This window comes from Haliotis rufescens, unplaced genomic scaffold (genome assembly GCF_023055435.1).
Source record: "Haliotis rufescens isolate VD_foot unplaced genomic scaffold, xgHalRufe1.0.p SCAF_23, whole genome shotgun sequence".
Lineage (NCBI taxonomy): Eukaryota > Metazoa > Mollusca > Gastropoda > Lepetellida > Haliotidae > Haliotis > Haliotis rufescens.
The window spans coordinates 7,895,105-7,962,566 of NW_025963924.1; the positions used below are offsets into that span (position 1 = coordinate 7,895,105).

At 42.7% G+C, this 67,462-nt stretch overlaps 3 protein-coding genes across 3 annotated transcripts; 1 reads left to right on the forward strand and 2 right to left on the reverse strand.

Annotated features, from left to right (window-relative positions):
- The first annotated feature begins 469 nt into the window (after nucleotides 1-469).
- On the forward strand, nucleotides 470-17,620 carry LOC124151824. The gene is made up of 8 exons (XM_046524466.2): nucleotides 470-733; nucleotides 8,362-8,688; nucleotides 9,759-10,016; nucleotides 10,935-10,973; nucleotides 13,339-13,446; nucleotides 14,380-14,410; nucleotides 15,638-15,738; nucleotides 17,210-17,620. Exons 1-8 carry the CDS (start codon nucleotides 658-660, stop codon nucleotides 17,314-17,316), a joined length of 1,047 nt encoding a protein of 348 aa, XP_046380422.2. The 5' UTR covers nucleotides 470-657; the 3' UTR covers nucleotides 17,317-17,620.
- A 22,951-nt stretch (nucleotides 17,621-40,571) lies between these two features.
- Nucleotides 40,572-54,410, reverse strand: LOC124151823 (ZP domain-containing protein-like). Its single transcript, XM_046524464.2, has 10 exons — nucleotides 54,186-54,410; nucleotides 53,597-53,667; nucleotides 52,541-52,791; nucleotides 49,669-49,782; nucleotides 48,874-48,999; nucleotides 48,254-48,432; nucleotides 47,210-47,409; nucleotides 43,303-43,494; nucleotides 41,424-41,668; nucleotides 40,572-40,777 (listed from the first exon to the last, which is right to left on the reverse strand). Exons 1-10 carry the CDS (start codon nucleotides 54,261-54,263, stop codon nucleotides 40,599-40,601), a joined length of 1,635 nt encoding a protein of 544 aa, XP_046380420.2. The 5' UTR covers nucleotides 54,264-54,410; the 3' UTR covers nucleotides 40,572-40,598.
- A 2,995-nt stretch (nucleotides 54,411-57,405) lies between these two features.
- On the reverse strand, nucleotides 57,406-62,720 carry LOC124151822 (collagen alpha-4(VI) chain-like). The gene is made up of 3 exons (XM_046524463.2): nucleotides 62,433-62,720; nucleotides 60,782-61,339; nucleotides 57,406-58,558 (listed from the first exon to the last, which is right to left on the reverse strand). The coding sequence occupies exons 1-3, from the start codon at nucleotides 62,503-62,505 to the stop codon at nucleotides 58,089-58,091; spliced, it is 1,101 nt and encodes a 366-aa protein (XP_046380419.2). The 5' UTR covers nucleotides 62,506-62,720; the 3' UTR covers nucleotides 57,406-58,088.
- Between the last annotated feature and the right edge of the window lie 4,742 nt (nucleotides 62,721-67,462).

The window sequence follows — 67,462 nt, forward strand, 5'->3', positions numbered from 1 at the left end:
CTCGATGGCTATGAAAACGTTTGCGACACGCGAACGTGGTCAATTTCATCGTCATGACCTGCACGTGCACAACTTGCGTACACCTATCTACCTGTAAAAAAACAAATATGTTTGCCCAAATTCTGTGTACCGCCTACTTGTCTCAAGTTTTTGTGTGAGTTTTTTGTGAGTTGGTTCAACTTATCATGGAAAACCAGTAGGCATGTAACTGTACAATGACGTGTTTGTGTTTGGTTTAACTTTGGTAAACATTTTGGTTGTCAGTTGCGTGCTTTATCTGATTCAAACTTTCCCTGAGGCTGTAATTTACTTCCTCTTTACGGACAAATAATGAGCCGATATGCTTGAATACAGAAGAATGTATACCTTTAAAATACATTAATATCGAAAATGTTTTCCTAGTACGTTGCAGGGTTTGGTTTCCTTCAACAAAACTATGCTTTGTCACGTTTACTTCCCGAATCAGACAATTTACCTTTATACAAAGCTTTCGCTTTTAGTCCTGGAACTTATCATAACTTTTCGTCAATACAAGTTCGGTATTGCGTTCGTCACAACACGCCTCTTTCCGTAGCAGGCAGGAGGCTTTCGGCTTGTTCCGAACCTACCCGAACTGTTACGAATGTACCTTGAAGGTTGCTGTCACAAGGTAGGAAGATGGCGTCTGCCAGGGTCATATTAGCTGTCGTCGTTGTCGTGGCCATTACCTCTCTTCGAACTGGCACTGCAGTTGGTAAGCTTTTACGTATATGCCTACAGTAAGACTACTATTTGTTTATATGTGGATATTTAATACAATTTGATTATGGATTATTATCTAACAGCCAAACATCTTTGTATGGATAGGGGGCACGGGTGGCCCAGTCGTCTTAGGCGCCGCGATTCGCTGTGCAGAGTTGCGTCCCTTGGGCACGCCAGAAACCTATGATTGTGGGTTCGAATCCCGATTCGCCCCGATTATGTTTCTAGGTTTGTACCATACCCGTGCTCGTGGGTTTCACCGAAGTGGTAAACGTCTGAGACCTGCATCACTTCGGGCTTTCCTCCCACATTAAGCTGACACGCCGTGATATAACTGGAATACTGAAAAAGCGGCGTTAAACCCAACTCACTCCCTTTGTATATATATTCACCACATAGCGATGAGAGCGACTACATGTAGTTGTGATATAACATCTGTGTATTGCACCAGTTTTACAATCCAACACAACAACTATAGCGAGTACACCCATATCACCTAATTTTCCCGTTAAATCACCGCCCAGGGTGTCGTTCCACGTTCCAAGTGATCTTAGCCGTAAAACTGATCGTAACTCCCATACATTAACAAAGACTTACGACAGTCGTAGCGCTAAGATGGCTTTATGGAACGGGGTTCAGACCACCATATATCTGTGACCACTGGGCCACAACACCCCTCACCTAGGCCAGACGAAATAAATAGACACGGGTGCCTTCACATTGAGATATATATCTCATCTGACTGACAATCTATTCTTAAAACAGCACAGCTATACCCCAAGTTTTTTGGTTTGATTTGTTGTTTTACGCCGCACTCAGCAATATTCCAGCTATATGACGGCGGTCTGTAAATGATCGAGTCTGGACCAGACAATCCAGTGATTGATATCATGAGCATCGATCCACGCAATTGGGATCGATGACATGCATCAACCAAGTCAGCGAGCCTGACCACCCGATCCCGTTAGTCGCCTCATACAACAAGCATAGTCGCGGTTTACGGCAAGAATGGGTTGCTGAACGTAAAGTACAATGCATATCGATTTAGGAGGATGCATTGTACAGGTGTTATATAAGAGATTAATATGAACAAATGGTGTTCCAACAATATTCATGAAAAGGTATATCTGAGCAGGAAACCAAAGTATGTTTCAGTATAGGATTTCTGTTACAAGTATATATTCAGTTGTGTCACAGGTCCCGTACTGTACACAGATCACGCGCACAGATCATTGCACGGTCGTCGAACACACAGGCCCCTGGGAGTGACAAATATGAACTTGCAAATGGAGATAGCGGACTTATGTCCAGAAATTACAATTCTTTAGAGTTCGTCCCAGAAACAAACCATGTCAACAACACGTGGAGTTCAATTGACCTCACAATTGCCACCCACCACCTTGCCTCATATTGCCAATGACAAGTCCATGACACCTGGCCGTGGGGAAGAGACCATCTTCCTATACTCACCTGCATAGGGAGTCCACCACAATTAGAGGAACAGCCCAATCCTCGGCCCACATGGGGCAATGCAAAGGCTGAATGGCCCAATTTCAGAAAGGAATACATATCATTCAAATCCTTCGAAATTGCCTCGAAGATGCCAAAATCTCACCTCAGCAATTATTGCCGCAGCTGAAATATCAGTTCCAAAACTTGCAAAACGCCGATGCCCTGGTAGAACAGGGAAATAGCAAAAGCTAGCAGCGTGAGACAGAAAGATCTTAATAGGTCGAAAAGGGAAAAATCAGCCTTCGGCCAAGTCCGAGCAGCCTGGAAAAAGTAAGACAGCTCATAGACGATTCTAAAAAAGACTCATCCAAATCTCTAAAGGAAAAAGAAACAAATGCTGAAACACACTGAAGCATACGCAATCAGTGGTAAGCGTAAACCCACAAAAATTCCTAAGTTAGCCAACGCCCAAACAGTCAAAGAAAAGGCCACCATTCTAGCTGAGCACTTCTTATCTGTAAGCAGCAACCAAAATTGCAGCAAAGAGTTCAAAGAATGCCTAAAATATCAAAACAGACACAAAGCAAGCATCTAGTATACAAATACCATTTACTGATGATGCAATACAACATAGAAAAGGCACATAAAAAACCTACCTGATCAAACAAAGAGCTTACTCACTGAGTTGTACAACACGATATGGTCAAAAGGAGACGTCTCCCACTTCAAACATGTGCAAAGCTATTGAAGCCATGGTTTCAAAAAGGATAATGCATCACCGTGAAACTGGCAACCACAACAGAAGGGACAACAGTGTCTAGATCACACACCAAGACTGGAAAATGAGATAAAAAGGCTCAGTTAAACAGACAATACATAGCCGCATTCTTTCTGAACTTCAGCAAGCCTTCGACATGGTATGTCTCATTAGCATTCATGTACATGGTAATCCAGACACAGCTTGCTCTAGACAAGGTGGAGTAACAGCCTATTCCCTTCAGTAAACTAGAGATAGAAATCTCAAGCACAAAGGGGCGCAAATTAGATCGGCAGACAAAATTCAAACCAAAAAACACCAACAGCCATACTCAAATGAAAGGAAAGTCTCAATCATCAGACTCGGTCACAAAAAACACAATGACAAGGTATGCCCATCTTGCAATCAACCAATATCCATTACTTACTTGTAGAATGTCAAGACCATGCTCAAGCCATGCTCGGTTAAAACAAGAATTGCAGATCTGCTGTCTGTCAGATCTTCTAAAGCCAAGAGATGCAATAGCGAAGGCCAAAGTCACTATACTCCTGAAAGATAGTCAGCTACTCAAACCTATACGAACAGAGCAGCCAAATAATTTTTAGAAATTTCTAATAATTATTCAATGCGTAAACAGAAATCTTATCAATACAAAACCAGAAATGTTATCAATACTAAAACTCCCAATAGATAATACGTACCCTCCTCAAACACATGGGAACCCAAGATGGGCAGGTCAATTGAAATTACTAAGGCAGAAGCCGAACTCTTAAACACTTAAAGCAACAACTGCTGCATGACACTTCTAGCATGGCGACCCATATTGTAGCTGTGAATACAAGTGCAAAGTCAATAAAGAATAAAGAAGACATAATATAATAATATAAGCGATGCACAGAATCTCACTGCAGACTACCCAGCTGGATAGCCATTTACTACATATACAATTTAAAAATAAAACAGGAAAGTCTTCGAAATCGTTTGTTATTGGTATGACGTTAATATATCGCCAATGGAACATGCTAACGAATCTGATATCCATATCATCTGTCTGCCAATAGCTAAACATAAAACGTACGTAACAGCCGGAAAAACGGCATTATCTAAACATTTATATTTACCAAAGCTGCTTCTTCAAAACTGTCAACGAAGCCTTAGGGTATTCTCTAAAATATACTGAACCGCAAAATAAACGTCACCCCAAGTAACATTGCATGAAAAGTTGTCATTAAATATCTGAGTAATTTTTGTCAAAGTTTCTAAAACTTAACATTACCTTGTCCGGAATAATGAAATTTGATGATTAAAAAACAATGTAGATGACAATAAAACCGATCGCCCAAACGCATCACGGCAACGGCCATGGTAACCCGATGCACGTGAGTTCCATGCAAATTGAAATGCACATGCGTTCCCCCATTTCTTGCCCTAAAAAAATCCACCCAGATTGGATAACATTCATTCGTTATTGAATTGCTACCACATGCCAAGATTGACAAGAAATCAGCGACACCAAGCCCCTGGACAATTGCAAGCTGGACAAACTGCCCGGCAAGTAGCCAATGCATTTCAAGTCTACGTAAGGACCATATACAGGCTCCAGCAATAGTACCAGACCACCAATACCACAGATGACCGACCACGTAGTGGAAGACCAAGGGCCACCACCCGACGTCAGGGTCGTTAGATTGTGCGACATCATCTTAAAGATCGCTTTGTTACTGCTGCGGAAACTGCTCGACAGACCATGGGGACACACCAGCGACACATTAGTGCGTCGACGACTGACAAGCAGACACCTCCACTGTCACAGGCCACACAGAGGACTCATTCTGACACCACGTCATCGCCGGGAGAGACTCGTAGGGTGGTCCGAGCATCATGGTGTGGGGTGGAATTGGTGTTGCACAGAGGGTCGGCCATGTGGTCTTCCAGAACATCGGTCCAGGGAGAGGCAATGGTGTCACAGCAGCTCGGTACATTGATCAAGTCTTGAGACCACACGCCATACCTCATTTGGCACGTCGCCGCAACCACGAGTTTCAGCATGATAACGCCTGTGCCCATACTGCGAGAGCAACAAGAGACTTTCTCCAGCAGAATGGCATCGGAACAATGCAGTGGCCTGCCCTCAGTCCCGATTTAAATCCCATCGAGCACCTGTGGGACGAGATTCAAAGACGACTGAATGACGTCCGACCAAGGCCGACAACTGCAGCTGAGCTGCGTCAGGCGTTCCTCAGAGTGTGGGCTCAAGTCGGCCATGGCCTTCATCAACCGCGGACACACAAGATACTGACTTGTGATGCCATTTCCTCAGAGACTAGTGTTGTGTTTCACTAAGAATATTTGACACTTTAATTTCAACCTTGATGATCAGTTTTGCCAAGTTGCACCCTTTTAATATGTCTCAAAGTATGTTTACAGTGTTTGGACAAATAAGGTTTCTCATATATCTATCCATGTGAAGTTTCTGTTGCTGTTCAGTGTATATTAGAGGATATGTTGTGGACCCGGTGCGCACATGGATGCTGTCGACGTGGCTCCGAAGGTCATGAGATGATGGTTCATGTAGATCATATCACTTGACTGAAGGGTTTGCAACAGGGCATGAGTGGAAGAGGCCAGGGTCTTGTTGTCCTTGAACAGCAGATATGGTCGACCATCTGATGTGTCCGCCCAGACCCCATCGAGTTGATGTTCAGCTCTGGTCTGTGGAAGTAAAGGGTCTTCCTTCTGTGTGCGCTGTGAGAAATGATGGGATAATGTGTACTACCCGATCTCTTCTATTGGGCTCTTCCATACCCTTTGTTGTTTTATCCGAAAGACTGTATGACAAGAACGATGACTTCAACTTTCCAACAGTTAACTTTCCCTTTATGTCAAGCAGTTCCAACATGCTCTTTCTACGAAAATTTCAAGGAGTGTCAAACGGAACTTGCTCAATAGTCCAGGCAAAATAAGGTTTCACTTGGAACAACTTGCAACAGAATTTATTTTACCACAATGCATTTCTACAAGGTCCCGAAAACAACATACTAAAAGTCCCAAGCAATCCCAGTTTGGGAAATATGTCTAATTTGCATAATCCAATATGGCCACCAATTATCAATATATCTTCCATATGTCAGATGAGGGTCAATGCTTTGATGAAAAAAAACATTGCATTGTTGCATTGCGAAATAACCATATTATGTTTCTAAAAAGATATTCACAACAACTGAATGTTTTCGATAATTGACAAATCTGCAAAAATTCAAGATGGCCGCCAATTTCAAGATGGCCGCCAAGTTTCCTAAATGCGTGATTGCACTGTTGAATCGTTTATCTCTAAAATAGTGTGCTAGGACTTATATGCATATAACTTGGCACACTAACTCACTGAAGTATAGTTAACACTTTTAGATAAGAAATTCCGTCACCAGAGCCCCCTGGTGGCCCAACATTCCAAGATGGCCGCCTAGAGTTTGATGGCTAGACATAGAATATCAAGACACTGTTGGTCTCTGATGACATATTTGAGTGATTTGAACTTCTACATTGGGGTAAACAGACCCAAGGATGTATGTAGAATACTCAATCATTTGAATAAATCCAATATAACCACCAAATATCAATATTTATCTCTTAAATGACATGTTTTGGCGAGTTTAGATATCAATGTTGATTGTTATTGTCTGAATCTACTTATTAACATGACAATAAACGCGATAACAAGTTTCGTTTTCATTCATGAAAATACTTGTTGGAAACAAGTATGACCTATTTGAGGTCCTCTCAGAATTTACCTCAAACCAGTTTCACTAGAATCGATGAGTTATCTCCCTTGTAGTTCATTTGTGGAAATCCAATGCAGCAACCAAATATCAATATTTGTATATAAATCTGAAAACGTTTGATTCACTGCTCTTTCCGTTACATGACTGTAAAGGCACAAGTTAATGTTCGCCTGTTTTGTATGTACAGAAGTGCACCCAGATCTATGGTCATTCGATCGTAGGAGAAATTCTTGAACAAAGCAAAAATCAAACAGCCTGGACTACAAAAGGCTTTTGGATCAGGATCTCAACATTCAAGTACCATTTACAGTACCATATGTCCCCGTGCTTGTTCAGGTGAACACTTGACTTACTTTTGCATTGGTTGTGACGGGTTACACCACTGCTCATACGAATACGCTCATCTTCTCGCGAAATCCGAGTATAATAGCTGATTGATAGTGATTCATAAACACATGCTTATACTAGAGTCTGGATTGTAAAACGGATACTGTTTTTAGCAGAGGTTATGATTAAGGAACTGTTTCTTTTATGGCAATTTGTTCTGTTTAACTAAGTGTACTTGTATTGCCATGTAGAAGCTTGGGAGGAAACCCAAACTGAACTTTCAGAAAACAATGTACACGTGAGCTAGCGTTTTGTTGTACGTGATTCTACCGCATGTACCGCATGTATCGCATGTACCGCATGTACCACTTGTACCGCATGTACCACATGTACCGTAAGTACCACATGTACCACTTGTACCGCATGTACCACATGTACCGCATGTACCGCATGTACCGCATGTACCACATGTACCGCAAGTACCACATGTACCACTTGTACCGCATGTACCACATGTACCGCATGTACTGCATGTACCACATGTACCGCATGTACCGTATGTACCGCATGTACCGCATGTAACACATGTACCTGTATGCAGGGGTTTCCGGCTCAAGCTAGGTGAGAAAGGAATGTCAAATACTGGGAAGGTCATGCTCACCCTTTGACATCTGATATCATCAATGGTTTTTAGTGATCGATTCATATACATTTCACAGCTCTTTTGCCTTTTGCGCTCAATGGAATCTCTTTCGGCAGATAATCGAGACGGATATTCCCTGCCGTTGACGTCTTATGTGTAGGATGAGAATAGGGATCGGATCGGATGGTCAGGATCAGTTGATTGCTTGCAGCCTTACCCCAAGGTGTGAGACTTTACATTTGATCACAACCACCGGGTTGGCTGCACCAGATGCGATCATTTACCGGCAACCGTGGTTATGTTCGAATATTGCTGACTGTATCATTAAACAATAAACCAAATGTTTTCCGTCGTAAAGGTGGAAGACAATGCAGCTTAAGTAATAATGCTTATGATCAAACGTCGTATTCCCGTTAAGCTGCCGTGTTACTTTTTACTCCTTGTTTTCTTGTATTGATAATTCATTTATTAATCACGTAACAAATTACATTTAATGATGTTAAATATTTTTGTATGTTTTTGTTACATCTCGGAACAATTATTGAAATCACACATGTCTAAAAAAGGATTTATGATATCTTAAGACGTATTTGGAATAACTTTTATATGCATTCTACCATGCATGAATGAAACGATACTCCTTCAGTTAAATTTATATTCAGATACATCACTGAACTTGATCCAGACGGCACCTCACGCCTTTTGGGGCCTGTCGCTTCAACTCAAGTGTGGCGTATCGACGAACAGCACTAATGGAGCTCTCCTCTTCCAAAGAAACACTTTTGTCAAGTGTTCGGTGAAGAGAGATGATTGTACACAGTATACATCAGACAATGTTTCCAAGACACAGTACACATGTGGGTGTGGTCAGCAGAGTGACGGCAACTACGTCTACATCCTCAACGCCACCTCCTTACACGACGACGTTGAAGGAGACTGGAGATGTGAAGATAAAGCGTTTAGCAACATCATCCATGTCAACCTGATTGGTAAATATTAACATATACTTGGTCTGACATTAAATGAGAAAATCTCTATAACGCATGTGTGATTTGTGTTAAGGGGAACTTGGGCTGGAGAGTATTTGGCATAGGGATGCACTTCAAGGCTGCAACCTGCAGTCACTGTCACTTGCCACGCCTCAAACCGTACAAGTGTATAAGTCATGTTGTTGGCCCTAATGGCCTGTAAATGATGTATTCCGAGAAAAGGTTGTAGAAGTTGGTTGGTTGGTTGGTTTGTTGTTTTACCCCGCACTCATCAATATTCCAGGTATATGTCGGTTGTCTGTAAATAATCGAGTCTGGGCCAGACAATCCAGTGATTGATATCATGAGCATCGATCCACGCAATCGGGATCGATGACATGCATCAACCAAGTCAGCGGGCCTGACCACCCGATCCCGTTAGTCGCCTCTTACGACAAGCATAGTCGCCTTTTACGGCAAGCATGGGTTGCTGAAGATCTGTTCTACCCCGGATGTTCACGGGTCGTTTGTAGGAGTGACATAAGCGTATAAGGGCTTATAAGGGGTGCATTTTCATACTGTATTCTTGGTTTGTAATCGTCATGTTATCCATTTGTCGCATTTTGCTTAATTTTGAAGATGGATATACCAAGGCGTCTGAAAGTTTTAGTATTTAAGTAAGAGGTGAGGTGAAATTGGGTTAAACGTCGCGTCCAAGATTATTGCACTTATATAGCGACGTGCATGCACGTGTGTGTGTGGCTGCTTGTACTAGTCCGGACTGATGCCGATTTATAGTGCTAGCACACTCAGATACCATGCCGCATTTTAACATGAATACCCCACTCAGACACAGTATACTGACTCCGAGCCGACCAGTCCTTGTTTTAGCCCTTTAATGCCGAGCGCCAGACAGGGTAACAACAAGTACCATCTTTTAACGTCCTTTGGTAAGACGCGGCCGGGAATCGAACCCCGGACCTTCCGCTCCCCGGGCAACCGCCCTACTACTAGACCACGGAGGCGGTATTTAAGTAAGAAATAAGGTTTGAATTAGGAATGCTATTATCTGTTTTGCCCTTTCCCCCCAGAACCTGAGGGTCCAACACAGATACAGTTGGTCAAAACAGAACTCCAGACTAAGGAAAGAAGCGTCAACCTGACCTGCTCGGCCAGCTGTCTCCCCGACTGTCGCTACATCTGGACCAAAGGTGGACAGGACCTGACCAGGGGGAGTCGGGGTCAAGTGCTGGCACTGAAAGGGTTGGTGGGCGACGACAGTGGCAACTACACCTGCACAGCCGTCAACCCCTCATCAAACCACACCAGCAGCATATCGTATGTTCAGAGTAAGTACACTGTCCCTTTTATAATATTTCGTGATATAAGGAGTGGATGATTAAAACAAAATAAATACAGAAGTCTTCCAACACGGCCGTTAGCTAGTAATAGATTATTCAAACTATAAGTAAGGTGTAATGTGCTCTCTCTCTCTCTCTCTCTCTCTCTCTCTCTCTCTCTCTCTCTCTCCCACACACACACACACACACACACACACACACACACACACCTTCAGTAAAAATGTTTTAAAAGAAAAGTACACTTGAACACCAAAACCGTACGATGTTTTAATTTCTCATATAGACAGAATGCGAAAATAATTATAGTCCGTTGTAAGATTCCAAGTATATGAGTACGGCGCCGTTGTGTTCAGGGATGTCTGGATATCTGGACTAGGTGATTGAGTGTTGGTGGTCACGAATCAAAGGGAGATAACTCTCATATTTTTAATTCTTGTCAGGTGCGCTGTTTTCGTAAATTTCATGTTTTGACGACTGTTAATATATTCACAATGTACAAGGTATGTAATTATTATGATATAATGCAGTGTTGAGGATGTTACAAGACAAGAACAATTATGTATTAATAAATTGTGTCTTTGTAAAGTGACGTACATTTCATTAAAGCATTGTCCCTGAAATGGGATGGATAAATATTTACAAACATTTGTGCGACATGGATCAAATTTATTGTTTTGCAAGACAAACGCAAGTACAGTAAACTACGTTTATAACGAACACGCTTATAACGAACTGACGGATATAGCGAACTTACTTTTTTGTCCCGACTATTTGCTGTAGTTATGTTGTATATATGCTTATAACGAACTACGGTTATAACGAACTAAAATTAGGGGTCCCTTTGAGTTCGTTATATCCGTAGTTTACTGTACGTTCCTTGTTTGTTCTTATTTTGTACATTTTCAGATGTACCTGCCCGCTACGACCAAGTGACGACTGATGCAGGTATGTCGAGGACTGTACTTTGGGGGTAGTATCATCATAGTCGTATTATGGTACAGTATAATATTCTTCAGAAAATACGTTATTACAAAGATCCTTATACCACTGCAATTGAACACATACAGATTAATAAACGAGTCAGTAGATGGTTTGAATGTTATCAAATTTGCTGCAGTTACAATTAATGGGCGGACCATTTGATATTGGGTGGGGGTGGGGGTGTGGGGGGTGGTTGGGGTTGGGGTGAGGGTGTGTGTGTGGTTGTCTTACGGCACGTTCAAATTCAACCCATGCATGAAAAGAATGTTAACATTTCCCCACTGTTCACTAAAATATAATAACTGTACAGAACAATGAAAATAGCAGTATAATTAAACATTTCTATGTAATAAAAGACCATTTCTCACAACACCATGTGCTGAAAAAACCGTGTGTGAAGATTTCTTCAAGCTGACAGACAAAATGGCAAACCTGACATGTTTGTACTCACAAGTACTGGAGGAATGTACTTTTCAGTTACTTAGATTGTGGATGATGGACATAATTAGCATAGCTTTTGATGTAAACTGACGAACAAAAGAAACGTTACCAAACTGAAAGTTGGGTCAAAACACTGAATAGTGTTAGAAAATGGTTGAGAATCAATCGCCCAAACACAACCAAAACAGTTTGCTGAGTAATGCACGTGCTTCAGTACCCGGATCAGTGGAACTTGAGTTTGAAGTGAAACTTTTGCTGCACTTGTAGCATGCCAGCCTACAAAGATATGGTATAAAAGGAACGATGTACTGTTCATTCACACCTAAACCGTTGGACAGTGACAAATAACATGCAAAGAGTAAAGGTACAACTGAAAGAGCACGCCGTTGCTATGATACGTCAAGGAACAACGCATGACTCACGTTGAAAGGAGTTTTGGTTGTAGTCGAATGAGAGGCTGATGGTCCTATAGAGGCACTCTGGGCGGACGGGGGACAGGCCTAGGAGTGGCAGAGATCCGGTCACCACCACCCAGGAAAACACTTCATACGCATCCTCCATCTGAGGATTCGTATTATCACGGTGACGCTACTGTGCGCAGTTTAACATGAATACCCCACACAGACACAGTATACTGACTCCGAGCCGACCGGTCCTTGGTTTAGCTCCTTAATGCCGAACGCCAGACAGGGTAACAACAAGTACCATCTCCTAACGTCTTTTGGTATGACGCGGCCGGGGATTTAACCCCGGACGCTCTACCTCTAGACCAATATTTGATATGACAGTGATGTTACAGGTTTGATTATCGTCATGGAGGGTTCATGTAAAAAAATTACCATTAGATGCATATTAAAAAAGCTGCTTACACACTTTAACTGTAATACCCAGGTCTTGCAATTCAAATGTAAAACCTCCACGCTTGTCTCTCTTGAAAGAAGGGGAGGTGAAAGGGGGTTTAACGTCGCGTCCTCGATTATTGCACATTTATAGCGACGTGCATGCACCGCATGCGTGTGTGTGTGGCTGCTTGTACTAGTCCGGACTGATGCCGATTTATAGTGCTAGCACACTGAGATACCATGCCGCAGTTTAACATGAATACCCCGCTCAGACACAGTATACTGACTCCGAGCCGACCAGTCATTGTTTTAGCCCCTTAATGCCGAGCGCCAGACAGGGTAACAACAAGTACCATCTTTTAACGTCTTTTGGTATGAGGCGGCTGGGGATCGAACCCCGGACCTTCCGCTCTCCGGGCGGACGCTCTACCACTAGACCATGGAGGCGATCCTCTTGACAGAAGTACCTCTCAGAAGGTTACCGTGAGATAAGAAGATACCTACAATTTACAATAGAATAGACACAAGTGGGGTAGATTTATAAAAGAAGTGTCATAACATATCCTGATTCAATATTATCACTTGTCACAATCTGTTCGGTTATAACATCATGACAACGTTATACTTATCCATACTGCCTTTAAGTTATTTAATTATTAATTATTATTATTTTTATTCAATCAAACATTTGTGGTGAGGGGAAATTGGGTTTAACGTCGCGTCCAAGATTATTGCACTTATATAGCGACGTGCATGCACGTGTGTGTGGCTGCTTGTACTAGTCCGGACTGATGCCGATTTATAGTGCTAGCAGTTTAACATGAATACCCCACACACAGACACAGTATACTGACTCCGAGTCCTTGTTTTAGCCCCTTAATGCCGAGCGCCAGCCAGGGTAACAACAAGTACAATCTCCTAAAGTCTTTTGGTATGACGCGGCCGGGATCGACCCCGGATCTCCCGCTCTCCGAGCGGACGCTCTACCTCTAGACCACGGAGGCGGTCTCAAACATCTGTGGCTACATATGACGTATCTGTTTCAGGGATGTCAATGTTTGGGTATGGCGTGGGTGCTGGTGTCGCTGGGATGCTGGTTGTCATCATCATCGTTTTCTCCGTCTTCTACAGAAAATACAAGAAGATGAAAAGAGGTAAACATCCTAAATCAACTCAGACAAAAAATGTTATTGTTCATATGAAAAGCGAACTTGGACACAACTTAGTCGGATGAAGCGCAGTCAGTTGCCTTGACAATATGCCTTATTGTCCAAATGAATAACAAACTTTGGGATTCATTGCGTCGTTTTTCCGGCATTGTGCTTTCATCTGATGTCTTGAGCATGTACTTAATTATAATGCGTCAACACCAGAGAATAACCAGTCTCGATTATCCGAAGATTCCATTGGGAGTAAAAAGCAAAATAGCGTTGAATATGAATGGATCACTGAAAATCAGTGATGACACCAGGTGTTCGCGATAAGGATGAGCATGTCCTGAATTGCCGGTAGCACTTACCACTCACACAATCTACAGAAAACAGATTGCCTTATACATTTGATTACCAAATTATGTTTTTCACGAAAATGTACAGTTAACATGAAAGTCTATTTTTCAAACTGATTACAACAAACTCCTGACTGCAAGGCCTTAGGCAAGAACGTCAATTGTCTTTGCAACACAACACGTGATCATTGCAAGTGTTCATTAACAACTCCTTCATTTAACAAAGGGAGTCAATACATGATGTTCGTATCTAAGCTAAAAAGGGTTGGATGAGATGGTGAGGACACAGTAAACAATATACACTTGATACTATTTTTGGCCAAGCGGTCCATTGCATTGTATAGCCGTGAAGAGTTGCGCCCCTTCCCAGATTCAGGATTGGGTGTTTGAGTCTCAGTCTCTTCGTCATAGCATACATGGTTTCAGCTCGGGACTGTTCAAATCGACGAGCTGTCACACGGGCCTGAGCCACTTTTTGAAAAAATTAACATAAAATATTTTTAACAGTGATAATATTTTCTTAATTGATTGACGCCCCAACGAGAATCCAAATTATTGTTACCTTTCTTTTTCTTTTCAGCTCAGGATTTCCCTTACGCCTCAGCACAGCAGTATGTGAAACCATTTTTGAAATCACACATCAAACAGCTGAGCGAAACACAAATTCCCTATATGGAAAACTTATTTTACGTGATTTCATTCATGTACAAGTCTGAATAATATGTTGGGCACGGGTGGCCCAGTCATCTATGGCGCCGCGATTTGCTGTGCAGAGTTGCGTCCCTTGGGCACGCCAGAAACCTATGATTGTGGGTTCGAATCCCGTTTCGCCCCGATTATGTTTCTAGGTTTGTCAGAACCATACCCGTGCTCGTGGGTTTCACCGAAGTGGTAAACGTCTAAGACCTGCATCACTTCGGGCTTTCCTCCCACATTAAGCTGACACGCCGTGATATAACTTGAATACTGTTAAAAGTGGTGTTAAACCCAACTCACTCACTCACTGAATCATATCTAATGTATTCATTCAAACACATCCGATGATTGGCTATTGCTGGTGGCTTCTGAGCAGGTGCCATGACGTCATCCCGTGCTACATTAACCTGTAAATGTTCTTAACGTTACTAACAAAATATTTTATTATTCACTTTTATCTGCAACACAAAATATTACGCCCCGGACGTCAAACACGCGGTATATTAGTGATGCAACAGAATATTTCATTTTTATGACGTCATGTTATGTTCATGGAGTTGGCTGTCGCACGTTTCTTGTTACTCTGATATATATACTTCTCAAAAGATGTTAAGGGTCAAGCGATACTTTCATATTACTATAGTTAATCTGTTATGTCATGGACCGCGTCCGTGGTCTAGTGGCCGAGCGTCTGCCCGGAGAGTGGAAGGTCCGCGGATCGAACCCCTGCCGCGTCATACCAAAAGACGTTAAAAGATGGTACTTGTTGTTAACCTGTCTGGCGCTCGGCATTGTGGAGCTTAAACAAGGATTGGTCGGAGTCAGTATACTGTGACTGAGTGTCGTATTCATGTAAAACTGCGGCATGGTATCTCAGCGTGCTAGCACTATAAAATCGGCATCAGTCGGACTAGTACAGACAGACAAACATGCACGTGCATGCACGTCGCTGTATAAGTGCAATAATCTTGAACGCGATGTTAAACCGCTTTTCACCTCACCTGTCATGACATGACAAATTAACTGTAGTCGGGTGGACCTTAACTTATTCTGAGTAGCATAATAGAGAATAGAAATGTTATTTTGAATTTATAAAACTTTAAGTTGATGACCAAATTGATATGACGTTTGTATTTACCTAGGTTGCCCAATGCTGCGATAGACCTCAACTACTACCAGGAACTCCCCAACCCTCAGCTTGTGGACGGGGGATACACCCTAGCGGGTGAGCACCGTGCTGAGGGTAAGGAATTATGATCGTTTTGAAAAGTACAGTGTTGTTTTGGAGTTCCTCTAGTGAAACGTTTATAGTGTAGTGTAGCAGGGCGTGGAGTCATCCCACAGAAGACATCCTTACCTTGTCAGCTTGCTGACGGGGTTAACCACTTTGGTCATGAGGACAACGTATCCGACCACGGATCGGAAGGTACGTGGTTCGTACCCCATCACAATAATCGAAAAAGGTAGGGTCGTTACAGTAGCAGTCAATGCTTACTGGGTTAAGTGTGCATGTCTTTAACCAGAAGGCTTTGACGTTAGAAGAACATCAAGTCAGTACGGCGGAACTCTGGTGGTAAGGAAGAACCTTTTTCCGGGTGAGGTGAGTTGAGGTGAGGTTTTGCGTGGTGAGGTGAGGTTAGGTGAGGTTAGTTGAGGTGGGTGTGGGTGTGGGGAGTCGAGGTGTGTAAGGTGTAATATCTTGCAGTGTGATTAATGATTATCGGGGTAAGGACAAACACCCCGATGCTGAGGGTGAGGATGAGGATGAGGGTGAGGATGAAGGTGGGGGTTAAGAACAAACCCTGACTAAACACTTTGGGGGTGGGTAGAACATCCTTAGGGGAGTTGAAGCAGATACCGATAGATATCAGCGTCAGTAGTAGAAGTAGTGGCAGCAACAGTGATAGTGGTAAAAGTCGTTGTACTTGCAATAGAAAAAGTATTTCTAAACCAGAACGCTTTGAAGTAAGAAGAACATCAAGCCAGTACGGCGGAACTCTGGTGGTATGGAAGAACCTTTTGCGGGGTGAGGTGAGGTGAGGTGAGGTGAGGTGAGGTGAGGTGAGGTTTTGCGTGGTGAGGTTTTGCGTGGTGAGGTGAGGTGAGGTGAGGTGAGGTGGGTGTGGGGAGTCGAGGTGTGTAAGGTGTTATATCTTGCAGTGAGATTAATGATTATCGGGGTAAGGACAAACACCCCGATGCTGAGGGTGAGGATGAGGGTGGGGGTGGGGGTGGGGGTGGGGTGTTGGTGTGGGAGTGGGAGTTAGGAACAAACCCTGACTGAACTCTTTTGGGTTTTGTAGAACATCCTTAGGAGTGTTGAAGAAGATACCCCTAAATAGAAGCGTCAGTAGTAGAAGCAACAGTGATAGTGGTAACAGTCGTGGTACTTGCAATAGTAGAAGTATTAACAATAGTAGGAGTGGTAGTAGTAGTAGTAGTAGTAGCTTCAGTAGAAGTAATATTAGTACAGGTAGCACTGGCACTGGTCGAAGTATTATAAGTATTACCGATATAAACGGTTGTAGTAGTAGAAGTAGTAAAAGTAACAGTAGTAGTAGTGGTGGTGGTAGAAGTAGTAGTGGTAGTCGTAGTAGCAGTAGTAGTAGTAGTAGTAGTAGTAGTAGTAGTAGTAGTAGTAGTAGTAGTAGTAGTAGAAATATCATAAACAGACCCGTCAACTACACATGACATCATACATCTTGCCCTTGTAGTGTTCACAACCAAGGTTGACGTGAAGGCAATTGACGGCACAGACCCCACCACAGCTGTCAACCCGATTTACGAACGCATCCACAACGACAGCGTCTTATCTAAGTAAGGACAACCCTGGACACACGTCGGCCGTCATGGGGGTACCAAGGTCGCAGCGAACGTTGACGTAGAAGTCAATTGCATCAATGACAGATTTCCACTACATATGCTTTGACATGGCAAACATAGTCCAGTAGGCAGTGCATGCTTTTCTCAATGTGTGTTGCGTTGTCATTTGTGACAGATTTAAAATATACAGTCAAGTCTCGTTAATCCGACACTCGTTAATCCGACAATCGGCTTTATCCGACACTAATGATGGGAACCGATTAAATCAGTGCTATTTATTCCCGTTAATCCGACAATCTCGCACTCCGACTCCGACACACCTAATTTGCAACAAATTACCGAAATCACTCATTAATCAGTCTCGTTAATCCGACACAGTGATCAGCGTACTCCGTGGTCATCTGCCCGCGAGTACACAGCCCGCGATAATCAGGTTTTACTTTCTTCAAAGTATATAGGCCCACGACATGCTCGCCATTTGACGTTTTTCGAAAGCGTCACAAATGTTCTGCACTTGACCCGGCGGTGAGAGGGCTCTGGTCAGTGTCCACCATCTTCCCGAGGCAAGAGAGTTAACTGACTTTGAAAGTCCAGTTTCCACCCTTGCCGAACTAGGCTGGAATTCCTGGGCTCGATCGTAGCGCCACCAGTGGCTATTACGAGTTATGTCCTTTCTATGCCTCTCCTATTGACCAATCAGATTCAGCCTCTCGTATCACTTGCATTTGTTTCAAACAAAACGGTCAAGATCGATAATCAAGATCTATATGTGATAAAAAACGAGTCTTACATCGCGAAGTGCATCAAATCACGTGAGCACCTTGATTAAAAACATGAAAAGATTTAGAAAATGTAAGTTGACAAGGAGTTAGCGGTGCACATGCTTTGCAAATCCTGCAGTCGACCGAAATCTGCATGATACTCTACGAACCGGATTTCGATTTCGGTGCGCGATTTTGATTGGACTATGCATAGACTCGTTAGTCCAGCCAAAATGTAACTCCATAATACCAGCCTAGTTCGGCATGGGTGGAAACTGGACTTTTATAGTCAGTTAACTCCCTTGCCTCGGGAAGGTGGTGTCCACTGACTACACAGACACGTTTCAGTTCGCATTGGGATGCTGTGAGTCAAAGATACACATCAGCAACCTCCATTACCCCCTCAAGTATAACTCGTCCCTGTCATCGTGTTACTGTATGTTGAGATTATCACTTTGCAAAAAACATATTCTTTGTCTCGCATGTTCACGTGCATCGTCATACATAAGAGGAAACGTATGACGCGTGGACCCTGACTATATTTTCGAGACGGTGTTTCTTGTTTGTTAAAACTGCTGTAGATTGTGCATGGATCAAAACCATTTGGCAAGATACAATGCCTTTTGCGTTCAATGGAATCTCTTTGGGCGGATAATCGAGACTGGTTATTCTCTAGCGATGACGTTTTACGTTTTGTGTTCCATTGTTCATAAGTGAGTGAGTGGGTGAGTGAGTGAATGAGTGAGTGAGTAAGTGAGTGAGTGAGTGAATGGGGTTGGGTGAGGTGGGATGAGTGAGTGGGGTTGGGTGGGGTGAGTGAGTGAGTGGGGTTGGATGAGTGAGTGAGTGAGAGGGGTTGGGTGGGGTGAGTGAGTGAGTGGGTTGGGGTGGGCTTGGGTGAGTGAGTGAATGAGTAAGTGAGAGTGAGTGAGGTAGGTAGGTAGGTGGGGTGGAGTGAGTGAGTGAGTGAGTGAGTGAGTGAGTGAGTGAGTTAGACGTTGCTTTAAACAGTATTCCAGTTATATCACGGCAGCCCTTCGCACGCTGTCGCTTACTCACTCATTCACTGACGGTTGCTTTTTGTACTCGTGCACTGCTGTATTTGTGTAGCTTCTTGTGCAGTGAATAAACATTATCTCTCTTTGTTTTTAAGAGTTTATAGAGTCAGCATAATTATGGCACATGATGTATGTATACTGAACCGCAAAAGAAACGTCGCCCCAAGTAACATTGCATGAAAATTTGTCATTTAAATATCTGGGTAATATTTGTCAAATTTCTAAAATTTAACATTACCTTGTCCTGAAAAATGAAATTTAATGATAAAAAAACAAAGCAGATGACAATAAAACCGATCGCCCAAACGCATCACGCAACGGCCATGGTAACACGATGCACGTAAGTTCCGTGCAAATTGAAATGCACATGCATTCCCCTATTTCTTGCCCTATACAAATCCACCCACATCGGATAACATTCATTCGTTATTGAAATGCTACCACATGCCATGTGACCACCGGACTTCAGGATCATCAGATTGTGCGACAGCATCTTCAAGATCGCTTTGTTACTGCTGCGGAAACTGCTCGACAGACCATGGGGACACACCAGCGATACATTAGTGCGGACACCGTACGTCGACGATTGACGAGAAGACACCTCCACTGGCACAGGCCACACCGAGGACCAATTCTGACACCACGTCATCGCCGGGACCGTCTTCAGTGGGCAACACAGCACCAGCATTGGCGCCACCAACAGTGGAGAAGAGTCCTCTTCTCAGACGAAAGCCGTTACTGTATCTCAACAGCAGATGGCAGAGAGAGAGAGAGAGAGTCTGGCGACGCCGTGGGGAACGTTATTCGGATGCTTGTGTTGTTGAGAGAGACTCGTGGGGTGGTCCGAGCATCATGGAGTGGGGTGGAATTGGTGTTGCACAGAGGGTCGGCCATGTGGTCTTCCAGAACATCGGTCCAGGGAGAGGCAATGGTGTCACAGCAGCTCGGTACATTGATCAAATATTGAGACGACACGCCATACCTCATTTGGCACATCGCCGCAACCACGAGTTTAAGCATAACGCCCGTGCCCATACTGCGAGAGCAACAAGAGACTTCCTCCAGCAGAATGGCATCAGAACCATGCAGTGGCCTGCCCGCAGTCCCGATTTAAATGCCACTGAGCACCTGTGGGACGAGATTCAAAGACGGCTGAATGACGTCCGACCAAGGCCGACAACTGCAGCTGAGCTGCGTCAGGCGTTCCTCAGAGTGTAGGCTCAAGTGCCTATGGCCTTCATCAACCGCCTCATCCATTCCATGTATCGACGTTGCACGGCAGTCATCAATGCACATGGCGGACACACGAGATACTGACTTGTGATGCCATTTTCTCAGAGACTAGAGTTGTGTTTCACTTTAAGAACATTTGATGCTTTAAATTCAACCTTGATGATCAGTTTTGCCAAGTTTCATCTTTTTAATATGTCTCAAAGTATGTTTACAGTGTTTGGACAAATACGGTTTCTCATATATCTATCCATGGTGACGTTTCTTTTGCGGTTCAGTATAAATTTCAGACCTTGGAACATCCTTTTTTGTGATAAATGAATGTGGGAAGCGTTGCTAGGAGCATGACTGATTTTAGTAAATTTCCATCAATTACCTTGCTTCCCTTCACCCGGGGTATTGCATTAACTGGGCCACGCTCCACAAAGCAATGTTAGAGCTATACGACCATCGTAGGCTTATGTTAAAGTATAGTGGTCACGATAATCTTAACGCTGAGGATGCTTTGTGGAACCAGGTCTTTGAAGCTTAGGCTATAAATACATTTTTCTTGGGCACATTTTTCTCAAAAGTGAGGAGGGCGGTGGGACTTGTTTGGACCGAGATATTAACCCCCCCCCCCCCCCCCCCCCGTCATCAGTGTTGCGGAACACACGTCTTCAGCGGGGTTTTTAGTTATAAGCAGAAGAATCTCTGCTCTTTCAACAAAATGGGTAAGTACGTATCGTGTGACTGGTGTGTTAACATAGCGTCGTCTCATGGCAGGATGTGTGGTGCCAGTCAACATGCGCATATGTATTCATGCAAATTAAGCCGCGGGAGCTACATGTACCGGTATGCCCGTGAAGATCCGGGGTAGAATATGTCTTCAGCAACCCATGCTTGCCATAAAAGGCGACTATGATTGTCGTAAAAGGCGACTAACGGGATCGGGTGGTCAGGCTCGCTGACTTGGTTGATGCATGGCATCGTATCCCAATTGCGTGTACCGATGCTCATGATATCAATCCCTGGATTGTCTGGTCCAGACTCGATTATTTACAGACCGCCGTCCTATAGCTGGAATATTGCTGAGTGCGGCGTTAAACAACAAACCAAACCAAAAACATGTACCGGTAGGGCAGGACATGTTACCCTTTTCGCGAACACCTGGTGTCATCACTGATTTTTAGTGATCCATTCATATAATTATACGCCGAAACAGATAAATAATTCAACGCTGGCTTTTTAATTTTTAATTTATATTTTGATTTGTAGCCCCTACATACCACGTGACCAGGTGCTTGAAAAGTAGGCGATATTAAACAGTATAAAAAAAATGACAGATGAGAAAGTGGATAGGAGTTTTGGGGAAAGATATAGAAGATTGTGGTATTTTCTGTTTGCAAATATGGGGCACAGGTGGCCCAGTCGTCTAAGTCGCGATTCGCTGTGCAGAGTTGCGTCTCTTTGGCACGCCAGAAACCTATGATTGTGAGTTCCAATTCCGGTTAGCCCCGATTATGTTTCTAGGTTTGTCAGCATCAAACCCGTGCTTGTGGGTTTCACCAAAGTGGTAAACGTCTGAGACCTGCATCACTTCGTGCTTTCCTCCCACATTAAGCTGACACCGCGATATAACTGGAATACTGTTAAAAGCGGCGTTAAATCCAACTCACTCACTGTTTTCAAATATGCAGCAAACCAGAGCATTTGATTTGAAATGATGCGTTATCGCACCTATGTATGAATTTTTCAATGTTCTAATTTTGTTGTATCATTTTCTGCAGCTAAATGATATTTAAGTTATTTTCCTTTTATTTCCATAAATATATGTAATGCTTTATAATTATGAAAACGTGACCAAGTAGAAAGCTCTGGATTAATAAAAATTCTAACTTTAAGAAAATCATAGAAGAGATGGTAGAGTCTGTAGATATTCCTATTTTGTATAGAAATGACTGTGTTGTTATAATGCGATGTAATACTGGTATTTTATTCTGAAAGTTTCTTGTTTTATTGTCAATGCTGCATTGATTGATATATTTAAAACATACACATGTTCTTTTGATAGCGGTACTCAAATTTAGATTCCCATATCATGGCTAATTTGTTTAATGGTTCACTCGTCTTATCACACAACTTTTGATAGATAAACTTTCATATTAAAAGACAATAACATCACTCTTTGTCGATTCGTTTTTGATTGAAACAAACTGGTCATGTTTGAGAAAGTTAATAAAGTCTTTTGGAAGTGCTTTTATTAATTTAAAATGTAATAAGTATGTCCCAGTAAGATTAAGACGTTCTTTTAATACGTTGAATTCATGTAAATGACCTGATTCAGAAAATAGGTCATGCACGTTTCTTAACCCATTGTCGCGCCATGTAATGAATAACGCGAAATCTAGTGTTTAGTGTTTAGTTTAGGATTGGAAGTTTCATGAATTCGTCTATGTTTCTGATTTTGTCTTTGCTATGCAGCTAATTAGACTGTAAACAACATCTTGCCAGAATGTGTTTTGCAAATCTTTATTTATGTCTTGAAGTTTTTCTTTTTAAGATTGAAGATAGTACCATTTCCATTAGGGCGTAGACTTTCGTTTGCTAATAGTTTTCATGGGCCGCTTGATGATAAAAATCTCTTAATCCATTTTATCTTCATATATTTTTTAAGATGTACCATATCAATCATATTCAAACCACCTTTTTCATATACATTGTTTATATTTTTTCTCTATTGTTTATCACTCTACCCCGACCAAACAAACTTGAACTTAATTGTTTAATTTTAAAGAAGTCTCTACTGGGGCTGGGGAGCGCCACAAACAAATGAGTAAACAGTGGGATTTGTGTATAGTTATTTTTCCTCTAAGAGTTAGAGATCTATTCGCCCATGAAAATAATACTTTTCTTGCCTTTACAAACGTTTTTCTCGTAGTTTACCGCGGTCATATCGTTCAGATGTGTATTGACAAATACCCCAAGGATCTGAAAAGGCTCTTTTGACCATCGTAGGGATGTATGGGGGCAGAGGTTTTCCTTACATCACTGCCTTTCTACGAACCTAACCATATCGCCATACTTTGTTCACAATCTATTTTAAGGCCTGAGCACATTGCAATTTTTTCAGAAGTGAAATGAGTTTCTTAAGACTAGCTTCCGACCCATCCAGAGTAAACTTCGCATCGTCTGCATATATTCTTGCCGTCAAAGGCAACCATGCTTGTCGTAAGAGGCGACGAACGGGATCGGGTGGTCAGGCTCGCTGACTTGGTTGATGCATTTCATCGTATCCCAAATGCGTAGATCGATGCTCGTGACATGAATCAATCAATCTAGACACGATTATTTACAGACCGCCGTCATAAAGCTGTAATATTACTGAGTACGACGTAAAACAAGAAACAAACAAAACCAAAGCCAAACTTCAGAGTCAATAAAATTCATTAGGGGTCACGGTCACGGGGCAGGATGAAAAGTTGGTTTCATTATCTTCAGTGTATAAAATTCCCCTAAGTTTCAGCCAGACAACCGGACTGGCAGCATTGCAAAGTTACCAGACCAGATAAAATGTTGACAGTCCACAATGTTCTAGGCCAACGAACAAAAATAACAAAAGGGTAAACATAAGAATAGAGCTGTTTAATTTCAGTTCTCAGAAAATAACAATAAACTGGAGGATTGTCAACTTAGTAACTTTATCCCCCGACCATCGGGCGTGCAACTTTTCAAAACTGACCGTCGGCCGTCAAAATAGACCGTCTCGGGCTGTCGGGCAGGCAGGTACAGTAAACTACGGATATAACGAACACGCTTATAACGAACTGACGGATATAACGAACTTACTTTTTTGTCCCGACTTTTTGGTGTAGTTATACTGTAGATATGCTTATAACGAGCTACGGTTATAACGAACAGAAATTAGTAGTCCCTTTGAGTTCGTTATAACCGTACTTTACTGTATTTTAAACACTGTTATCTTGTGCGCCATACAATAGTGGTATGCTGGAAATGAAAAATCGGGACAAGCTGAGGCAACGGACTACGAGCAACGCCAGGCGTTCGTCTCTTTTGTGTGTAGTAAGTGAAGGATGCTGAAACTAGTGACAATGTCTAAATGTCTCGTATATGTGGTGCGGGGTGCGTGGTGCGGGGTAAATAGTGCTATGACTAAGGTTGGTTGGTTGGTTGGTGTTGTTTAACGCCGCACTCAGCAATATTGCAGCTACATGACGGCGGTCTGTAAATAATCGAGTCTGGACCAGACAATCCAGTGATTGATATCACGAGCATCGATCCACGCAATTGGGATCGATGACATGCAACAACTAAGTCAGCGAGCCTGACCACCCGATCCCATTAGTCGCCTCTTACGACAAGCATAGTCGCCTTTTGCGGCAAGCATGGGTTGCTGAAGACCTATTCTACCCCGGAATCTTCACGGGCCCTATGACTAAGGAACATCATTGCATGATGACTAAGGAACAGCATTGCATGATCCAGTTGATTAAACTTCCTTGGCGAGCTGGTGCGCGTAGGCAGAAGGCACTCTCCGAACCCTGATCATAACAAACTTCGCATTAAAACTGCCACCAACTGCGATGCTAATTAAAATCTCGTGATATCTCTGTATCGCAATCTCACGGCCCTAACTGAAGTCGTTAAAGCAATGTCCCAGTATTGATATGTGACACCCTTCATTTTTCAAGTCATCAAATGGTAAATAAATGGAAAAGAAAGAGTATGCTATTGTGAACATTAATTCGTTGTTTGCTTTTTATTCAGATCTGTGTCTTACACTTTAAAGGTTTGGTTTGGTTTGATTTGTTGTTTAACGCCGCACTCTGCAATATTCTAGCTATACGACGGCGGTCTGTGAATAATCGAGTCTGGACCAGACAATCCAGGGTTTGTCATCATGAGCATCGATCCACACAATTGGGGCACGATGACATGCATCAACCAAGTCAGCAAACCTGACCACCCGATCCCGTTAGTCACCTCTTACGACAAGCATAGTCACCTTACAGCAAGCATGGGTTGCTGAAAACCTATTCTACTCCGGATCTTCACGGGTCTACACATTAAAGAAACCCCTTGTGTTGATCAACTTAGATTTTAACAGTTTATACCTCATCATATCCATTGTTTAAGTCTTATTTATGTTTGTTTTATTATTTGGACGCTTATGATCTCTTTTGATTACTTTATTTTGGCATGAAAAGTTTATACATTATTGCATTAAACTAATATTATTTATTAAACCCTTATGTTGTATCTGTGTTTCAAGTAACGGTAAATGATGCTCAATGGGCATTTCACATCACAGTCAACAGCTGTTTCATATCACAGCCGTACAAGTTTATAACCCTGTCCAGTGACTGTGACATGCAAGATATGGCCTTTTTAATTGGAAGAGTTGAAATGATTATCAATGAATAAGTACGAGATCTCAATGTCAAAGATAATGGTATTGCTTACGAACGACCGCTTTGGTGAGGATGGTTGTAGTGAGGTCGAGATTGTTTTCAAGCGGATGAGTGAGTGAGTGTGTAGGGTTTAACGCCGCTTTTAACAGTATTCAAGTTATATCACGGCGTGTCAGCTTAATGTGGGAGGAAAGCCCGAAGTGATGCAGGTCTCAGACGTTTACCACTTCGGTGAAACCCACGAGTACGGGCATGCTGCTGACAAACCTAGAATCATAATCGTGGCGAACCGGGATTCGAACCCACAATCATAGGTTTCTGGCGTGCCCAAGGGACGCAACTCTGCACAGCGAATTGCGGCGCCTTAGACGACTGGGCCACCCGTGCCCCCACGAGGTATACAGAAATGCATTAGTGATGTGAGAAAATGAGATGGTGACGTCACTTGTTGAAGCCATGGTATGGAAAGGCTCCAGGCTATTTATCGTAGCAGAATGGAATACATTGGATCGGGTGTTCAAACACGCTTGGTTGATGCATGTCATCGTATTGCGTGGATCGATGCTCATGGTGTCAGTCACTGGATTGTCTGGTCCAGGCTCGATTATTTACAGACCGCCATCATAAAGCTAGAATATTGCTAAGTGCGGCGTTAAATAACAAACAAACAAACATATTAAAAAGAAACATACAAAAACAAATTTGTTGATAATACAAAAACAGATTCCCATTCATTCTCTCTGTGGCGATTTTAACCACTTAAAGCTGTTCTGAATCTAAAAAAAGACAATGACAAAACCCACTGAATAAGTATACTTACTCAAGTATATCAATAATGTAAGGGCGGTATATACGGTCACACGGTATATATGGAGCCTGAGCTGTCAATCAGACGCGTCACACACAAAACAGTTGGTTGGTTGGTTGTTTAACGCCGCACTCAGCAATATTCCAGCTATATGACGGCGGTCTGTAAATAATCGAGTCTGGACCAGACAATCCAGTGATTGATATCATGAGCATCGATCCACACAATTGGAATACGATGGCATGCATCAACCAAGACAGCGAGCCTGACCACCCGATACCGTTAGTCGCCTTTTACGACAAGCATAGTCGCCTTTTACGGCAAGCATGGGTTGCTGAAGACCTATTCTATCCCCGGAATCTTCACGGGTCCACACATGACGGACACGCGAGTTGGTATTGGCCTGTGTGTGTCATAATGTTCAACTTCAGAAAAATACAAGAGTCATTTTCATGGTAGCATTATTCTCTTAAGTCAAACAATGTCACGTACACCTTAACGGAAAACAAATTGTATTCATATTATTTAAAGTGTTGAGGAACCGATGCACCATGTCTATGTCCCATAAATACAAACAATAAACAAACATCCTGGGACGGTGGGGTAGCCACGGGTTAAAACATTAGTTCGTCACGCCGAATATCCAGGTTCACCTCATGTGATCGTGTAAGGCAGGCGATCTTTCCTCAAGGGAAGTGAACGTTTTCCACTTCGAGAGGTACGTTTGCAAACATCTTTTCAGCGAAGCATTTTCCTATTTCTCTCGAGTTCTCAGACTTTATGCTAAAACAATTTCAATTATGTAAAAGAAAAGACACCGAAGTATTATTTCGCCAAGCATGAACCTTTTAGTCGCTAAACTCTTGACAGCCGTCGGACAAGTCAGAAGTAAAATATTTTTGAGATAGATAGCCATAGAATGGATTGCATTGTTCGTCAATTCATACAAACTTTCCGCATTCAAAGCGTATTGGGGCAGGGGGTGGTGTTCGATTACCCCCATAGGTAAATATGTGAAGCCCTTTTCTCTTGTCCATGGGGGGCGGTCAGGTAGCCTAGTGGTTAAAGCGTTCGCTCGTCACGCCGAAGACCCGGGTTCGATTCCCGACATGGGTACAATGTGTGAAGCCCATTTCTAGTGTCCCCCGCCGTGATATTGCTGGAATATTGCTAAAAGCGGCGTAAAACCTCACTTACTCACTCACTCACTCTTGTCCATGGTGGTGATATTGCTGGAATATTGCCAAAAGCGGCGTAAAACCATACTCACTCACTCACATCTTTAACACCAGACACAAATATAAAACACTGCCTCTATTGGTTAATAGCGGGATTAACGTAGGGGACTTAACTGTGCAGAGCGAATACGAGGGCTGGTCAAAAAGTTCTAAGCCTGGCTTATTTTAAACTATGGGCCATAACAAAGTGTCTGTTTAGGCCGTTAGTATAATAATGAGAGCCAGTTGATCGTGATAGGGCCCATATGGACACAGAAATGGAAAAGAACGAGTACCGAGCATCATCAAGTTTTTATCTTCAGAGAAAAGTACTTCCTAAGAAATTCAGGACCGCATGTCACAAGTGTATGGGGATAAGAGTCCCAGCTATTCCAGTGTTAAACTTTGGGCAGCTATATATGTTTAAGGCTGGGAGAACAAGCCTTGATGATGACCCTAGGTCTGGACGTCTCTCAACTTCCATCAATGAAGATTTAATCAAGGAGACTGAAAAACTAGTACTGTCAGATAGACGTATTACAATTGCTGAACCTGAGGAGGACGCAGGTCTAAGCCATGGATCCATTGAAAACATTATTCATGAATATTTACAGATGAATAAGATATCTGCTCGTCGGGCGCCAAAGTTTCTAAATTCTGATCTTAAAGAAAAAAGAACTGACATTGCCAGAGAAGATTTCGAGCTAACTGAGGAGGATTTCGTCGAATTCTAAAAGACATTGGTAAGGGATGATGAAACGTGGGTCTACCACTATGATCCCGAGTCAATCCATAGAATGACACCATTCCAGTTTTCCAGCACCAAAGAAATTTAAGTCTTCAAGATAAGTGAAGAAAGTTATGGACTCTGTACTCTGGGATGCAAAGGGTGTGATTCTTGTTGATTACTTAGAAAGTGAAAAGACGATTACCGGTGCCCACTATGCTGATTTGCTTCATCGCCTGAGTGATTCTATCAAAGAAAAGCGGCGAGGAATGCTGACTGCTGGAGTTCTACTCCTTTATGACAATGCCTCTTCTCACAACTCTCGACTTGCAAAGGCTGTTGTGCGACAACATGGGTTCGAAGAGCTTCCCCACCCTTCATACTCGTCAGACCTGGCACCAAGTGATTTTCAAATGTTTCCTAAACTGAAAGAAAACCTTCGTGGAAAGTGTAGTGCCGACTTCAAAGCTGCCGTGAATGTTTTTTTTGAGTGACGTCAGAAAAATTCCTCCCGACTGGAATTGAAACGATATGAGAAGTGTATTGAAAAGGCGGGAGATTATGTTGAAAAAAAAGATTAAAAACACTTTCCTTATTGTTGTTTTTGTGTGTTAGGCTTAGAACCTTTTGACCAGCCCTTGTATGAGTGAGTGAGTGAGTGAGTATGGTTTTACGCCGCTTTAAGCAATATTCAGCAATATCACGGCGGGGGACACCAGAAATGGGCTTCACACATTGTACCCATGTCGGGAATCGAACCCGGGTCTTCGGCGTGACGAGCGAACGCTTTAACCAGTAGGCTACCCGACCGCCCCGCCCTTGTATGAAGCTTAGTAATGCAGCATGAACCTTTTTTGGCTAAGATTCTGAAGCTAACTAAATGCATGGATAGAGACCAATTAGTGACAGAATCTTACCCAAACGGTTGATGGAGCACAACATCCTGCCCCGCCGTCCGCTTCCATGTCACCTTCATCAACATCTGAGGTTAAGAATACAAAACTGAAAAGACTGGTGGCCTACATGGGTCTAGGAGAACGTTTTTTGCGAACTCAACGTCGTCAGTTTGTGGATGAAAGTGTTATGGTATGGAGTAGCATCAGAACTAATTGTAGAAGACAACGCTTCAATGTTCATATTTATTTGAATTGGGTACACCGACATCGACGGGACGACATCCTTCGAGATCAGCTGAAGGTCCGGGGTTCGATCCCCGGCCGCGTCATACAAAAAGACGGTTAAAAGATGGTACTTGTTGTTACCCTGTCTGGCGCTCGGCATAAAGGGGCTAAAATAAGGACTGGTCGGCTCGGAGTCAGTATACTGTGTCTGAGTGGGGTATTCATGTTAAACTGCGGCATGGTATCTCAGAGAGCTAGCACTATAAATCGGCATCAGTCCGGACTAGTTCAAGCAGCAACAAACACACACACACGTGCATGCACGTCGCTATATAAGTGCAATAATCTTGGACGCGACGTTAAACCCAATTTGACCTCACCTCACCTCCTTCGAATTCATGTTCTACCCTTTGTGCAAAGGCAGGGACGTAACGTCACGTTGCAGCAGGATAATGCCCGCCCACGCGTTGCACGTGTTGCAACAGATTTGTTTGAGGCAGCATAACATAGCTGAACTGCCATGGTCGGCTGTTTCTCCAGACCTCTCCCCATAGAAATTGTCTGGGATCAGATGGAACGACGCTTAAGACAGAACCAGAACCAGCCAGTATCGCCAGCTAAGATAGGCCAACGCAGATGGTGGTGGTCACACCCGATATTCAGAGCTTGTCTCTTTGTCTCCTGTTACCAGGGTAAAAGGCGACTATGCTTGTCGTAAAAGGTGACTATGCTTGTCGTAAAAGGTGACTATGCTTGCCGTAAAAGGCGACTAAGCTTGTCGTAAAAGGCGACTAACGGGATCGGGTGGTCAGGCTCGCTGATTTGATTGATGCATGTCATCGATCCCAATTGCGTGGATCGATGCTCATGATATTAATCATTGGATTGTCTGGTCCAGACTCGATTATTTACAGACCGCCGTCATATAGCTGGAATATTGCTGAGTGCGGCGTTAAACAACAAACCAACCAACCAACCTGTTACCAGGCATGGGTTTCGTCAATGAATTTGTTATTTTAAAACATCGATCAGACGAATGATCCAATATGATGTCGTTATTTTGATATTATAACATTTACACCACTTTATATGAAGCACGCGTACTTTTTTCCGTTAGTATATATAATCCGGTGCTTGAAGTTACGTCAGAAACGTGTTAAAAGTGGCAGAGACCCTGGAACTACCAAGGATTTGACATAAAGAAGAACGGAAATTGAAGAGTCTGAATGATATACTGCAAAGGGAGGTAAACGTGTTGTTACTGATCACGTGGGTCCTGAGGACGGGTCAAATCGCGTTCAGCAAGGCATGAAGGCAGCTTCGGTTGTTCAAGACCAGATATTCCCAATATCACGTTCGATGGACGTTCGATCTTTTATTCTCACAAAGGCAGGGCCCTGAGGGAGGGTATTCATCGCCATTACGATTTTGCATTTCTATCTTTGAATACCAGATGGGCATTTCTAAATGTGACGCATCATTGACCAAAATGATTTTGACTTTAAGTATTAGTCTGTCTTACAGACCCTGATACAAATATATATCAAATACAGCCCATGCAAGTCTATAATGTTTGGCAAGTCTAGATCACTGCAGTATCAATGAAGAGAGTCACTGGGCTCCTTTTTATTATATTTTTATTAAGATAACACTTTCAGTTATCTTATTTACGATATGTTCATTTCAGAGACTAGATTTTAGTCTATTTAAGTATATGCCCCAGTGTTTTTTAGGTGAACAATTGACTTGCCTTTGCATGTGTTTTGTGACGGGTACCACCGGTGGGACAGGATACGCTGACCTTTGTGCGAACATCTGGTATCATCACTATTTGATGGTGGTTCATAAACATATAATTTCGATACACGTATCTCTAGAATCGTACAATTTAGCAGATTTCTTATGATTAGGGAAAGTGTGAGTTTTTTTACAAAGCAAACTAATCAACACTAAGAAAATCAATATTGAGTAAGTGTGGCAGATTCCTCTCTCCCTCTGTGTGTGTGTATGTATTAAATACTTCTTACATTTATTACATATGCCAGAAAACCGCCTGCCTCGAAAATGTTTCAACACACTATCTTTGTATGACAGAAAGGGGAAATGTAACACATGTCAGAAAGCTTCTAAAATGTCAGAATTCAGGATTTGGTGATGTTTGGATGTCGCATGTAACCGGAAACAACAGGTGTTTCATTAATTTTCTGCACAGCGTTGGAAAGATAATATCTTGGCAATATGGCGATTTATGCTATAGAACCAACATGTCGTTCTATGCGCAGTTTAAGTTCATAACTGTTATCCTTTATTCATGTTAATAAATTCCGTCCAGGGCCCACTTGCACAAAGCGATCTTAGCGCTAAGATCGCTTTGTGCAAGTGGGCCCAGGTCATACGTTGTTCACGTCAGTGTGAAGTCGAGGTAGGAAGGAAACTTATCATCCCACACAAAGAACCTGTAGTTCCTGGGCGGTATTCATAAAAGGACTGCCCAAAAAATTGTCTTGGAAAAAAGTTACCTTTTTACCTTTTTTACCGTTTCTGACTTAAGTTTTAAGATTTTGCGTAAGTCATATTCATAAAGCGACTTAGTCTTAAGTTTTACCAATTTGAAAAACTTAAGTTTTGACTTAAGAAAAATATTTGTTTCTTTATTGATTCCGCTCCTGGTTCTTACCAAAATATCTGGTTTCGTGGAAGAATTTCTGTTCTTGCTGGTGTGCCTCAATATTAATGCATCAGCCTGTCGTGGCGGTAGCCGTAAAGATTTACGTTATGTATGTGATGTAAATGCAATCATGAAACACAACTAAATGAACCCAAGACAGCGTGGCAAATGTATGTCCATAATTTTAGCGGTAAGATAATCATGTGTTGAAGTTCAGTAAGGGTTTCAAAAGTTTTTATGGTAGACATGTCGAGGTAATTAACTAATTTGACATATTACTGGCAAAACTGATTCCCGATTCAATTCCCTAATTCGACCATTTTGTGTCATATGTTCCCGTGTTTGTTCAGGTGAACATTTACCTTGCCTTTGCATGTGTTTGTGGGGCAGGATACGCTCATTTTGTCGCGAACACCTGGTATCATCACTGTTTAATGGTGAATGAAAAACGCATGCTTTTCATGTCCTAGTCGTACATTGGACTCTTTTATGTTGAGAGTCTTTATGATTTTAGTCGCTTTTAATAAAAGGAGGCACGGTTGGATCAGTCGTCCAAGGCGCCGCAATTAGATGTGGGCACGCCAGAAACCTATGATTGTGGGTTCGAATCCCGGTTCGCCCCGACTATGTTTCTAGGTTTGTCAGCACCATACCCGTGCTCGTGGGTTTCACCGAAGTGGTAAACGTCTGAGACCTGCATCACTTCGGGCTTTCCTCCCACATTAAGCTGACACGCCGTGATGTAACTTGAATACTGTTAAAGGCGGCGTTAAACCCAACTCACTCACTCACTTTTAATAATATTGTGATCCACATGTTGTGGCACGAATCCTGTTTTTCTCAACAAAGGGGATCTAATTACTTTAACATGAACACCGTTATATATCTTGTAGCTAAAGTCTTAAAGGTTTATCTAAAGATTGAAAACATTTAATTGTTAATACACACCATTACACCATTCTAACGGTGTCTGCTCGTATTGCCTACAGTGCACTTTGCCAACAGTGTTCACGAAGCCGCTTAGTGATTCAGGGCACACGATAGCAAGCCCTTCATCCCTATACGTACGAACCATGTATGAACGTACCCATACAATGCCAATGTCAAGAAACAAGTACAGTAAAGTACGGTTATAACAAACTCAAGGGGACTACTAATTTTAGTTCGTTATAACCGTAGTTATAAGCATATATACAGCATAACTACAGCAAATAGTCGGGACCAAAAAAGTAAGGTCGTTATATCCGTCAGTTCGTTATATCCGTCAGTTCGTTACAAGCGTGTTCGTTATAACCGTAGTTTACTGTAATAATGTTAGACTTGTAGTAGATTTGGAGTTACACACTTGCCAGCAGTAACACGCTTCCAGTGGATGCATGTAAATCGTCTGTTGTTAAGTCTATACCTTAAGCTATCGAGTAAGACCTGCCTCCCTCCACGCTGTGACTCGACACGCTGTGGGTTAGAAATCATCAACATAACCATTCATTTACTTTTTCCATATTTGTATACAGTAAACTACGGTTATAACGAACTCAAAGGGAACGCTAATTTTAGTTCGTTATAACCGCAGTTCGTTATATGCATATATACAGCAAATATACAGCAAATGGCCGGACCCCAAAATAAGTTCGTTATATCTGTCAGTTCGTTATAAGCGTGTTCGATGTAAACGTATTTTATTGTAATATCCTGTTACGGGTGTGGAACAGTTAATCTTGTTAAGCCAAATAATCTTATTGTTTTTTATTTGAAAATTTGTTGTTTCTTTCAATCATTTCAATAACTGGCTTGCTCACTAGATGCTCATGGGGATCGGATAACAATACCTATGAACATAACTATTTTTTTAAAGGATTAATAACTTATGAAAACGCACAGTTCCCCTTTCATCTACCGGGTGTTGAGAGGAAATATATAAACAACACGTTTCAAAGCAACTCACAGTTTTTTTGCAACAGAGAGTAAAGTAATAATAACATACAAATTACCAGTCCACAATTAATGTGAGGGGTGCATTTTTCATAGTGTAGGGTAAGTGCACTAAAAACATTTTTACTGTAGGCGAAATTCACTGTAGGCGAATAGTGAGTGAGTGAGTGAGTTGGGTTTAACGTCGCTTTTAACAGTATTCCAGTTATATCACGGCGTGTCAGCTTAATGTGGGAGGAAAGCCCAAAGTGATGCAGGTCTCAGACGTTTACCACTTCGGTGAAACCCACGAGCACGGGTATGGTGCTGACAAACCTAGAAACATAATCGGGGTGAACCGGGATTCGAACCCACAATCATAGGTTTCTGGCGTGCCCAAGGGGCGCAACTCTGCACAGCGAATCGCGGCGCCTCAGACGACTGGGCCACCCGTGCCCCCTGTAGGCGAACAGAGATGGAACCATTCAAAATATGGAGTATAACACATTTTCAAAAAATCTCACGATGTTGGTTCGACGCCCCTTGCAACATGTTTTCCGTTGCAGTGAGCAGTTTTTGTGTCAAAAGAGAAATCCGTTCCGTATTTATTAATTGAAATGTGGGTTCATAACAATGTAGCACTCCTTAGAAACATAATAGACCGTTTAAACAATACAGTGACATTTACGTTGAAAGCAGGATGGAGTATTCTGAGGAAGCATCTGGTGGTTGTCACTTGCTTCTGGTGTCAGAACATGGATCCGTTTGGTGTATATGTTTACGTATTTGAAAGAAAACAATCCGAATGTTCTTCCTTCCATGACCAAAACAATAACTTGCCTGGAGTTTGTTTGTTTGTTTGTTGTTTAACGCCGCACTGAGCAATATTCCAGCTATATGACGGCGATCTGTAAATAAGCCAGACCAGACAATCCAGTGATTGACAACATGAGCATCGATCCACGCAAATGGGATCTATGACATGCAGCAACCAAGTCAACGAGCCTGACCACCCAATCCCGTTTGTCGCCTTTTACGACAAGCATGATAGTAACCTTTTACGGGAAGCATGGGTTGCTGAAGACCTGTTCTACCCAGGATTTTCAGGGGTCTGCTTTTGTGTTAAAATCATATAACTGCAGGGATCGAAATAGCAGACTGTCCACTTCCATGTGAACAGTAATATTTCACCCGCACCAGTGAGGTGAGGTGAGGTGAGGTGAGGGGACAGGTGAGGTGACAATTACCAAGCGGACCAGTATCTCTCAGGAGTGAGTATGTTGGGTTGAACAGTATTCAAGTTATATGATGGCGTGTCAGCTTAATGTGGGAGGAAAGCCCAACGTGATGCATGTATCAGACTATTATCCCTTTGAATCCCACGAGCACGGGGAACCTAGAAACATAATCAGTGCGTACCGGGATTCGAACCCTAATTCATAGGTTTCTGGCGTGTCCAAGGGACGCAACTCTGCGCACCGAATTGCGGTGCCTTAGACGACAGAGCCGTGTTCAAAAAGACTTATAGTAACACTGCCGTGCTCATGAAGGCTGGTGTTCATGAAGGCTGACAGTAACAATGCCGTGTTCATGAAGGCCGATAGTAACAGTGCCGTGTTCATGACGGCTGAAAGTAACAATGCCGTGTTCATTCAGGCTGATAGGAACAATGCCGTGTTCATGAAGGCTGGTATTCATGAATGCTGATAGTAACAATGCTGTGTTCATGAAGGCTGATAGTAACAATGCTGTGTTCATGAAGGCCGATAGTAACAATGCCGTGTTCATGACGGCTAATAGTAACAATGCCGTGTTCATAAAGGTTGATAGTAACACTGCCGTGTTCATGAAGGCTGGTGTTCTTGAAGGCTGATAGTAACAAAGCCGTGTTCATGAAGGCTGATAGTAACAATGCCGTGTTCATGAAGGCCGATAGTAACAATGCCGTGTTCATGAAGGCTGATAGTAACAGTGCCGTGTTCATAACGGCCGATAGTAACAATGCCGTGTTCATGAAGGCTGATAGTAACAGTGCCGTGTTCATAACGGCCGATAGTAACAATGCCGTGTTCATGAAGGCTGATAGTAACAATGCCGTGTTCATGAAGGCTGATAGTAACAATGCCGTGTTCATGAAGGCTGATAGTAACAATGACGTGTTCATGAAGGCTGATAGTAACAATGCCGTGTTCATGAAGGCTGATTGTAACAATGCCGTGTTCATAACCGCCGATAGTAACAATGCCGTGTTCATGACGGCCGACAGTAACAATGCCGTGTTCATGAAGGCTGATAGTAACAATGCCGTGTTCATGAAGGCCGATAGTAACAATGCCGTGTTCATGAAGGCCGATAGTAACAATGCCGTGTTCATGAAGGCCGATAGTAACAATGCCGTGTTCATGAAGGCTGATATTAACAGTGCCGTGTTCATAACGGCTAATAGTAACAATGCCGTGTTCATGAAGGCTGATAGTGACAATGCCGTGTTCATGAAGGCTGATAGTAACAGTGCCGTGTTCATAACGGCCGATAGTAACAATGCCGTGTTCATGAAGGCCGATAGTAACAGTGCCGTGTTCATGAAGGCTGATATTAACAATGCCGTGTTCATGAAGGCTGATAGTAACAATGCCGTGTTCATGACGGCCGATAGTAACAATGCCGTGTTCATGAAGGCTGATAGTAACTATGCCGTGTTCATGACGGCCGATAGTAACAGTGCCGTGTTCATGAAGGCTGATAGTAACAATGCCGTGTTCATAACGGCCGATAGTAATAATGCCGTGTTCATGACGGCCGATAGTAACAATGCCGTGTTCATGAAGGCTGATAGTAACAATGCCGTGTTCATAACGGCCGATAGTAACAATGCCGTGTTCATGAAGGCTGATAGTAACAGTGCCGTGTTCATAACGGCCGATAGTAACAATGCCGTGTTCATGAAGGCTGATTGTAACAATGCCGTGTTCATGAAGGCCGATAGTAACAGTGCCGTGTTCATGAAGGCTGATAGTAACAGTGCCGTGTTCATGACGGCCGATAGTAACAATGCCGTGTTCATGACGGCCGATAGTAACAATGCCGTGTTCATGAAGGCTGATAGTAACAATGCCGTGTTCATAACAGCCGATAGTAACAACGCCGTGTTCATGAAGGCTGATAGTAACAATGACGTGTTCATGAAGGCTGATAGTAACAATGCCGTGTTCATGAAGGCTGATTGTAACAATGCCGTGTTCATGAAGGCCGATAGTAACAATGCCGTGTTCATGAAGGCTGATAGTAACAGTGCCGTGTTCATGAAGGCTGATAGTAACAATGCCGTGTTCATGAAGGCTGATAGTAACAGTGCCGTGTTCATAACCGCCGATAGTAACAATGCCGTGTTCATGAAGGCCGACAGTAACAATGCCGTGTTCATGAAGGCTGATAGTAACAATGCCGTGTTCATGAAGGCTGATAGTAACAGTGCCGTGTTCATAACGGCCGATAGTAACAATGCCGTGTTCATGAAGGCCGATAGTAACAATGCCGTGTTCATGAAGGCTGATATTAACAGTGCCGTGTTCATAACGGCCGATAGTAACAATGCCGTGTTCATAACGGCCGATAGTAACAATGCCGTGTTCATGAAGGCTGATAGTAACAATGCCGTGTTCATGAAGGCTGATAGTAACAATGCCGTGTTCATGAAGGCTGATAGTAACAATGCCGTGTTCATGAAGGCTGATAGTGACAATGCCGTGTTCATGAAGGCTGATAGTAACAGTGCCATGTTCATAACGGCCGATAGTAACAATGCCGTGTTCATGAAGGCCGATAGTAACAATGCCGTGTTCATGAAGGCTGATATTAACAATGCCGTGTTCATGAAGGCTGATAGTAACAATGCCGTGTTCATGACGGCCGATAGTAACAATGCCGTGTTCATGAAGGCTGATAGTAACTATGCCGTGTTCATGACGGCCGATAGTAACAGTGCCGTGTTCATGAAGGCTGATAGTAACAATGCCGTGTTCATAACGGCCGATAGTAATAATGCCGTGTTCATGACGGCCGATAGTAACAATGCCGTGTTCATGAAGGCTGATAGTAACAATGCCGTGTTCATAACGGCCGATAGTAACAATGCCGTGTTCATGAAGGCTGATAGTAACAGTGCCGTGTTCATAACGGCCGATAGTAACAATGCCGTGTTCATGAAGGCTGATTGTAACAATGCCGTGTTCATGAAGGCCGATAGTAACAGTGCCGTGTTCATGAAGGCTGATAGTAACAGTGCCGTGTTCATGACGGCCGATAGTAACAATGCCGTGTTCATGACGGCCGATAGTAACAATGCCGTGTTCATGAAGGCTGATAGTACCAATGCCGTGTTCATAACAGCCGATAGTAACAACGCCGTGTTCATGAAGGCTGATAGTAACAGTGCCGTGTTCATAACGGCCGATAGAAACAATGCCGTGTTCATGAAGGCTGATTGTAACAATGCCGTGTTCATGAAGGCCGATAGTAACAGTGCCGTGTTCATGAAGGCCGATAGTACCAATGCCGTGTTCATGACGGCCGATAGTAACAATGCCCTGTTCATGAAGGCCGATAGTAACAATGCCGTGTTCATGAAGGCTGATAGTAACAATGCCGTGTTCATGAAGGCTGATAGTAACAATGCCGTGTTCATGACGGCCGATAGTAACAATGCCGTGTTCATAAAGGTTGATAGTAACACTGCCGTGTTCATGAAGGCTGGTGTTCTTGAAGGCTGATAGTAACAATGCCGTGTTCATGAAGACTGGTGTTCTTGAAGGCCGATAGTAACAATGCCGTGTTCATGAAGGCTGATAGTAACAATGCCGTGTTCATGAAGGCTGATAGTAACAGTGCCGTGTTCATAACGGCCGATAGTAACAATGCCGTGTTCATGAAGGCTGATAGTAACAATGCCGTGTTCATGAAGGCTGATAGTAACAATGCCGTGTTCATGAAGGCTGATAGTAACAATGACGTGTTCATGAAGGTTGATAGTAACAATGCCGTGTTCATGAAGGCTGGTATTCATGAAGGCTAATAGTAACAATGCCGTGTTCATGAAGGCTGATAGTAACAATGCCGTGTTCATGAAGACTGATGGTAACACTGCCGTGTCCATTATATGACATTAAGTGCTGTGTTCATCATTTGATAGGAACGATTCTGTGTTCTTGTAGGCTGATAGTAACAATGCCGTGTTAATAAAGTCTGCTATTAACAGTGCTAAGTTCATGATAATTGATAGTAACAGTGTCGTCTTCATGATCTAGCAGTAACAGTGTCGTGGTCATGACCTGATAGTAACAGTGTCGTGTTCATGATCTGATATTAATAGTGCCAAGTTCATGATACCTAATAGTAACAGTGTCGTGTTCATGATCTGATAGTAACAGTGTCATGTTCATGATCGATATTAACAGTGCCAAGTCCATGATAATTGATAGTAACAGTGTCGTCTTTATGATCTGATAGTAACAGTGTCGTGTTCATGATCGATATTAACAGTGCCAGGTTCATGATAATTGATAGTAACAGTGTCGTGTTCATGGTCTGATATCAACAGTGTCAAGTTCATGATAATTGATAGTTACAGTGTCGTGTTCATGATCTGGTATTGACAGTACTGTGCTCTTGATGGTTGAAAGTAACACTACCTGTTCTAAAGGGCCCGTGAAGACGCCGGGGTAGAATAGGTCTTCAGCAACCCATGCTTGGCGTAAAAGGCAACTAACGGGATCTGGTGGTCAGGCTCACTGACTTGGTTGATGCATGTCATCGTGTCCCAATTGCGTGGATCGATGCTCATGATATCAATCACTGGATTGTCTGGTCCAGACTCGATTATTTACAGACCGCCGTCATATAGCTGGAATATTGCTGATTGCGGCGTTAAACAACAAACCAACAAACCAACCAACTGTTCATAAGACTGGAGTATGTTGCTTGTAACCGGCCGTGACATAATAACGGGAGGCATGCAGCATCAGCCAAGGATGTACAACAGCTGTGGAAACCATCCCGAGCCCCTCATTTAAATTGGCCTGAATGCACTTGAAATTTAATATTTGTTCTTCGGGGAAGGGGGGGGTGTGTTGACGCTCCTGAAACTGTGCAGATTATACGTTCAGAACCCGGATGAACAATGTTAGTCATACATCCGTAATGTTAATTGAAATGATAATTATTTTTTGAAAAAGACCCAGGACATATAACGTTCAGGGATGCATATGTGTATATATGATTTCTCCGGAATTATTGCGATTAATATATTTTGTCATCTGACACTTTGTGTTTAAGCTGAAAAATAGTTTTTGGAGATTGGTTGAACTGTTTATTTACGTCCACACAGAACTGTATGGTTGATAAATCACGTGTTTCTGTGAAGATTTGACGTAGCGATGTTTTACAAACACAGACAACAGAAAGGTCAAGGACAAAAGCGACGTCACAATCCCCGTGGTTAGAACAGTTGTTGATTGACTGAGCGATGACTCGTCGACTATGGGTAACGCTCCTGCAAAAATACGCATTGCACATTATCCAGTGCAGAAATGCATAACAGTTAATATGAACTGTGAACAACATGATCATGTGAATATTTCTTATAGTCTTCTGTCACAACCTGATGTTCACATACCGTTTATCATGTTTGTTTGTTGTTTAACGCCGCAATCAGCAATATTCCAGCTGTATGACGACGGTCTGTAAATAATCGAGTCTGGACCAGACAATCCAGTGATTGACATCACAAGCATCGATCCACGCAGTTGGGATCGATGATATGCATCAACCATGTCAGCGAGCCTGACCACCCGATCCCGTCAGTCGCCTCCTACGACAAGCATGGGTGTTTATCATGTAAGTCCCAATACTTACTTAAACGCAGAAACTTTGGGAACACTTTTATTTTTTGATTAAAATCACACTTTTTGCTTTATAAAAATAGCTATAGCTGCATATTCTATTCCGGTTATTAAGTCAGTATTGTTTTAATTTGTCCAGGGATGGTGGGAATGAATTGAGGTAAAGCGTTAACTCTTCACGTCGGAGTCCGGGTTCGATTCCCTGTATTGAAGCCCATTTCCAATATCTGGTTTTCCACAGCCGTGATATGCTGAAAATGGGAAAATCGGTGTAAAAAGAACTGAAAACATAGTTACCGTTACTGCCAGGCCATTGATTGTCTCCCTTGTCGCTGCTGTATCGTAAGGAACGTCTACTTCGATGTGTTGCTGAACAATTGTTACTGCAACGTGACGTTTTGTCTGACGTCAAACACATGGTGACGTCACAGTGAAGGAACACGGCTGGGGAGTTGTCTAGGTACTTGAAAGCTTCAAATGAAAACTGTACCTTGGCGTCATCATTGGATGAGTGGAAGGTCAAGGTCGTGTCAATCGCGCACCTGAAACAACCCAGTTGATTTTTTGACGTTGATGAAATTTTCGGCCAAGCTTTTCATGGATGTATGGGATTTAAACTTCACGAATTCGTTGAACAGACACACCTTTAGTTTCATTTATTTATTCCAATATGAATAAAACCAGTTTAAAGAATATAATCAAATAGATTTTGATAAATAAGTATATATGTATTCAGATCTACGTTAGGATATTTTCGATTGTTCATATGAGTGAGTGAGTGAGTGAGTATGGTTTTACGCCGCTTTTAGCAATATTCCAGCAATATCACGGCCGGGGACACCAGAAATGGGCTTCACATATTGCACCCATGTTGGGAATCGAACTCGGGTTTTTTTGCGTGACGCGTGAACGCTTTAACCACTAGGCTACCCGATCGCCCCCTGTTGATATGAATACTTTAGGATCAATAACGCAACATTGATTATGATTATGAATCTCTATATACACCTTATTTGAAATATCTTATCATTTAACATGCATAAAAAAGTAAAGTGACCCATGAAGATGCGGGGTAGAATATGTCTTCAGCAACCCATGCCTGCCGTAAAAGGCGACTTTGCGTGTCGCAAGAGGCGACTAACGGAATCGGTTGGTCAGGCTCGCTGATATGGTTGATGTATGTCATCGTATTGTAATTGTGTTGATCGATGCTCATGATGACAATCACTGGATTGTCTGGTCCAGACTGGATGATTTACAGACCGCCGTCATATTGACTGGATGATGCTGAGTTGGTCGTTAAACAACAAACATGTAACAATGACAGCTTTTGCAAATAACACAACAAGCTTTAACCTATTTGTTTCTTCCAGCAATACACGTGGCTATTGTGTTTCCCCTTCCCCCGACAGCCATTTTGTATTTGTCTGAGGTTTCATTATATGCGTTTTATTTTTGGCCCAGCCCTTAGTTTTCTTGATTAACACTGATTATAATTAAGTCAGCTTGAACCTAGCCAAGCCTAGTTGTCTGAAATATAGTAACATCGGTTGACACACTCAAATTTTAATACAGTAAACTACGTTTATAACGAACACGCTTATCACGAACTGACCGATATAACGAACTTATTTTTTAGTCCAGGCCATTTGATGTATATATTCTGTATATATATATGCTTTTAACGATCTACGGTTATTACGAACTAAACTTAGTGGTCCCTTTGAGTTTGTTATAACCGTAGTTTACTGTAATCGAACGCACCGACAGTCAACTCCGGTTAGAATGGAGTCGGATGTAGCGAATGAGGAGAACTGTATGGAACAATCACCCGATTTATTTATAATTGGAGCGAGGTCACATACAATCGCCTCTTGTGTCATGAACAATGGATAACGCCATCTTTAATAATTGAGGTCAGTGCACTAATTTGACGTTTGATTTTTTTAAAGGCCGTTTCGCAAACAATGAAAAGTGGACGACAGACCTGAATAAAATGTCGATTAATCAATGAGACTTTAAGTTATCGATAAATAATCCTCGATATATGTGACCCTGTGGGTTACATGCAAATATTTTCACAACCAAAATATTACTATTATTTTAAAATCTTTACCATAAAACAGCATTCGAGGAAAATATTGATGGAATGATACATGCTAAGTAAAAAGCCTACCCTTTATCGATAAGATCGTACACGTTGTAGGATATGTTGCGCGTTGGCGTCGCAATACATCGGACCGGAAATGGCGTCACGTCACTTCCGTTAGAGGAGACGAAAATCTGTGCGTGCATGGCCTCACCTGGGGTCGCTAAGAAAGAGTTGGAAACAGCCTGTTGGTAAGTCCCATCTTGGAATAATTCCAGTCTGAAAAAGACAAAATAGGAGTTTTACTGGATCTGAGATGCGGTGGGGTAGCCCCGTGGTCAGTGTTCGCTCGTCACGCCGAAGACCAAGGTTCGATTCCCAACATGGGTGCAATATGTGAAGTCCATTTGTGGTGTTCCCTGCCTTGATATTGTTGGAATATTGCTCAAAGCAGCGTAAAACCTTTGTACATTGCACCTGTAGTTGGCTAGAAACAAAGATATGAGTAAGATGGCCACATTATCACATACAGTAAACTACGGTTATAACGAACTCAAGGGACTACTAATTTTAGTTCGTTATAACCGTAGTTCGTTATAAGCATATATACAGCATAACTACAGCAAATAGTCGGGACCAAAAAGTAAGTTCGTTATATCCGTCAGTTCGTTATAAGCGTGTTCGTTATAACCGTAGTTTCCTGTAATTGTTTTATTTGGAGCAAATTTCCCCAAGCAATTAATCGTTTGAAGTATAGTGTTTGACCTTTATCAATGACCTAGGAATATTTACATCCCCAAATTTCGGCCCCGCGCCAATACCCAGGAAGAAGAAGAGAAACCAGGGTTTATGGCGACCTCATGCTGTTAGTAACCTGACCCGTGGAGAACCGGGGTAGAATAGGTCTTCAGCAACCCATGCTTGCCGTGAAAGGCGACTATGCTTGTCGTAAGAGGCGACTAACGGGATCGGGTGGTCAGGCTCGCTGACTTGGTTGATGCATGTTAACGTATCCCAGTGGCTTGGATCGAATCTCATGATGTCAATCATTGGATTGTCTGGTCCAGACTAGATTATTTACAGACCGCCGTCATATAGCTGGAACATTGCTGAGTGCGGCGTTAAATAACAAACAAACAAAACAAGTTTAGTCACCTGGTATCGTTGCTGTCATCTGTAGATTCTTCTCACGTGGACATTAAAAACATTGCTTACCAATGCGGCCTGGCAGCACGCAGTCGTCATAAAGCCCATTTTTTCTTATTCTTCGTAAGTCCTGGTATGGCGCTAGTATCGATACAAGAATGCTGGATCCACGTATTGGGGTGTCGTTTATCAGAAAAGTCACAAGGACACGCAAGTGACATTTGATTTTCATAGAATTCAAACATTGGGAACTTTGTACCCTGGTCGTTTGTTTAGCTCCGTTTTGGCGACCAAATATAATCATATTTGTGTCCCTTTTTGACCGTTAACATTAAATTTGGATACAGACTAACGTCAAAAACAAGATACCCATATAAATGCATTGATATTTTAAGTGGAATCTTTGAATGAATTATTTACATGAAGCGACGTTTGCTGTTCAGTTTGGTATGCCACTGGGAGTGACCAAATGTTGCTGATAATGTTTGCGTTACACACGCCCCCGTGCCACCATCCACCCTAATGCCCCTCCCTCCCCCATCCCGAGGTAGCACAAAGTTAATCTTAACAAAAGAATAGTAACAGAGTCTGAATACAATAAGCAACATTACACGGCGTTTCTTTTGGACTATTGCTATTACCCTACTGTGATTTCTGGTCAGGAAAAGTCCCAGTCCCAGTTTAGTGGACTTAAATGGGTATTGGATTGCCAGGATCTGTGACCCCGTTCATGGTTTCATCATCGTCCCCGATTGCGTTTGACATCGACAACTACTGCTATGCACTGGCTTGCCAGGCCTAGATGCAAGTGTTTATACACAGCCGTTATGTAGCTGGTATATTGCTGCCAGTGACTTTAAACAAACAAACAATGCAGCCTGGTGTAAACATGTCACAAGTGGTGCATATATATGTATTTAAAACATAATATTTTCTCAAGTAAAATTAAAATTCAGAGCGCTGGTAAAGGGAAGTAACTCTTGGACTCCCAGACTCCCATTCCTTCGGTATTTTTTCACCAACCGACTTCACTTTTAAGTGAACATTTTGAAATGAGACAAAAAAAATTAAATTCTGTATTTCGACTTTTTGTTTTGAGAAAAACATAACTTAAACAAACATTTTTTAGAATACAACATCTCGTAAGTGTTTGTGTTTAACAGATGCTTTTTATACTATATGCCGCCAAATAATTTCCGAATCATGTTTAACGTGAAATTTTAATATTGCAGATTTGGAGAGCTGAGAAATCGATCAAGGTAAATAATAAACTTGAACTCTATCTATTTGTAGACATGACCAAATTAAGCTCGTATACAAACAGGCTATTGACCAAACCATACACAATCTATCATCATTATTTGCCGAGTTTATTTGTCGCTAACATGGGAACAGTTACAAATAGCCGGCACATAAATGTAAGGCCGTCCATATAATATTGTCTTTCGTCGTCATGCTCAACGTCAGAGAAATTGGTCAGTCAGAAGAAATCTAAAAAACAAATTTCTTGGTTGGGAATACACGCGATACGTTGTCTGGTTTTGTCAATATGTAAAACATGTTCTCAATAGAAATTTTAAATTTAGTTATAAATATTGAACATTTTTCACAACTCCAGGGCATCGTGCGACATTCTTTGCCAAAGAGAAACACAGACATAGTGCAGGCAGAGTTACTTCCCTTCCCTTAAATGCCACCACAACTCCTTGAATGTTACAACAACCAAATGTTTTCCCAAAGACTTCTATCGTCACTTTATATTTTTTTTAAAATAACTAGGCATTCAACAGCCATTACACGTACATGTATGCAAGCTGCAATAAAAACAAATTTTGGCTAGGTCAGACAGTCTCTTTTCCGTGTTCAGGAAGCTGAACACACCAACTCCAGTTCCGCAACAAATGTCACCTACTTGAAAATATCTATGCTCACTTTCAGCACAAGTCATCTTGTTATAAAAGTCAGGATCAAATATCGAATCAAATATGGTTAGCTTTAATTACTGGATGGGTGTACATTTGAAAGACATTAATGACATAAGGGGGAATATACGTGAACCATTACGCAACGAGTTGACAATTCTTTTACTTATGCCCGTTTGCGCTCAGACGGAACCCACGAGAGGGGCACAAGACGCTGTTAGGCTTGTCCCGGAATAACACGAGTTGGTCACGAATGTTTCGTTACCCTCTCGGAGAGGGGAGTTGATTTGTCGCCACTCGCATCTGTCCGTAACCTACAAGAAGGCTTGTCCCGGAATGGCACGAGTTGGCCGGAAATGTGGGGATCTGCGTCTGGCGTTCAGAGTTCAGAGACAGTTTACAGAGGGGTGCAATATATTCAGGCACGAGAAAGACCGGATATAAAAGCAAAGTTTGGTCTAGGTACAGCGGAAGATGACATATACACAAGACAACACAAAGCGAACGATTAACAACACAACCTACCCCTGATGATCCAGGGAAGGACAGATCTTCAGCAACCCATGCTGGCCGTAAAAGGCGACTATGTTTGTTGTAAGAGGCGAATAACGGGATCGGGTGAATATACTCACTGTGATCATATCCCAATTGAGTAAATCGATGCTCATGATATCAATCACTGGATTGTATGGTCCAGACTCGATTATTTACAGACCGCCGTCATATAGCTGGAATATTGCTGAGTGCGGCGTGAAACAACAAAGAAAGAAAGAAACAAACAAACGGACAGCCCCGTCGAGCAGCACAGTTTTCATGGAATGCACCCACGTGATCAAATAACAATCTCCCATTGGTTAATAACCTTATAACAACGTTTTAAGTCATCGATAGGGATGACAGCATTTTTACCAATGTTGGGGTGTTACCTGGTATCAAACTGTCCCCTTGCTTCCGCTGAGAATGTGAGGACGTCCCTGTCAACACGAAGTGGGACTTCCAGGTTCTCAGAGAGTGGCACGATGCATTGGAACGGAACCTCGATGTCGCGGACGTGTGAAATCACGCCATCGATTACCTCTTCTCGAGATTTCACGACATTTTCATACATGATTTTCCCACCCAGATTCTGTAACGTAGAGTATAGTTGGAGTTAGCAAGGACCTCAGAAAGTTTGCAATAACACTTGCCCGAGAATATATAGCACATGGAAATAACGGATGGCAACATACTCGCTTGACAACGGAAATCAGGACCCCATTGAAGATTGGGTTAGATCGGGTTAGAATTGGTCTTCAGCAACCGACTGTCGAAGGAAGCGACTAGCGGGAGCGGATGGTCAGGCTCGCTGACTTGGTTGATGCATGGCATCGTAAGCTAATTGCTTGGGCCGATGCTCATGATGTCAATCAGTGGATTGTCTGGATATTGCTGAGTGCGGCGTTAAACAACAAATAACCGAACACTGACAACAGGCCAACTATATGACTGACTATCTATATGGTAGTGAACAACTATCCCTGGTTATAGAGCATCTTATAATTAAATATTTAGAAGAAAGTACAGCATTTATTGGAAATGTTCTTCATAATGGTTCGACCTGTTACTGACAGGTGCCAGTTATATCACGGCATGTAAACCGAATGTGGGTGAAAAGCCCGAAGTGATGCAGGTCTCAGACGTTTACCACTTCGATTAAACCCACGGGCACGGTTAGTGCTGACAAACCTCAAAACAAAATGAGGGCGAACCGGGATTCGAACCTACAATCATAGTTTTCTGGCGTGCCCAAGGGACGCAACTCTGCACAGCAAATTGCGGCGTCTTGGACGACTGGGCCACCCGTGCACCTACTATCATATTAGGTATTGTTTAAATATAGACTCGCTTGCCAATCAGGCCACTGACCCTCTGCTATATTTGATTGTCTCGGGCCAGAGGACCAGCAGTTAATATTTTCCTGATGTACCTACAGAGGATTTTGTCCCACAGGCCCCCAGGGGTGCGGTTATCATCACGTGGGTGCCGTTGCTGGTGGCGCGACAGGTGGGGTCGGTCAGGGTGACATGCTGGGCGTGGAGTCCTGGGAAGTGGCCCTTGTCGAAAGTGATGGTCATGGCCTGAGAGGTGCAACTGACGGACTCACCGGTGGCTGAGGACAGAGTGAGTGAGTGAGTGAGTGAGTGAGTGAGTGAGTGAGACAGATCGCCTTAACCATTATTTCTAATGCCTTTATAAGTGAGTGAGTTTGGCTCAAGGTCGTCTTGAACAGTTCCAGTTATATCATGGCGAGCCAGCTTGGTGTGGGAGGAAGGCCCAATGTGATGTAGGTCTCGCACGTTTACCGTTTTGGTGAAAACTAACGAGCATGGGAATGGCGCTGATAAACCAAGAAACATAATCGGGATTCGAACCCAAGATCACGATAACATGCGAGTAACTGTCAGTTCTTTAAAAATACGTGAAATCCTGTCTCTAACATGAAATATATACATCCCTACAAACTAAGAAACAAAATCTGGGATAGGTTTCTTGCACTCCTAAGGCCAGCAAAATTCTTCCAAACGAAATAACACCAACCGGTTTGACGTACCGACACACGTGTGGTGATCTGTTGACAGGTCTAACTCCACATCCGGGCATTCACAATGATAACTGCCAATATCGTTCACACAGCTGTGGCTACATCCGCCATTTTGTAAAGTACATTCGTCAATATCTGCAAATAAAAGGGCAGTATGTGTTCATTTTAGGCGTACCTTTATTAAAACAAATCCTGGTCATAAATTGTTCGATAGGCATAACTTAGAAGTTGAATGGAAGTTGTTATCCATAAACTTTCTCTACTTTGAAATCCTGGTCATACTGAAGTATTTTTTTTATATGAATTTAGTGATGAAACATTATATTTATCTGAATCGATATCAAATCGACATTTCACTCAAATAAAATAACATATTATTTCACACAAGTTTATGCCGGAACTACTGTTTTTTTACTGACACTATGGTTTTCTGAGTAAGATCATAAAAGTAAAACATGTATGTCTTTTCATCCACGCCAACGCATTTTCCGGTGAGGAATGACAAAAATCCTCTATGTATTGAACAATACATTAAATCAGTAACATTGAAAAATGTCAAATTGTGTTTTCGATAACAACTTTTTGGTTTTTAAGACGGATTTTACGCTTGGGCGATCGATAATCTTCGTAGTTTGGATTTTTAATCGAGGGAGAAATACAAAATGCACCAAAAATGGATTTTTGCAATTTACACAGGAACGTTATAATGTTACCATCGGACTGATGGTTCTCAAAATAAAGTTAAATATATTTCCTTTATTTACAATGAAGTAGAAATCAAAAGAGTTAGAATACTGCACATACCTGATTCACATAAACTACCGGTATAGCCGGAAGTACACGAGCACAGGAAGTTGAGAGTTGTGACCTCGGTACAGGAAGCGTTATGGCGACAGGGGCTACTCATGCACGGGTTATCTGGCAATGTTAAGATATCAGAGAACAGCTAAAGGCTCTGTTCCAATGGGTGTTCGTTGTCTGGGTCACGTGTAGTACAATAATATCCCAGTAATGCACTCCAAGCAATGCACTTGGTACAACAGTGCCGCTTGAGCTGCACGTGGTCGGGATTTACACTGACACCTGGGCCGTTGGTTGAGTGGAAACTTGAAGGCGACGTTTGGGCGAAATGTTCACTGGATAAAGGCATATTCTGTTCGTGAAACGCGAAAATGTAGCTTGCCCTAAGAGCTGGGATGAGGCGAAATGCGTTTTACGTCGCTTTCAAGATATTTGCACTTCTATAATGTGTGGTTACTTGTACTAGTCCGGACTAATGCCGGTTTCATAGTGCTAGCCCACTGATATACTAGGGCTGGAACGAGTCCAAATTTACTATCCGGGTACCCGCCACCCTATTACCCGGCCCTACCCGGATACCCGCTATAGGTCTCAAGAGTTGGGTACAAAATGTCCGAATGGATATTGTTTTACCGTAGCCCTGGCAAAACATCTTTAGATACATGATCATGTATACACTGCAGTTGATAGACGCTTTATCCTTACTCGAACATATAAAAGTCAGAACGAATGCCTGCATAGTGGGACAGAAATGTGAACATTAGCTAAACTTGTAGTGTAACTATTTAGTTTAATTGTTAATGTCATTAAACAGTATGTCACGTGACTGTCCACGGGTCCGGGTAGTCAGGACCCACCCGACCCGAGTTCCCGAGTTACCCGTCCCAGCCCTATGAGATACAATGTCACAGTGTAGTATGGATACCCGAATCTTAACATTATACTGACTCCCAGACGACCAGTCCTTGTTTTAGCCCTTTGATGCCACGCCTCCGACGGGTAACAACAAGTACCATCCATTAACGTCTTTTGGTCTTAAGTTAGCGATATTGTATTAAAAATGAACTATACTGGCACTTAGTTAGCACTCACAGAAAATGTCTGCATGGTTGTATTTCTTAAAATTTAATTTGATTTGAATCTTTTAAAAATTATAAACAAATTCTTCGCATAATACAACTGCTGATGGATATCTTAGACTTAGTATCTTTGAAAATTAATAAATTTGCTTATTTTTACAAAAAATTATATTTCAAACATGGCAGGGGTCATGTGATCATTTCTTACCCAAGTCTTCACTGAACCAATTAATTTTTACACAAAGTTACCCAGCCACAGATTACTTTTTAACACAGACATAATCAAATTTAACAAGAGTTCTTTCAATTTTCAATTACATAAAAAAAACTGTGTACTTTCTTTTGCCCCTCAGTTTACATGCTTATATATCAAGGTCGACTGCGCAGGGTGAATTGCGTTGCCTAGACAACTAGGCCGTTTCTGAATCCAAGTCGAGGCTTAGCATCAATAAACATTCTTCAGTTGATGAAAAGATGAAAGGAAAACACAGTACTCATATATAAGTAGGACGTAATGGTGACAGTCACTAACAGTGTATTCTCCCCGGGAAGCTGAGAATAAAAATATTGATTGCACACTAATTTGTCCACGCGGTAAATAACATGTCATTAGCAATAAACATGCTTGTATGTTGAGTCAGGTGCATATAAGTCGCGATCGGGAGGAGCCGATGTAGGAGTACTATATATCTACTCCCTCCATTACAAATAAATCGAAACCAGAGAGTGTACATGTAGGTAGACCACAACAAAGCTCACCTTAAAAAGTCATTTACTAGAAATTCGGGGGCGGTCGGGTAGCCTAGTGGTTAAAGCGTTCGCTCGTCACGCAGAAGACGCGGGTTCGATTCCCGACATGGGTACAATGTGTGAGGCCCATTTCTGGTGTCGCCCGCCGTGATATTGCTGGAATATTGCTAAAAGCGGCGTACAATCAAACTCACTCACTCTCTATAACGAATTGTATACTGGTGACTATACTAAATTCGTCCTCATAATTCTGGAACAGAACTTCAGAAAGTTACTACCCACACAGCACAATAACAGCAGAAAAGGGGGTATTGTTTGGGGAAGGTGGATAAAAATAATCTGTTCCCAAAAACAAAATGTGGCGCCTTTTTAGACCCTACTCCATACTCTGTGTGTCTCATAGTGGTTGTATCTTGTTTCCAGCAGCATCTGAATAATTGTCCTGGGCCCACTTGCACGAAGCGATCTTAGCGCTACAACTATTGTAAGCCTATGTTAAAGTATGGGAGTTACGATCATCTTAGCGCTTAGATCGCTTTGTGCAAGTGGGCCCAGGACAAAAACTAACCAGGTACGGAAAATATAACACCCACAGAGAGTTTTCCTTTCTTTTGAGGCGGTGGGGTAGCCTAGTGGTTAAAGCGTTGAACTTCGAACATCACACCGGTCCGAGGTTCAGTTACCCCAATGGCTACATCTTTGATATTTCCCTTGTCCTTCTATTGCTGTAGATTGCTGTTTGTTTGTTTGTCATTTAATTATTCCAGTTATTTGATGTCAGTCTGTAAATAAATCGAGTATGGAACAGACATCCCACTGATTGACATCATGAGCATCGATAGAACGCAATTGGGATACGTTGACATGCATTAACCAAGCCAGCGAGCCTGAGCACCCGATCCTGTTAGTCGCCTCTTACAACAAGCATGGCCCATGGGTTTCTCAAGATCAGTTCTAACCCGGATCTTTTCGGTTAGATTCTACTGTATCCGTACTCCCTTGACTGAGTATTTGACCTCGACCTTGACCATGACGTTCTGGCTTACCTTGGCAGAACACGGCGACCGTCTCTCCCGACCCACAGTCCTCCACAAACCATGGGTCGTGTTGGCAGTTGGACAGGGTAGCCTCGTTCCCGAAACACTTAATTTCGTCAAGAATGTACGTCATCGATGGCGGAAGTGCATGGAACTTTCCGGCAACCTCTATTCTGGGGTTAGTTGTCGGGTAGCCTGCTTGACGGCAGGCGATCTCAGCGGCGTGAACGTCAAAGCCGTCATCACACACCAGCCCCGTTCTGTTCAAACGTCACACAATGACAGATCTTAAAATGTCCAATGAAGAACTTGATGCATAATGAAGATAGCAAATTGAGATAATAAAATATGTAGTCTGTTAGGGACTGTCCCTTTGCATGTTGATATTCCGGAGTGGGTGGGTTTTTTTTTGAGGCGGTGGGGATTGTTGGTAATTTGTTCCAGAATAAACTGGAAAGAAATCCTGATAAAATGAGTAGTCATAAGACTGTCTAAAAATATATCCAGTCACACTGGAAGCCCAATAAAAGCGGGCAATGTCACATCTATAGACAGATGAAATACATTATAGGCTTGTGGAACGTCAAGTATCTGAACATCTGTTTGAATTCAATGAAGCATATATTATTACGTGAAACGAAAAGGACCAAGGTCAATGAAGCATCAATAACATCGTTGAAGAAGGGATGCCATCATCTCCGTCACTAGCTTAGCAAGGAATTTCTCTCGCTCATGGGCTCTGTTTGATTGGACTAAAAACAATGAGTTTCACTACGACGTTGTAGTGGTGAACAGGCCCATGGAATTTCTCCTAATGGAGATATAATACACTGGATAATCGATAATTTGCCAATACAGTAAACTACGGTTATAACGAACTCAAAGGGACTACTATTTTTAGTTCGTTATAACCGTAGTTCGTTATAAGCATATATACAGCATAACTACAGCAAATAGTCGGGACTAAAAAGTAAGTTCGTTATATCCGTCAGTTCGTTATAAGCGTGTTCGTTATAACCGTAGTTTACTGTATAAGCTCTGCCATAATATGTAATGACGTGTTACCTCCCTGCGTGCGTGATCTGGACCAGGCCGGTGTGAGGGTCGGGCCCGAGAATCAGGGAAACGTTGTTATCCTAGAACATGTCAATGACATACCAGGGGCTTACGTTTACGGCGAAGGAATGAAAAGGGGAATATGCCTGGACAAACACTCACACACAGTATGGGCAAAACAGATTAAATAGGTAAATGCAATGGGGAGAACTTGCAGTTTCTATTTCAAAGTTGATTTTTTACATCGTGCATGAGGATGGTGTGATAGCCTAGTGGTTACAGCGTTGACTCGCTACCCAAACCTCTAGGTTCGATTCTACATATGGGTGGAGTAAAACTGGAACAGTTTCCATTTTATTATGATAAAATGTCTCAAATTACCTTAAACAAGCAAACAAACAAAATGTCAACTAGCGAGCACAAACATGGACAAACACAAACCAAAACCGAAACGGTTTTATTGCAATTGTCCAATAGTATAGCTAAATAATTATCTATTTATATTATTTATGTTATGTTAGGTTATGTGAACATATGCATGAAATTATACATTTTTTGTATAAATTTAAATATAATGTTTGATGACACAGTGTTCTACCTGTACGGCACCGTCAACTTGGGCTATCACGGACACCAGAAGGAGCAACACCGAGACTGTCTCCTCCGCGTGTGTCATGTCCGGGAGCTCTGTGTACACTGTGTGTGTGTGTGAACTAGCCCAGTTGGCAACACCTCAACTGATAGAAGGCGAGTATGAAGCTAACGCACCTCCTGACATAGTTACAGCCGATTGTTTGTCTTGCGATAAAAAATATCGTTCACTTGACTTGCTGGAGATTCTGAAAAATAATTGAAAACAAATATTTGGCTGCCTCTTTCAGAAGTCTTTGATGGGCATTTTGGAAGATGGACGAACATGAATACATGACATTTTTTATGGATTACAACATCTTTTACTCTTTGTCAAAACGTTCCACAGCTACTTCATCAGGGGAATACTGTACTCCTTCATCAGGTGAATACTGTGCTCCTTCAACAGGTGAATACTGTGCCCCTTTATCAGGTGAATACTGTGCTCCTTCACCAGGGGAATACTGTGCCCCTTCATCAGGTGAATACTGTGCTCCTTCATCAGGTGAATAATATGCTCCTTCGTCAGGTGAATACTGTGCTCCTTCATCAGGTGAATAATCTGCTCCTTCATCAGGTGAATACTGTGCTCCTTCATCAGGTGAATGCTGTGCTCCTTCGTCAGGTGAATACTCAGCTACTTCATCAGGGGAATACTGTACTCCTTCATCAGGTGAATACTGTGCTCCTTCAACAGGTGAATACTGTGCCCCTTTATCAGGTGAATACTGTGCTCCTTCACCAGGGGAATACTGTGCCCCTTCATCAGGTGAATACTGTGCTCCTTCGTCAGGTGAATACTCAGCTACTTCATCAGGGGAATACTGTACTCCTTCATCAGGTGAATACTGTGCTCCTTCAACAGGTGAATACTGTGCCCCTTTATCAGGTGAATACTGTGCTCCTTTACCAGGGGAATACTGTGCCCCTTCATCAGGTGAATACTGTGCTCCTTCATCAGGTGAATAATATGCTCCTTCGTCAGGTGAATACTGTGCTCCTTCATCAGGTGAATAATCTGCTCCTTCATCAGGTGAATACTGTGCTCCTTCATCAGGTGAATGCTGTGCTCCTTCATCAGGGGAATACTGTGCTACATCATCAGGTGAATACTCAGCTACTTCATCAGGTGAATACTGTGCTCCATCACCAGGGGAATACTGTGCTACATCATCAGGTGAATACTCAGCTACTTCATCAGGGGAATACTCAGCTACTTAATCAGGGGAATACTGTGCTCCTTCATCAAGTGAATACTCAGCTACTTCATCAGGTGAATACTGTGCTCCTTCACCAGGTAAATATTAAGCTACATCATCAGGTGAATACTGTGCTCCTTCATCGGGGGAATACTGTGCTCCTTCATCAGGTGAATACTGTGCTCCTTCATCAGGTGAATACTGTGCTCCTTCATCAGGTGAATACTGAGCTACTTCATCAGGGGATTACTGTGCTACTTCAGCACGGTAAATACTGTGCTACTTCATCAGGTGAATACTGTGCTCCTTCATCAGGTGAATACTGTGCTACTTCATCAGGTGAATTCTCAGCTACTTCATCAGGGGAATACTCAGCTACTTCATCAGGTTAATACTGTGCTCCTTCATCAGGTGAATACTGTGCTCCTTCATCAGGTGAATACTCAGCTACTTCATCAGGGGAATACTCAGCTACTTCATCAGGGGAATACTCAGCTACTTCATCAGGTGAAGACTCAGCTACTTCATCAGGGGAATACTCAGCTCCTTCATCAGGGGAGTACTGTGCTCCTTCATCAGGTGAATCCTGTACTCCTTCATCAGGGGAATACTGTGCCCCTTCATCAGGTGAATACTGTGCTCCTTCATCAGGGGAATACTGTGCTCCTTCGTCAGATGAATACTCAGCTACTTCATCAGGTGAATAATCTGCTCCTTCATCAGGTGAATACTGTGCTCCTTCACCAGGTGAATACTGTGCTACATCATCAGGTGAATACTCAGCTACTTCATCAAGGGAATACTCAGCTACTTCGTCAGGGGAATACTGTGCTCCTTCACCAGGTGAATACTGTGCTACATCATCAGGTGAATACTCAGCTACTTCATCAGGTGAATACTGTGCTCCTTCATCAAGTGAATACTCAGCTACTTTATCAGGTGAATACTGTGCTCCTTCACCAGGTGAATATTGTGCTACATCATCAGGTGAATACCGTGCTTTCTTCATCAGGGGAATACTGTGCTCCTTCATCAGGTGAATACTGAGCTACTTCATCAGGGGAATACTGTGCTCCTTCAGCACGGTAAATACTGTGCTCCTTCATCGGGTGAATACTGTGCTCCTTCATCAGGTGAATACTGTGCTCCTTCATCAGGTGAATACTCAGCTACTTCATCAGGTGAATACTGTACTCCTTCGTCAGGTGAATACTGTGCCCCTTCATTAGGTGAATACTGTGCTCCTTCATCAGGTGAATACTGTACTCCTTCATCAGGTGAATATTGTGCTCCTTCATCAGGTGAATACTCAGCTACTTCATCAGGTGAATACTGTGTTGACATGATGAAGGAGCAAGAAGTAGCTCTGAAACGTCGTGACAAAGAAGAAAAGAAGTTGTTGTCCATAAAACGTTGTCCTGATGCATACCTCTTTCAGAGAAACACATTGTACGTTTTGAAGCTGACTGATAAAACTATTTCGTCTCAAGCTAAATTCCAAGGCATTCTCTCTCACAGAAAATTAAATGGTGGGTCCTCTATAGAATGACCAGCCACGAGAAAGATACATCTTCCCGAGGCAAGGGCGTTAACTGACTATAAAAGTCCAGTTTCCACCTTTGCCGAACTAGGCTGCAATTTCCAGGCTCGATCGTGTGATTGTTCGCCCCGAGTATGCTTCTAGGTTTGTCAGCACCATACCCGTGCTCGTAGGTTTCACCAAAGTGGTAAACGTCCGAAACCTGCATCACTTCGGGCTTTCCTCCAACATTAAGCTGACACGCCGTAATATAACTGGAGTAATGTTTAAAGCGGCGTTATACCCAACTCACTCACTCTTTCAATTAGGATACGATGACATGCATCAACAAAGTCATCGAACTTGACCACCCGATTTACTACGTTGCCTCTTAACATATAGAGAACCAATAATATATATTATATATAACTCTATTTGTTACTTTAACGAAGTTGAAAAAACAAAACTGATCACATGGAAAAGAGATTTATTATTAACAACTGTGTTCATAAGTATTATACACAACGGAAATCAGGGCCCCCTTCAACAACGCGACGGTCACAGCCAGTATACTCAATATAGATGCACGCATGCAAGGGACCATGTGTTGTAATTGAATTTGCCACATATGACACTTAGCAAAATCTTCAAAAGGCATTCATTTTTCGAGGAATATGTGCATCAATCTATGTTATTTTGTGGGTTCCAAGTTTATATAACATAAATCAATTACAATAGGATTTTGCTTCAATAGCTCAATAATTCGTAGAATTTGCTGGAAATGACCGATAATTTGATTAAAAAATTATCACCAGCCCACCGCAGCATGGAGTACGTTGAAATATTAAGTGAGTGAGTGAGTGAGTGAGTATGTTTTTACGCCGCTTTTAGCAATATTCCAGCAATATCACGGCGGGGAACACAAGAAATGGGCTTCACACATTGTACCCATGTCGGGAATCGAACCCGGGTCTTCAGCGTGAAGAGCGAACGCTTTAACCACTAGGCTACCCGACCGCCCTTGAAATATTAAGGGTGACCTTAATTAGTATATATTTTGCACATGCACTCAAGGCGTTTAACGCAGAATATTAAAGAAGAAAACAAAGGCAACGGTATCTCAATGTTTACGTCAAGGGAGTGGTTCGAATACTCAAAGTGTCTCGAGTGTGTGTTTCCTATTTCTTTTCCTGCGATTTCTGACGATTATCGCAATCATCCCTGAGACGATCGCAGTCAGTGCAAACACCGCCACCGACGTCCCCACCACCTTCTTCCAGTGCGTGGACGCCGACTCCACCATATTCCGCCTCTCTCTTAAACCGTTGTTGATGACCTCGTGGTTGTGGTCAAGGTCCCGAGATGGCTCGTCATTTGTTGAGTTTGAGAAAGGAAGAGAAATGTTTATTGCCGATGTTGAGTTGAGAGTTGGTGTGACGGTACTTGACGTTGTCGTTTCCCATGTTGTGGAGGTCGTGGCTGGATTAGCCGTTGTTGTAGTCGGGGTCGTCGTGGATGTCGCTTGGGTCGTCGTTGTTGTAGTTGATGGTGTTGTTGTTGTTGGAATCGTCGTTGTTGTGGTTGTAGTTGTAGTTGAAGTGGTTGTAGGGATTGTCGTCGTCACTGTTAACAATAACAAACAATTTGAAATCAAATCATGTGTAACACACACACACACACACACACACACACACACACACACACACACACACACACACACACACACACACACACTTGGACGCGACGTTAAACCCCCTTCACCATGCAGTAACTATAATATAAAAGTATCGGGTGTTCTCTAACTTTTTTTTAGTAGTATACACTCTTCCAGGAAAGTAACGCACAGGTAGTGTGTAGTTCATTGACAAAGAAATCCGGTATATAAATAGGATATATGTTATTGGAAAATGTTGGTGGCCTGATATTCGACAAACGGTGCGTCAAAACAGAGCCATTGCCAATTTGCAATGTTTGAAGCGGCATTGTTTTCACACTTGTTTAAAAATGTCATGGAGGAAAACAGTGAAGCAAAATGCACGTGCAAGTTATGGCATTCGTAAGAATAGCAGCGCTGCCGATCGGAACATCGCCATAGGACGTATTCTAGGAGGGGAATTGCAGTCTTCTGTTTCACGCCACTTCAACGTCCACCACCAGCACCATTTGCCGCATTTGGCACCGATACATTCAGTTCAATTACACTGTAGACCGTCCTAGAGCCGCCCGAGAACCGTCTGACCAAGAGTTACCACCACTGCACATCCCCTGAGGGGGATATCGGTCCAGACTGTCAGGAACCATCTTCGCGAGGCAGGAATCCCATCCAGAAGACCAGTTATCGTCCCTGTTTTGCAACAGATCCATCGACAGCGACGCTTGCGTTGGTACCATAACTTACAGCCTTGGAATTTGAGAAACTGGAGACGAGTGTGGTTTAGTATTTCTTCTTCACAGGCGAGATGGAAGACAACGTGTTTATCGTCGTCGAAATGAGCGTTTTGCCCCAAATTGTGTACGTGAATTCGACCATTTCGGTGGCGGTAGTGTCATGGTGTGGGGGGCATATCCTACACCACGAGATCGGACTTGGTTGTGGTTCAGGGAAATTTGACAGCAAGTCGCTCCATGAATCCAATTCTTCAACCTCACCTTCTTCCATCTTGACCGCTAGAGGGAGCTGTTTCAACAGGACAACGCTCCACCGCACACATCTCGTGTCACGGTAGACTACCTTCAAAATGCCTACGTCAACGCCTTGCCCTGGCCGTCGAGATCTCCAGATCTCAACCCAATCGAACACCTCTGGGATGAACTCGATCGACGTGTACGTCAACGTCAGAACACTCCGCAGACACTCCCAGAACTGGCCAACGCGTTACAAGCAGAATGGCACAGAATTCCACAGGACAGAATTCGTACACTTATCCAGTCAGTCCCGAGGAGATGCAGAGCCGTGATTGCTGCCCGGGGCATCACACGAGATACTGAGTTCGGCGCAACCTTGTGGCCTTATGTGACATGACAATAAACAGTTGTCAATGCCTTTGTACAACGACAACGTGTGACTATCGAGCACAAACATTTCATATTTGTATCTATGATATTAAATTAAATATATCGGCTTTATTAGGTACAATACATTTACTAAAAATCTACCTGTGCGTTTCCTTTTTTGTAGAGTGTATATCAAATTTTGGCTTGAATATATGTACACATATATGTATTATTTGCAGTTGGAAATGTAGAAGGAAGATCAAAGCAATTCTTTTTTTGGCAATGAACAATTTCAGCAGTTTGCAGTTGATCTCCGTGCATGATCTATCAAGATTACTTGAAACTAAAGCTTGTTCACCCTATTTTTCTTATAAAAAGGTAACATATCGCAGCGTAGCCGAAGGACACAATATAATTCGCCATAAGACAACATAGCGTAGCGAAACGTTACCTAACAAATGTTTGTTTGTTATATTTCATTCCAGCCACGTGACGGCGGTCTGTCAATAAACGAGTCTGGACCAGACAATCTTGTGATTGAGTGATGAGCATTGTAATAGGCAATTGGAATACGATAACATGCATCAACCAAGTCAGCGAGCCAGACCAAACGACAACGTTTGTCGCCTCTTATGACATATATAGTCGCCTCTGACGACATAAATAGTCGCCTGTTATGACAAGCATGGGTTGCTGAAGACCAATTCTAACCCGGATTTTCACTGGTCTTTGCTGGGTTTTTTTTATGGTTTTAGTCCAGATTTACTCAATACACACGGCATGGTACAACATTTAGAATGCATCTACGTCATCAACCAATTACCAATAAAATGACACGACAGTGAAACTTACGTCCGCATGACAACGCGACAAGTTGACTTTTGATGCTGCTTAGCTCGGCGTAACTGTTGACCTTGAACATGAGCTCTGGCCTTGACGCCAGGTTTCGAAGTTCTGTGTCGTTCACTCCCGCCCCGACCCCCACCGAAATCATCTCCACGTGCTTCGCACGCGCTGCCTCTATCACTTTAGCTGTGGCCTCCATGTCGTCAGACTTTCCGTCGGTTAGAGTCAGAATCTGATCCGGTACCTCATCCCTGTTTCTCTTCGTTAGGATCTTTGTCAGAGCGTAGTTCAGAGCCTTGGCTGTGTTGGTTCCCCCGCCATTGTGGTAGATCTTCATCACCTTTGCCATCAGTTCTCCTTTCTTTCCATTAAACTGCCCCAGCTTGGCTTCACGCCGTGTGCCGTCTGAGAAACGTACCACGGCAATCTGGTAGCCCTCGTCGCTGACTTCAAGGTCACCGATGAAACTTTCCAGAAACTGTTTTGCCCTCTCGAAGTCTTGCTTTGTTACGCTACCTGAGCTGTCCAGTAGGATGACCAGGTCCCGTCTCACTGATGGACATGCTGCAACAGATGAATCAGACATAAATATTCGTGAGGCCAGAACATAAAGAGTGATTATTTTGGGGGGTTAAAAGTAAGGAAATAACGAAAATCGTTCAATGATTCGTTTCTTTAAGCTGCAGTCAAAATATTTCAGTTATATTTACAAATAATCGAATGCGGGTTTAGAAAACAACTTTAGCTGATGACCCGTGAAGATCCGGGTTAGGATAGGTCTTCAGCAACCCATGCTTGTCGTAAAAGGCGACTGTGGTCAGGCTCGCTGACTTGGTTCATTGTATCCCAACTGCGTGGATCGATGTCAAACAAACGTTATGGTTTGATTATGTTGAAAATGAAAACCACTTTCTTCTCGTGTGCATTGCATACTCGGAACTTGGACGCCTCGTGCTATTGACCTATGATTTATCACAACAATCCCTGTCCAGAAAAGTTCGTATCTACAAATACTAAATGTTTGTCACACATTTTTAAATATATATATTTTGCTTGAAAACTTAGAGCATTAATAATTATTTAGATATACATGCCCTTCATCTTGCTCAAATTTAATCAAATTATACCCAACTTCGCATCTTGAAATTTCAACAGAGCATCTTGAAATTTCAACTTAGTATCTTGAAATTTCAAGAAAAAAGAAAAGAAAGAAAATGGCCCTAAAAGGCTTCCGTATAAGTTTCTATTCGTAATAAAGATTTATATGCACAATGCGCTGTTAGTTTCGAGTTTTGTGATAAACTATCGTGCCACTTTTGTTGGCATCAATCGTTAATACGTTGCTTAATTTGTCTAATAAATATTTCACAATCCCCGCAGTCTTGAATACTCCATGCATAACCTGAACAAAGTTCAAATAAAAAGGTTTTAATAAATTGATTAGAACAAGTTGTACAATACACCTGACCATACTTGGCCTAAAAGACATTTTTTTCTTTTTCTTTTCTTAAAAACAATTATATAATAAAAATGATAAATCAATACATACAAAAAGACATCAACTGAACGTTCAGGCAATTCCCTCATACAAAAATCCCAAAAGAAGTTACACTGGATATCACAAATGAGAAATAAGAAAGACAAATTGTCCACTCACATTGAGATGAAACCAGCTTCTCGTGAATACAAGCAAGGAATACGCATAAAACAAGAATGCTTCTCATCTCCATGTCCACGATACACACGGAGAGTATTTGTCCTACGTTACAATCAGATGCCAGCGGCCAAGTGGAGTGTGTATTCCGGAGTCTTGTCTGCAGTGTTGGCCATGGTCCGGGAAAATAGGAGACGGCTGTTCCTTCTTGCAATGCGTACGTTGCTACTCCGACCAAGGGCTTATCACTGCCGGCTTTGCTTCCGTTCGTCCGTGCATGACTCAGTATTGGACAAACAGTTTAACCGCGCTGACATTGTTGACAAATTGAGCTGTAAACCTTAAGTCTTTGGAGAATTCGCTTTTTCAATGTTCAAACTTTATTTTTAAATCCTTGATCACATACAATAAATATTGACAGCGCGTATCGATCATCATGTTGGAAAACATGGTGCAAATATTGTTACAGCAGCCTCTTTTAAATGGTTTAATTAAAAAACAATCCTGCGATTTGATTTGTAAACAAAGTAAATGTTTTGCGTAGATTGCTGTTGTTTTCAGTCAATGACGATCGTTGAGTAATTCGAACATTTAGTTTGCTTTGCAACCCGTCTGTATAGACTCTGGCGTCCCCCATCGTGATGAAGCTTGACTGCAACGGCGTAAAATTCCATTCACTCACTTACTCCATATATATGCTCTCTCTCAGTTGGCATTCCCGTCAGTTGAAACTTAAAAAGTGGGAATATTTAGGATAAAGGTTTTCAACCACCATTAGGGGCACGGGTGGCCCAGTCGTCTAAGGCGCCGCGATTCGTTGTGCAGAGTTGCGTCCCTTGGGCACGCCAGAAACCTATGATTGTGGGTTCGAATCCCGGTTCGCCCCGATTATGTTCCTAGGTTTGTCAGCACCATACCCGTGTTCGTGGGTTTCATCGAAGTGGTAAACGTCTGAGACCTGCATCACTTCGGGCTTTCCTCCCACATTAAGCTGACACGCCGCGATATAACTGGAATAGTGTTAAAAGTGGCGTTAAACCCAACTCACTCACTCACTCAACCACCATTTGTTTTGCACGAACTGTTTATCCTCCACTTACAGACGTTTTTCGGGCTATAAATAGAGACAATAGAGCACTTAATAAGGGACATAGCTGTCTGCCTTGACAAGGAGGCGTCAGGAAGTTTTACTCGGAAACAAAGATCGCGAGGTGCTACAGATATACATATATACAGAGACACGGCGTGATAATAGCAATATAAATCTGTCCCTAATTATCTTCGGGTGCGATAACTGGGGCGGGGAACCTTCACACATACAAAATAAACTAAACTTTGTTGGAAAATTGTGGCTTGGCCTAGTTGGAGAGTGTTTGGTTTCTGGTTACACTCCGCCCAAGAACCAATCTCATTAAAATCAGACCTTAGTTCTCGCTACCGCTAAACAAAGATCTGAAGACATCCCATTAGGGGTCACGTCAGATAGACCTTTCATCGTACGTAAGTACGTCGCTTACCAGATTATGAAAGTGACAGTCAGAATGTTATTTCTAATCATGCAATCTCGAAAACTTTAACATGGGGTATTCCGAACGATAGTTACGGGTTTAACGACTGAATCCTTACAATCTAGACCAGTCCAGAATGTTTTTTGTTCAGGTTTCAAATTTGTAATCGAGAATTTGTCAAAATATGTTTCGAAGCGTAGTCGCCAATTTGAAATTTGTGCCGTAAAGCACGAGAAAGCTGCCTTCTGATTGGTCATTCCATTGGTCGGTCAAAGTTCGCGCAAGGTCGGTCTGACGTGACCCGTAATGGGATGTCCTCAGATCTTTGTTTAGCGGTAGCTAGAACTAAGGTGTGATTTTAATGAGATTGCCCGAGAACATCCCACAGATGCTCAATTGGGGACATGTCAGGCGACTTAGCGAGTCCGTGCAATGCGCGTTTGCCTTCTCGTCGGAGACAATCGGTAACGACTTGGGCACGATATAGTCCTACATTGTCTTCTTGCAATTCAAAATTTCTTCTGATGATTTGAACGAATGGAAAAACGACAGGACGCAAAATTTCATATCGCTGGCCAGTCAAATATGTCCATTCACATTTACCAAATCAGTTCGCCTATCATGTGTTATACCGCCCCTAAACAGATCGTGGTAAGAATTGGTGCCCTTGCATACAGCTCGCCGCTACGTCGCCAACAACGTTTTCTGCCATCGATGAATCGGAGACAAAACCTTAATTCGTCTGTAAACATGGTGTAACGCCAATGGCGCACAGCCCGTCCCTGGTGTTGCCTTGGCCACCCCAATCTTTGCCGCCTATGGTAAGCTGTTAGGGTCACATCCTTCACAGGACGCCTCTTTCGGTTTTCCTTAGTAGGTGTTGAAATTCGCCTTCCTGTTATTGTGCAGAATTCTATATTGATAACAGGAACAAATTTGAATCTGTTACGTGGTGTAATAAATGTAAAGAGACGATCGTGTCTGGGTGTCCTGATTATAGGCCTGCCGCGCCCAAGTCTCATTGCTCCATCTGCTTGACGATACTTGTCCTACATCCGAGAAATTACACTTTTTGGTCAACTTGGGATATTGACGTCCCCACTCTATCGTACCCACAATTCGCTAGTTTGTCTGTTCATTGAGATACTGTCTCGGGCTCATTTTTAAGCTTGTGCTCAGCTCAATTGTATTTATATTTAGTGATTGTGAGTTCCCCTGTAGGCGTCCCTTACTATGCCAGCATAAATTGCGTGAGTGAGTGAGTATGGTTTTACGCCGCTTTTAGCAATATTCCAGCAATATCTCGGCGGGGGACACCAGAAATGGGCTTCACACATTGTACCCATGTCGGGAATCGAACCCTGGTTTTCGGCGTGACGAGCGAACGCTTTAACCACTAGGCTACCCGACCGTCCCTGCCAGCATAAAGAGGTGGGTAGCAGAGTTAAGGCGTGGCAGTGAGAGCATAGAAGACGACCCACGTCCTGGAAGGCCTACCACGTCAGCAACACCAGAAATTATCCAAAGAATCCACGATATGGGGATGACCGACCGACGAATGACTGAGCTTCATGTTTCTGGTTCAGTAGGCATTTCCCAGACGAAAGTACATCCCATTGTAACAGGAACTCTGGCAATGAAGAAAGTATCAACTTGCTGGGTTCGAGGGGTTCTGATATCTGATAAAGAAAAGCCCCAGGCACAACATGTCTCGTAACTACCTAGCTCTGTTAGAAGCTGATCCGGAAAGGTTTTTGCAACGATTTGTGACTATGGAAGAAACCTGAGTTCGCCACTTCCAAACAACAATCAAAACATTTGAAGCGTATGACATCACCACCGCCAAATGAGGCAAAGACTGTCCCATCAGCTGGAAAGGTTGTGGCCTCCGTGTCCTGGTAAATGCCGAGTGTGTCATTACGGCGGAGACATTCCAATATTCCAAAGGGCCTGACAATAAACCGAACATATTATGCTGTACGTTTGAATCAGTTACGAGGTCAAATTAAGACTAAGAGACTTAGGCAGCTGAGAAAGGTTTTGATCTCCCACACTTGGCCCTCAGCGCACAAAACAGTCATTGCCGTGGCTACAATTCACGAGTGTGGGGATTTGAACTCCTTCACCGCCCATCTTGCTTGCTTTACTTCCATCCATTCCCAAACATGACGAAAGCTCTATCCGGAATCGACTCGAACAATGGCGTCATAACAGTTGTGGAGAACGTTTTGGACCCCCAAAGAGAAGGACGTCTACAAAACTGGGATAAAATCCCTCCAACGTCGTTGGCGATAGTGTATCAGTGTGGAAGGGGATTATGTTGAAAACTATATCATTGTGAGGCTCAGAACTTATCAATCAACCCTCGCATGTTGCTGGGAACCTGTTTCAACCCGAGAACCTATGTGATTTAGATAAGAATGACATCGAAAAGAGAGCTTCGCATTATTTCTCAAATCGGTCTCCACATTCGTCCGCGTAAACATACTGCCAATGTATAGAAACCTGTTAATGAGTATTGGGGGCACGGGTGGCCAATCGTCTGAGGCGCCGCAATTCGCTGTGCAGAGTTGCGTCCCTTGGGCACGCCAGAAACCTATGATTGTGGGTTCGAATCCCGGTTTCCCCGATTATTTTTCTAGGTTTGTCAGCACCATACCCGGGGTCGTGGGTTTCACAAAAGTGGTAAACGTCACAGACCTGCATCACTTCAGGCTTTCCTCCCCCACTAAGCTATCACGCCGTGATGTAACTGGAGTACTGTGACATGCGGCGTTAAACCGAACTCATTCATTCACGTTTTATGAGCATACAAATCCCAAAATCACTTCAGTCTGCTTCATACGAAGTGAAGAATGGCCATATTATAAACATCAAGGAGTTCCGGTGACCACCCGACCCATTAAATCACCCCTAACGACCAGGGGGCGGTCGGGTAGCCGGGTGGTTAAAGCGTTCGCTCGTCACGCCAAAGACCCGGGTTCGATTTCCGACATGGGTACAATGTGTGAAGCCCATTTCTGGTGTCCCCCGCCGTGATATTGCTGGAATATTGCTAAAAGCAGCGTAAAAACCATACTCACTCACTCACCTAACGACCAGCATTGGTTGATGGAGCCCAATTCTGATCCCGAATCCCCATGGCGTCGATCGAATTTCAAGATTTATATTTCGTACTAGTGCATGAGGTTTTGTTAAATTTAACGGTCAGCACATGTACGATGATTTGTTTATCTTGACTGGAAGAAATAAGGGTTTAAAAGGACCACGTAACGTTATGCTTGAGCGAACTGAAATGAACAGTATTATTTGTGTGCTGCCGATCAGGTGCCTCACTCTGGCAGTGTGGGTTCCAATCCCGGACGGAACTCAACCCAAAAAAGTACGAGAAACTGTACTTTACTCAGAAAGTGTTATCCCAAATATTATAACATTATTATTTGAGTGCCACGCGCGACGCGACATTATGTATTGTTTGTTTGTTTGTTTGTTGTTTGACGCCACACTGAGAGTGAACGAAGAAAG

Excerpts from the sequence above, each read along its gene's own strand:
- LOC124151823 (XM_046524464.2), bottom strand. The coding sequence starts at position 54,263 with ATGACACACGCGGAGGAGACAGTCTCGGTGTTGCTCCTTCTGGTGTCC. Across the intron at positions 52,792-53,596 it reads CAGATCACGCACGCAGGGAG|AACGGGGCTGGTGTGTGATG; the intron begins GTAACACGTCAT and ends ACGTTTGAACAG. Across the intron at positions 40,778-41,423 it reads TCAATGGCCTGGCAGTAACG|GAGCGTTACCCATAGTCGAC; the intron begins GTAACTATGTTT and ends GTATTTTTGCAG.
- LOC124151824 (XM_046524466.2), top strand. The coding sequence starts at position 658 with ATGGCGTCTGCCAGGGTCATATTAGCTGTCGTCGTTGTCGTGGCCATT. Across the intron at positions 734-8,361 it reads TCGAACTGGCACTGCAGTTG|ATACATCACTGAACTTGATC; the intron begins GTAAGCTTTTAC and ends ATTTATATTCAG. Across the intron at positions 15,739-17,209 it reads GGGTGAGCACCGTGCTGAGG|TGTTCACAACCAAGGTTGAC; the intron begins GTAAGGAATTAT and ends TTGCCCTTGTAG.
- LOC124151822 (XM_046524463.2), bottom strand. The coding sequence starts at position 62,505 with ATGGAGATGAGAAGCATTCTTGTTTTATGCGTATTCCTTGCTTGTATT. Across the intron at positions 61,340-62,432 it reads GAAGCTGGTTTCATCTCAAT|CATGTCCATCAGTGAGACGG; the intron begins GTGAGTGGACAA and ends CATCTGTTGCAG. Across the intron at positions 58,559-60,781 it reads TGTCGCGTTGTCATGCGGAC|TGACGACGACAATCCCTACA; the intron begins GTAAGTTTCACT and ends TATTGTTAACAG.